The sequence below is a fragment of the Peromyscus leucopus genome, chromosome X, assembly GCF_004664715.2.
Source record: "Peromyscus leucopus breed LL Stock chromosome X, UCI_PerLeu_2.1, whole genome shotgun sequence".
Lineage (NCBI taxonomy): Eukaryota > Metazoa > Chordata > Mammalia > Rodentia > Cricetidae > Peromyscus > Peromyscus leucopus.
The window spans coordinates 118,286,272-118,357,698 of NC_051083.1; the positions used below are offsets into that span (position 1 = coordinate 118,286,272).

The window sequence follows — 71,427 nt, forward strand, 5'->3', positions numbered from 1 at the left end:
CTTGAGAGACAAAGACATATAGATTTCTGTGATATCAAGGCAAGCCTGCTCTACATAGTGAGTCCCAGGCCAGCCAGGGCTATATTTTGAGGCCCTGTCTCAAAAAAGAAAAGAGTTTTTGATGCCATGGGTAGACAGACAGAAAGGACTGTGTTAGAGGCTTTGAAGAGAAGAATCAGAGTTCATATAGCACAAGTGGGAGTCTCTCAGAACATGAGCATGGGGGTGATTTCATAGCTTGAGCCTGCATCCAGACTCTCTGATTCTCAGGCAGGAGGCAGAAAAGGGGGTGAGGAGCATGGAAACTCACTTCCTCAGGTGAGAAATCCAGTCACCTAGGAGTCTGTTAGGTAGAGATCTGTGATCTGCCTATTCATATCTACCGGAGGTGGGGGAGCCCAGTAGGAGCAGTCTGGTCTGGACTCTAACAGTAACAGTGAGGAAAGGAATTATGGGAGGACAGGACACATGGCCCCAATCTAAGTCCTCTACCACATACATTCCTTTTCCTCCCCCTCCTTTGAGACAGGCCTTCTTTATGCCATTTGAGTCACACACACACACACACACACACACACACACACACACACACACACACACAAATGTAGCTGTAAAGGTCGTGTGGGGCTACTGAAAGTTGTGAGGCATCATTGAGATGAGACATGAGACCCGATTCCACAAGACATAGTAGATAAGGTTTGATAGGCCGAGATGGACAACACAGTCTCTCCTGAGATGTGAGGGGTAAGACAGGTGTTTGGGGATGACAGAGGCTGGCCACACCACCGTGTGCACTCCGCTCTCTCTTCCTCTCAGACCTGGCTACTCGCATGGGCTTCTGCACAACCGTTACGGTGAACGTGAACAAGCCAGACATCTGGAGGTGGTTCTAGACCACAGGAGGCTGCGTGTTTGGCGGAGGCCCAGATTCACCCTGATACCTGATTGCCAATGTCACAGGTGTCTCGGGTGAGCGGCGGACATCGAGGGGTTCCACCAAGTTTGTTCCACGGGACAGATGAAGAATTGCACATCCTCCAAATGAGGCCCATGCAGAGAAAGCAAAACTGGCGGACTGGAAGGGGCTTACACCGCGAACACCGGGCAGGTGGGGTGACAAGGCTTACAGATGCTGGAGACATGAAAGCGAAAGTGACGGACAGCTGGAGATGCGGGGGGGTGGGGGGAGCACAGACAACAGGCGGCAACTGCCCCAAAGTGAAAACTCCATTTGGAGCTCATGGGGCCCCAGACACAGAGGTGGAGAAGCACCAACCAGAGAGGGAAACAAGAAGAAAATCGGCGCATTTTATTAGGACAGGAAAAGAGCTCCCATCAGGGGCTAGGGAGGAAGCGCAGAGATGGGAATCTTCCCGGAGGCTTTGTGTCAGCCTTGCTGTGGGCTCCCCAGGCCCTTCCTTTCCAGTCTGCCCCTTCTTCCTCATTGCATTGCCCTCTAGCCATTGGCAGTTGCAACAGCTCACTGTTACAAGGAGCAGCCTCTCCTAAAGGGGCAGTCCCTGTCCTAAATGAGTACGGGTTCCCCTGATCCTCTTCCACCCCGTCTCCCAGAGAGCAGCCTTTGACACCCACTGCACTGGAGATGGGGGCAATGTCCACTCTGGCTGCCTCTGGATGAGAGGGCAAAATGTTTTAGGGTTTCAACCAGAAAGGAGGACTCTTAGGGGTGGGTCTTTAGGACCAATATGGAGGACAATGAGAGAAGTCAGATGGCTGCAGAGACCCAGGGTGCAGGCCAGCCATTTTGACTTTGTAGAAGTGCCCAGTGATATCCTGTAGGCATGAGATGGATATTCTGGTGAACTGTATCTAATTTTGTGACTTTGATGACTGGAAACTTAATTGCCTCACTAAGTTGGGGAACATGGGCAGTTAGAACACAGATTTTTTTTCTTTTCTTTATTTTATTTTATTTATTTATTTATTTTTTTTATTTTTCAAGACAGGGTTTCTCTGTGTAGCTTTGCGCCTTTCCTGGAACTCACTTGGTAGCCCAGGCTGGCCTCGAACTCACAGAGATCCGCCTGGCTCTGCCTCCGAGTGCTGGGATTAAAGGCGTGCGCCACCACCGCCCGGCTCTTTTCTTTATTTTTTAAAAAGTTTTTTTTTTTTAATTTTACATACCAATCCCAGTTCCCTCTCCCTCCCCTCTCCTGCATTCCCCACCTCCTCCCATCCCACCCCACCCCCTATCCACCTCTCAGAGGATAAGGCCTCCCTTGGGGAGTCAACAAAGTCTGGCATACTAACTTGAGGCAGGCCCAAGCCCCTCCCCACTGTGTCAAGGCTGAGCAAGGTGTCCCACCCTAGAGAATGTGTTCCAAAAATCCAGTTCATGCACCCGGGATAAGCCCTGGGCCCCCTGCCAGGGGGTCCCCAAACAAATCTAGCCACACAACTGCCACCCACATTCAGAGGGCCTAGTTCGGTCCCATGCATGTTCCCCAGTTACAGACCAGATTCCATGAGCTCCCACCAGCTTGGGTCCGCTGTCTCTGTGGTTTTCCCCATCATGATCTTGACCTCACTTGCTCCTGTGATCCTTCCTCCCTCTCTTCAACTGAAGTCTAGGAACTCAGCCCAGTGCTTGGTTGTGGATCTCTGCATCTGCTTCTGTCAGTTACTGGATATTGGTTCTATGATGACTATTAGGGTACTCACTAATCTAATTATAGGGGGAGGCTAGCTCAAGCACCCTCTCTACTGTTGTTAGGAGTCTTAGCTGGTGTCATCCTTGTGGATTCCTAGGGATTTCCCTAGCACCAGGTTTCTCCCAACCCCCTAATGGTTCCCTCTACCAAGATCTCTCTTTCATTGCTCTCTCTCTCTCTCTGTCCCTCTCTCCACTTGGCCATCTCAGTCCTTCCTGTCCCCATCCCCCAGCCCTTCCCTTCTACCCCCAACTCCCAGTTTACCCAGGAGATCTTAACTATTTCCCCTTCCTGGGACCCTCCACGTATGTCCCTCTTAGGGTCCTCTTTACCTAGCTTTTTTGGGTTATTGACTGTAGCCTGGTTATCCTTTGCTTTGCATCTAATATTCATTTAAGAGTGAGTACATACTGTGTTTGTCTTTCTGAGTCTAGGTTACCTCACTCAGGATGATTCTTTCTAGTTCTATTCATTTGTCTACAAATTTCCTAATGCCGTTGTTTTTTTTTTTTAACCACTGAGTAATATTCCATTGTGTATATGTACCACATTTTATTTATCCATTCTTCGGTTGAGGGGCATCTAGGTTGTTCCCAGGTTCTGGCTATTACAAATAGCGCTGCTATGAACATGGTAGAACATGGGATTTTATATTATAGTTATGAGAAGCTATTTTCCATAGAGGAGAGATTCTATAGACGTCAAAGATATGCTTATATTTCCTCTCCGTGTTCAGGAGGGTGGGCCCTTAGCCTGTGAAGAAACAGCTCAGATCTTATTTGAATTAAGATATCCAGCAGAAACTTGTTGGGCCAGGTTAGACACTCTCTACCAAGTTAGAAGTGAAGATGTATTCTTGGGAAATGCATTTTGTGTTCCTCCTGTATTCCTCCAACTCTGATTTTCCTTCCTTAAGACCATCCAGCCTTCTCTGCCCCAACAACAAAAAAATTAACTGACTTCATGTTTTATGCCTTTCCTATCTGAAGTGGCCTAGTCTAGTTGCTCTGCAATCTCTAGGCCTATATTGACTCTTTCTAGCAAGTCCTTCTATTATGAGGAGAGACTACAACAGGGGGTGCAATTTATCTTTGTTTCTCTGGGCCAACTCTGGGCTAGCCACCAGAGAAACTGGATATGCCAGAAGACTATGGCTAGAGTATGGCTAGAGTAGGAGTGATGGACCCAGAACCTGGAAATACCCTATTGAAAGGTAAGTGTAGTAGGTACTTCTCCATAGTAAGCAAAAACCTGGGTGTGCCATAGAGGCTTCCAGAGTCATCTGCTCCATAAAGTGATATTTGTTCCAGAATACTTCTGGATCCACTGTGTCTTGCTCAATTCTGCCTGCAAGATGAGACTGGTTTGGGGAGGTGGATGGACCCATCATATCACTCCTAGAAGTTGGGTTTGTCTATTAGGGAATTCTGTAAGTATCCCATGGGTACATGGCAGAAAGTTTTGGGGACAGTGTTCTATGTTACAATGAACTTCACATCACTGATTGGGTTTGTGAACCCTGCACTTAGATATTCCAAGACTGGGAGTGGACCTTACTATCTGTCAGCCATTCCTGGCTAGGAGCCCTTATCATATTGGTGATAACATAGGCAGAAATATGACAATTTTGATTTCTAATGCAAGTTATCTGTCAGAAAAGGATTGCAAGGTACATACTTTTGGGAACTTGAGCCAAGATAAGAAAAGATTCTTGGAAAAGATTCCCCTTTGTACAGGTCCAAGGTGACCCTGTTCTATTTCACAGCAAGAGGTGCTCCTGAAGAACGAGAGGTAGAATGCTGTGTCTTTCGATGCTCCTCACCAGGGACTGGAGTGCATATCCGAACAGCACCTAAACCAGTGAAAGTGCCCTGGATAGCACTCTTGCCCACCCATGCCTGGGAGCCTGGCTCTAGAGTTCAGGAAGACACCAGGCTCCATAGTACTGCGTCCACTAGAAATGTCATTACTAAGAAGAGTGTCTGTATATCAGAAAGGAGCTGGCCCAGAGGAGGCTACATATTCCTAGGGAGGACCCACACAGTGACAGTTCACTGGACAAGGTCCAGTCAGAGGGAGCGACAGTAAATAACCCCCCTGACAGAGATGCTACTAGGAGGAAGAAACAGCAATAGAAGAGGTACAGATTCAGAAGTTAATCGCTCATATGCACACCAGGTGGCTGTCCCTTGAAGAGTAATTTGAGGCGCTCCAGTGGCTCCTAGGGGGTAAGATTTAGCGAGTGGGACGATTGTCTGGGTCTACCTTTGACAAGGGCTGCGTGGCGAGCACTGCTTCTTGAGTCTGATGTGATGGATCTAGAGACTGACACCAGCTACCTTGATGGCTGTAAGGACGAATACAATGACAAGATACGGACCCCTGGTGTCCAGAGAGGGTGTTCTCCTTGAGGATTTTGAATAAGACTAGATCGCCAGAACACAATGTGGGAGGCCTCATCTATCCCCCTTAAGGGGTTCCCTGCCTGAGCTCTGAGAGGATTTTTTGGATCCTGGCTAGATGGGTGATGTAGGATAACCTCAAATCATGAAGTAGGTCTCTCAAAAGGAAAGGTCCAAAAATGCCTCTAAGAAGTCAGTCCCAATGGTCCCAGGGTACTCTTCAGTTGTACCAAAGCTAACAACCATAACTTCATCCGAGAAGTCTGGGCTTTCTGCACTGATTTAGTGTGATGTCTTTTGAGTAGATCATTTCCTTCCTCTATTTTTCGAGAAGACTGGAGATGCCAGTAGAGGTTGAATTGTATCCTCAGGGCCTAAGGGACTCCTCTAGAGATTCGTGATTTGAAGTCTGGCCCATTGTCACTCTGTTTGCTTCTGGGTGTCCCAACCTGGAAACAATTTCATTTGAGAGGGCCTCTGCCGTTTCATGTGCCCTCTCTGTTTGGCAAGGGAAGGCTTCAACCCACCTGGTGAAAGTATTTGGCCATACTAGTAGCAGATAGGTTTTAGATTGCCTTAGGGAGTAAGTAAAATCTATTTGTCTATCTTCCCCTGGATATTTTTCACATCTTTGCATGCCGAGAGATGGCAGGTGACTGCTTCGGGAATTAGTCTTTGGGCAGGCTTCACAGCCTGAACTCGCTGGACTGCAGTTTGGACCACTGTAGATAGTGGGTCATCTACGTTTGCCTCAGGCTCTACACTAGCAAACGGACCACTTGGGAAGGGAAAGCTCTATTAGTAAGAAGAATGTTTATAAGGAAAGGAAAAGCAGCGGTTTTAACCCAGTTAGTTCCGGGTTGCCGCTCCTTGGCCACTGAATCTAGCTCTTTGCTGAGGTATCCTTCCAGCTGGGGTATCAGTCCTATGGTTTGTATTAGGATCCCCAGGGCAATCACCTTGCTTTCAGTTACACCAAAGGAAAATTGAGGTTCAGTGGGTAATCCCCAAATGGAGGTCCCAGTGAGTGCCTCTTTGAGTCACTGGAAAGAGCATCAGACCTCTGATTCTCACACCAGTGTGGCAGGGGTGGAAGAGTGAGGGTGGTGGGGATGGAGGGTGAGGGGGTAGGGTGGGGGAGAGGGGCATTTCTGAGTCTCTTTAGAAGTTGGTAGAAGGGAATCCAGATACTGCAGAAGCTCATCACTCCAAGGAAAGCCCTTGGTTGCTTAATAGTCTAAGAGAGAAGATACGTTAGAATAGGCTGGACATTTTTTTTCCAAACTCAGACTTCATTTTTCTCTCTAATATTTCCAAGTACAGAACTTAAGACTGGCATAGATGGACCTTTTCCTGAGAGACTGTATAGCCTTCTTTTGGATCTCTTATCTTTATGTTCTTTTTACATTGTTTTGTTTTCTCCCTGAGACATGAGTTGGGACTGAGAGATGCTGTTGGGTTTGTTTCCTTTTTATCCTGGCACTTTTCATAATTTTATTCCCCTTTGTTTTATTTTTCAAATGTTTGTAGATTTATTTATTTCATTTTGTGTGTTTCAATGTATATCTGTGAGCCACATGCATGCATGGTACCTGCTGAGGTCAAAAGAGGGCATTGAATTCCCTGGAACTGGAGTTATGGATGGTTGTGAGACATCATGTGGATGTGGAGAATTGAACCCGGGGCCTCTGCAGGAACGAGTGCTCTTAACCACGGAGCCATCTCTCTCGCCCCATTTTGCCATTTGTTTTAAAGTTTGTACAGTACAGAGAATGATCTACCCTAGCCATACTCTTGGTTATGAATGAATGAGAGTAGCAAATAAAGAAAACTGGCAGGTCCATCCTTAAACGTATGTTTACAACCACCCCCAGAAACCAAGGTAATTCCTGTTAAAAACTACTGTACTAGAGTTACTAGCTGAAAGACTTCTAGGGAGAAAGTCCTGTCTCTCTTTTCTAAGGGGCAGCATCTTATCATCTGTTTTATTATAAATGTCTTTATGTCATGAGACAAACAATAACAGCTTCAACTGGAAATAGTTTGCCCCTTAGCTGCCATTATGGGTACCATACCTGTATTCTTGAGGTGTTTTGCTCGCCTCTGTCCTTGTCACAGAGTCAGAGGGCCAGCTGACCTAGGACAAGGGCTCTGGAGAATATTTTAACACAAACATGCTTGGATCTGTAGTGGGATGGTTAAATCTCATCCCCAGAGCAGCTTCCTGGTGAGCTTAAACAATGCATGGCAATCCACTAATATCTATATGCCAAAGGCATTTGCTTCTCTATGAAATTGAACTCAGCTGTCCAGAGGTGGTAGCGCACACTTTTAATCCCAGCACTCAGGTGGCAGACACAGGGAAATCTCTGAGTTCGAGGCCAGCCTGATCTGCTGTTCTACTCTGGACAGGAAACTTGCTGTCAACTCCAGTGACAACCGGTTGGACCCAAAGCACCTGTCTTCTTTATGACCAGCCTAGAGTTGTCTGAATGGACCCTACCTGTTGGATCATGCATCGGAAGAGGCACTGACAAGACACAGAAGGCCTTTTCTTCCTTTTACAGGACTATAAAAGCAGAGCATTTGATCATAAAGGGTCACCCTCCGATTTCCTTCAGCTTCCTAGGACCGTGTACATGGCAGTCTGCACCAGTGATCAAGCACAATCCGATTGGCAGAGGTGTCTGTCTCTACCAGTGTCTAACTCGAGAATCTACCTGCCTATTTTTGTTATGACCGGGTGCTTAAAACCCTGTATCTACAGCAAGTGTGTGTGCAAATGAAGGCAGATAACTGGAGAAATATTAGTGTCTTCCCTCCTGTAAAAATATTGAGTCATATAGGATGTTTATTCTCCCCCCACAAAAAGGAAGTATTCTTAGTACCTTAGGAGGAGGGTCTTGGAGGCTCTGGTTGAGCCCCTTGGGGAGCTCAGCATGTGACCACAGGAGAGGGACTTTATGAGGAGAAATAGAAACAGTCCACAGAAACCAAATTCAAGAGTACAGCCTTCTCATGTTATCATGCTTTATGTGTTGCATAGGCCCCTGCCTTTTTTTTAAGTTAAAAATAATATGAATAGCAGTAAAAAGATAGTGTCCTGAGGGGTTGGGGATTTAGCTCATTGGTAGAAAACTTGGCTTGTAAGTATAAAGACCTAGGTTTGCTCCTCAGCTCTGGGGAAAAAAAGGAAAAGAAGAGAAAAAAAAGATAGTGTCCTATCCCACCCATAGCCAGTAGGCTAAAGGCAACTGAGCCATTCCCTTCCTTAACGAGCCTTACTGCAAATTGGAGTCCTCATAAGGTGGTATCCCAAAAGCAAATGGAACTTGAGCTTATAAATTTATAATTTTCAAAGCCAATCAAAATGTATATAACTATTGAGTTAAATTTATCATGCCCAAATAGAATGAAAGATTAATTAACTGTAGTAGCTACTTTTGCTGCCAGGGTCTCCACTGTGCTACCTGTAGTAAGCAATTATGAAATGGTAATCCCAGAAACAGTAACAACGGCAGCAGCAATGTCAAATTCTCTTCTGGAGCATGTGGACATCCACTGGCATGGACGCAGCTCCAGGAACACGAACCGCCAAGGCCCATTTTTCTTGATCCCAGCATGACTTAAGCTGGCAGCTCTGCAAAAGAACAACTAAGAACCATAAAGAAAAAACAGGCAGCTCATTAGGATCATAACTAATGGTCTTTTAATGGTTACATTCAGGCTCATAAATTTTAAGGTATCTTCAAAGGGGGGCTAAATGAATTTCAGGAGGCCAATAAATGTTGCACAGAGCCACTCCTGAAAAGTAGGTACTACACCAGCTTGAAGAGGATTGTGAAAATGAAAAGCTTAGCTGGCGTGCTACTGTTAACAAATGGAGGTCAGTGTCTTTCAGGGTTATTCTTAATCTCCAAGGTGTCTGGGTGACACGTTCTCAAACATGCTTGAAAAAGCAGTTACCATACATTACCTTCTGGAGAATCCAACCACATGGCTACAGTTCCTTGGCTTACGTTAATGCTTGCTAAAGCTGGCCATATTGGGCTCTCAATCACCATTGGCATCAGAAGGGGAGAGTTTTTCATGAAGGCCCAATAGGTCTCTGTCATGTTGGGCTTCAGCAGCAGCCACAGAGCATGCACAGCACTCAGGAATCCAAAGAGGAACCTCATTGTCTTGAGGAAAGACATAAACAGAACCCCGGGCCCATACCAACACCAGATCAGGTCTCCTCCAAGTGCCAGTAGAGGGAAAGAATAGAATGTGGAGAGGAATGATGAGTCCCTAGTTCCCCCTTTTTTTAACTTTAGTAAAATATGTTTGTTTGGTTTTCTTTTTAATAGTTCAAATTTTTCTTTTATTTTTTATTTTTTAAAATTAATTAATTTATTTTTCTATTATCAGCTTGATACAGTATGTATTCTTATCTTAATAGTGAATTGTTTCATTGAGGCTTGCTCAGTAATTGAGTAAAACCAAAACTTATTATAAGCCACAGTCGTCCTAGGGTCCCCCATGCTATATATATAGCCTCCATGGTTCTGTGGGTTGTAGTCTGATTCTTCTTTATTTTATATCTAGAATCCACTTATGAGTGAATACATACCATGTTTGTCCTTCTGGGTTTGGGTTACCTCACTCAGGATGATTTTTTTCTAGTTCCATCCATTTGCCTGCAAATTTCATGCTTTCATTGTTTTTCTCTGCTGAGTAGTACTCCACTGTGTATATGTACCACATTTTCTTAATCCATTCTTCAGTTGACGGGCATCTAGGTTGTTTCCAGGTTCTGGCTATTACAAATAGTGCTGCTATGAACATAGCTGAGCATGTATCTTTATGGTATGAATCAGCATTCTTTTGGTATATGCCCAAGAGTGGTATGGCTGAGTCTTGAGGTAGTTCAATTCCTAATTTTCTGAGAAACCACCATACTGATTTCCACAGTGGTTGTATTATGGTTTGTTTTTACATTCCGACCATAATTCCCCTTCCCTCCTCTCCCACCACATTTCCCACCTCAATCCACTCCTCCTCTTCTGTTTCTCTTCAGAAAAGGGCAGGCCTCCCATGGATATTAACCAGCCATGGTATATCAAGTTGCAGTGAGACTAGGCACCTCCTCTCCTATTAAGGTTGAACAAGGCAACCTGGTAGGAGGAAAGGGTCCCCAAATCAGGCAACTGAATCAGACACAGCCCCTGCTCCCACTGTTAGGAGTCCTACAAGAAGACCAAGCTACACAACTGTCACCTAAGTGCAGAGGGCCTAGGTCAGTCCCTTGCTGTTCTCTGATTGCTGGTTCAGAGACTGGATTTTTTTTAAAGCATTAAAAATTGTAAAGACTGTGGAACTTGTAAAAACTGGACTGTTCTTTATATTGTAATATCAACATGAAATCTGTGGAACAAGGAATGAAAGCTTGTCATTTAACAGTGATGTGGTTTTGTGTCAAACTGACTGGTAGTAGACCTATGATGGCTAATCTTGGTTGTCAACTTGATACATTTGGGAAGTGTGGTGATATTGTGTCCCCCAATATACTGTGTACCCTAATAAATTTATCTGGGGTCAGAGAACAGAACAGTCACTAGACAGACATAGAGGCCAGAAAATGGTGGCACACACACCTTTAACCTAGCATTCTGGAGGCAAAGATCTGTCTGGATCTCTGTGAGTTCAAATCCCCCTGCATCAAGGCTGAGGGAGGGATCCCGACATAGAGAATGGGCTCCAACAAACCAGCTCCTGCGCCAGAGACAGAGCCTGGTCCTACGGCCAGGGGCCCCACAACCAGACCAAGCCTCAACTGTCACCACAGGCAGAGGCCTAGGTCGGTCCCAGGCAGGCTCCCTAGCTGTCGCTCTGGAGTCCCTGAGCTCCCACGAGCTCAGGGCAGCTGTCGCTGTGGGTTTCCCCTGCCAGGCCTGTGTGGCCAGGGACCTGGCTGTTTCTCTAGTGCATCGCCCAGGCACACCCACTTTGCTATCGCCACTGTGACCATCCTGACACTCTCATTTCTGGAAACTGTTCCTATAGGACCAAGGGACTTGGCACGTGCAGTTTCCTCCAAGATGCCTTCTCCTCCCAGTCCTTTGCCCTCCTCTGTAGTTTCTAAAGTGATGGCCCTGGAACTGCAGCATCAGCACCACTAAACTTCTCAGATCCAGTGTGTCACCACCTTTCAGATGTGATCTGGCTACCTGTTAGAGGAAACGTCCAGGGTACATTCCCCTTTTTCATCTTATAGGCATGCTGGGAATAATCCAAGGCTAGCTGAAAGTGACAGGGATTTATGTTGCTCCAACAAGAGATCCTTTAGCAGTGGCAGTCAGGTGTTTGGTGGCTGCATTCCAAACCTTTCTCATGCTGTGGCTAGGCCGAACCTGAGGCGGGTGTTTTCTACACAGTCTCTCAAAGGGTCCTGTAGCAGGAATCTTAAAAGTTCTTATTAATAAAATCAAACCTGAGGTCAGTTATTGGGGTCAATGCTGGTAGATCAGAGAGACAGAACAAGCCACAGCTATCTCACCTTGCCAGTTCCTCAGCTGGTCCTGTTTCCTCAGACTGGAAGCTTCTGTGTCCTCATCCCAATGGCTCTCAGCTGAACTGCTGCTTCAAAGCTTGAATGCTTAACCAGCCACATGCTTAACCAGCCAAATACTTAACCAGCCAAATGCTGCTAGTTTCTAGTCCTCATGCCTTATATATCTTTCTGCTTTCTACCACCACTCTCTGGGATTAAAGGCTGGCTTTCTGGGATTAAAGGCATGTGTCACCATGCTTGGCTCTTTCCAATGTGGCTTTGAACTCACAGAGATCCAGAGGGATTTCTGTCTCTGGAATGCTAGGATTAAAGGCGTGTGCTATCACTGCCTAACTAGTGGCTTTTCTGTTCTCTGACCCCAGATAAGTTTATTAAGGTATACAATATTTTGGGGAACATAATACCACCACAGGGTCCTCCTGGGAATACACTCCAACTGCACACAAGGTAACTAGTGTAACACGAATCTTAAAAGGTCTTAATAAAAATAAACCCAGGGCCAGGTATTCAAGTGAATGCTGAAAGATCAGAGAAGCAGAACACGCCACAGCTACCTAACCTCGCCAATTCCTCAGCTGATCTTGTTTTCTCAAACCGGAAGCCTCTGTGTCCTCATCTAAATGGGTCTCAGCTGAACTGCTGCTAAAAACCTAAAAGCTTAACCAGCTCTAGTTCCTGGTCCTCACGCCTTATATACCTTTCTGCTTTCTGCCATCACTTCCTGGGATTAAAGGTGTGTGTCATCATGCCTGGCTGTTTCCAGTGTGGCCTTGAACTCACAGAGATCCGGCTGGATCTCTGCCTGCCTCAGGAATGCTAGGTTAAAGGTGTGTGTGCCACCATTTTCTGGCCTCTATGTCTATCTAGTGACTGTTCTGTTCTCTGACCCCAGATAAGTATATTAGGGTACACACTATCACCATAAACTACCTAGATTTTACTAGCTAGTTTCCCATCCCTTCAATGATTCCCTGCATTCCACGCATGCCCTCAGCTGAATTAACAGCTGCTCTAACTCCAAATCCCCTTTACTCTGCAATGTTACTAAACACCTTTGCAGGAATTAGTGGCCAGAGATCACATGTCTGTAGCCATTGGATGGTATCTAGCTGGGACAGGAATATACAGGACATGTGAATAAACAAATATGAAACAAGGTGAAATGAAACAAAACCATATCAAACTCAAGGAGAGAAAACACAGGTTCCACATTAATGGCTCCATTAGGGGAATGATTTTTGATCCATATCATCTTAGTAGTTTTCTCACCATCTCCAGGAGACAAAGCTGGGTAGATCATGTGGTATTTTGGCAAAGGCCAACTCCAGTCTGGTGGTGTTTGTGTCAGTGTCCACAGCCATTCTGTCAGGTGTATGTCTCTCCTGTGCCTCCCAAGTTGTTCCCTACATCAGGTAGCTCACAACCACCTGTAATTCCAGTTCCAAGGTACCTGCTGCTCTCTGTTCTCCTTGGGCACCTGTATACATGTGGTGCACATAAACACACATCGGCACATATACATGAATAAAAACAAATCTTTAAAAATACTCGTATGTGGGGTTGGGGATTTAGCTCAGTGGTAGAGCGCTTGCCTAGCAAGCACAAGGCCCTCGGTTTGGTCCTCAGCTCTGGAAAATTAAAAAATAAAAATAAAAATAAATTTTTAAAGATTAAAAAAATAAAATAAATTAAATAAATTAAAAAATTTAAAAAATAAAATAAAAATAAAAAAATTAAAAAATTAAAAATAAAATAAAAATTATTTTTTAAAAAAATTTAAAAAATAAAAAATAAAATAAATAAAAAATAAAAAGTAAAAAATTTAAAAAAAATACTTGTATTCAAGAACATGTATCAATTCTTGCTTCAATTGCTAATCCTAAACAGTGACTCTGGAAAGCCAGTAAGATAAGCTCCACTCTGGGAAAAACCTTTTCCTGTCCTTTTCAAAATAATTTTAGGATATGGCCATCCAAAACCACATACATTCGAAGTCCCATTCTGGTTTACAACTGAGGATGCACTAAATTTAGATTAATTTAGGGAATAATGAAATTTTGAAGTTAATCCTCCTTTTCAAAAAAATTGTTTTAAGATATTATTTTAGCACACAAACAGAAGGTCCATAAAACTCTTACAAGTATTTTCCTCTTATTTTGCTTATGGTTGTGATTGAGATAAGAAGGTCTTGTATTTTTATATTCCAGTGAATCGTATGCCTTTTAAATGCATTTGTATCGTGACAGCCAAGCTCCCCTGGCCTACATTTCAGATGATTGCTTTGGTTTTAGATGAGGGCAATGCAGAAAATCAAGGCAATTTACCACTCCTTTTGTTAACAAAATTCCTTACACTACATCGTTATTCCTCTCCAGTACATTCCAGAGCCTGAATGTAGCTGCATGACGAATTTTTTAAAAGGTTGATTTCATGATTTATTTAAGTGTATGTATGCCTGTGCGGAAATATGTACACACATGCATAGAGGTGTCAGATCCCCTGGTGCTAGAGCTGTAGGCAGTGGTAGACCACCCAACATGGTGCTAGGTACCAAACCTGAGTCCATCAGAAGAACAACAAATGTTCTTAACCACTGAAACATCTCTCTAGTCCCTAGTCTGAGGGTCTTTATATATGGTCCTATGTTGGTAGGTAGAAACACCAATGACTGGGATTTCCCTGCCTTTGGTGAAAGGGATTATGTGATGGTTTGAATACAAATAGCCCCCTAGGCTCTTATTTTTGAATGCTTAGTCATCAGGGAGTGGAACTGCTTGAAAATAATTGGGAGGTGTGGCCTTGTTGGAAGAAGTATGTCACTGTGGTTAGTCTTTAAGATTTCAAAAGCCCATACCAGGCCCAGTCTTTCTCATTTCTCTGTCTCTGTCTCTGTCTCTGTCTCATTCCCACTCTCTCTGTCTCCTCTGTCTCTCTCTCTACCTGTGGATCAGAATGTAACTCTCAGCTACTTCTTCAGCACCATGCATCCCACCATGCTCCCTCTCCATGATAATAATGAACTAAATCTCTGAACCTGTAAGCAAGCCCCCAATTAAATGCTTTCTTTTGTAAGAGTTGCCTTGGTCACGGTGTCTTTTCACAGTAACAAAACAGTGAATAGCAGAGTTTTGGCTGAAGTCTGACTTACAGTAGGTCCAGTGGGTTCCTGAACTGATCCTGTGGTCATTTCCCTAGTCCCCGAATGTATAGTTGGGATAGATATAATTAGAAGTTGGCAGAATTCTCAAACTGGCTCCCTGAGTTGGAAAGGCTAAATGGAAGCCTTTAGAGTTGCCTCTATCAAAGAAAATCGTGAGTCAAAAACAGTATCACATCCTTGGAGGAAGTGAAGAAATTAGTGCCACCATCAAGGACTTGAAAGATGCAGGGATGGTGGTTCCCACCACATCTCCATTTAACTCCCCTGTCTGACCAGTGCAGAAGACAGATGGATAGTGGAGAATGACAGCTGACTATCACTAACTCAATGAGGTAGTGATCCCAATTGCATCTGCTGTACCAGACATGGTGTACTTGAGCAGATTAACATATCTCCTGGTAGATGGTATGCAGCTATTGATCTAGCAAGTGCCTTATTCTTGGTATCTGTCCATAAGGACCACCAGAGTGGGCAAGGGCAGCAATATACCTTTACAGTTTTACCTCAAGTATATATTTACTCTCCAGCCCTGTGTCATAACTTAGTTTGAAGGGATCTTGATCATTTATCTCCTCCACAAAATATCAAACTGCTGCACTATATTGATGGCATTATGCTGATTGAACCAAGTGAGCAGGAGGTAGCAATCATTTGATAACACGTAAGTGCACCAAAGTATGGGAAATAAACCCATCAACAATTTAAGAGCTTTCTACCTCAGTGAGATTGTCAGGAGTCCAGTGGTGTGGGGCATGCAGAGATCTAGACATGATTGTGTCTGAAGTTGACAACAGGCGGACCTGTGATGGCTATTCGTGGTTGTCAACTTGACCATATCTATAATTAACTAAAGCCAAAATGGCTAGGCACAGCTATAAGGGATATTTTTATTAATTAACTTATTGGAAGTGAGAAGACCTACTTCTAGTCTGGATCTTTGAGGTAGGAAGACCCACCTTTAATCCAGATCTTTTGAGGTGGGAAGATCCACCTCTAACCTGGACCACACCTTCTGGTAGCAGCCTATGTAAAGGATATGAAAAAAGGAAGCTTGCCCTCTTTCTTTGCCAGCTTGCTCTTGTTGTCGCTGGCAAGTCCATTCCCTCACTGGCATTAGAACCCACTTCTTCAGGTTTCCAGCCTATACTGAAGACCAGCTGAGACATCCAGCCTTCTGGACTGAACAAACTAACTACAAGACTGTTGGACCTTCTGTTGGTAGTGTTGGTAGAAAACCACTCTTGGGACTAGCAAGTCCACAAGCCAGAAACCATTCTAATAAAATATATGTTCTGTTTCTTTAGAGAACCCTGATTAATTCAGACAATGTGACCTGGGTCCCTCTATTAGGCATCTGTGTTTAAACTCCCTCAGTTTCTTTTTTTGCATGGACTGAGTAGGGTGTTCAATGTGGGGCCAAGAAATTTTTTTCATTTCCTCCCAAAGGCAGCACTATCAAAAACACAAAACTCTGTCTTGACCATAAGCCCTCTTGTGGCCTGCAAGAATTCAGGCTCACCTATAGACAGTATTCACCTGGGTCAAACATCTAATGCTAACTGAATAGTTGCTATAGATTACAGACCTGGAAAGCACTATAGTGTGGTAATTGTTACTACTCATGGCCAACATTTCAGCAACGAAGCACCCCACTGATAAACTGTGTAATATAGAGCATGCAAGAGACAGATGGCTAGGCACCTAAAAGTGTTTGCTGCTCCTGCAGAGGACCAGAGTTCTATCCTCAGCACACACTTTCTGAAGACTCACAAACTGGAACATCAGCTCCAGGGTATTTGATGCACACTTCTGGCCTCCATGGGCGGGCACGCGCACACACACACACACACACACACACACACACACACTTTTTTAAAGTAAGTACCTTCAGAGCCACAAGCAAGCCTGTCTATATAGTGAAAAATAATTACATGGAAGAAAATTCCTAAATGGATCGAACCATTGAGTATTGCCAGGGGACATGCTAAGGTGCTCCATGTTCTTCAAACTCCTCGCACACTATGTTTAATGTGGAAATATTGAAAAAGACTGGGGAAAGCCCCGAGACCAAGGGAACTGACAGGCCTATCCAGATAACAACTGTGAAGAAAGTCAATGCTCTCTGGAATGGCTCCTCTGCTTACTGTAGTCAGCCCTGAACCCAGAACAGCGGCCAGTGGTTGAATCATAAAACCTTTGGTTTGAAAGTTCTAAGTGCATTGCACATTCTTGTAACTCCCTGGAGAACTGACCAATCAGGTTCTGAGACACGGAGAAGACCAGTCTCACAGGGAACTTGGCCTCTCATTCCTGAGTCCTCAGCCTGTTTCTTCCAGAGGTCCTACAGTGGTCTGAGAGTTAACACACATCCTGACAAACAGGTAACGTGGCGGGGTCTGTCCCATCATCGAGCTCATCTGCTGTGTCCTGACCTGACCGGGTCTGGTACTGGGAGGGAGGACGATAGTTGGTGTCCAAGCTGATAAGAGGAATGCTCCTGTAAAGAAGGGGACTAGGGAGCTGGAGAGGTGGCTCAGTTAGTTTTCATGGGGGGGGGTATAGCCACTCCCTGGTAGGCTGACCATGCCCCAGTGGATGGCCTTACACCCAAGAGAACATGGGAAGCACAAATTGGACCTGATGGTTTAAAAAATGAACACAGCAAGTTGTGTGGGTAGGGAATGGGAAGTGTATCTGGGAGAAGTTGGGAAGAATGAATATGATATAAATACAATATATGAAATTCTCAAAGAAATTAACAAAAATATTTAAAAAGGTAATGTACAATGATATTTATGTATGAAGGTGTCATAATAAATACTTCATTTTTACAATAATTACAAAACATCTAATTAGAAATTATATATAAAACCCTGCTAAAGGTTTGTAGGGTGAGTTATGGGCATCTACCTATGGCAGAGGGGCTAGCAGACTATCGCAGGTTTAATGTGGAAATATTGAACAAACTGGGGAAAGCCCTGAGACCAAGGGAACTGACAGGCCTATCCAGATAGCAACTGTGGAGAAAGTCAATGCTTGGGTAACGTCTGCTCTCTGGAACGGCTCCTCTGCTTACCGTAGTCAGCCCTGAACCTGGAACAGTGGCCAGTGGTTGAATCATAAAACAGATTTTTGGTCTCAGGATTCTAAGTGCATTGTGGCCAGTGGTTGAATCATAAAACGGATTTTTGGTTTCAGGATTCTAAGGGCATTGTGCATTGTTGTAACTCCCTGGAGAAGTGACCAATCAGGTTCTGAGACACGGAGAAGACCAGTCTCACAGGGAACTTGGCCTCTCATTCCTGAGTCCTCAGCCTGTTTCTTCCAGAGGTCCTACAGTGGTCTGAGAGTTAACACACATCCTGACAAGCAGGTAACGTGGCGGGGTCTGTCCCATCATCGAGTCATCTGCTGACTGTGTCCTGACCTGACCGGGTCTGGTACTGGGGAGGGAGGACGATAGTTGGTGTCCAAGCTGATAAGAGGAATGCTCCTGTAAAGAGTGTGCAAGGTATGGGGGCTGTGAACTGTCTGGACTGTGTCAGTAGCCAGGTCTCAGTGCTCAGGACACCTGGCTTTGGTTCAGTTTACAGCTGTGTCCTGAGTCCTTGGTCGACCTTTTCTTTTTCCTCTAGATTCAACCAAATGAGTCAGAGGAATCTTGGGAATTCCATCCCTTTCTTCCTGAGACTTTTGTACTGGTTTCTGTGTAACTTTGTCCCTGACAGAGGCAGAGAACAAGGCAGACTGTAGCAGGAACCTTAAAAGTTCTTATTAATTAAATCAAACCTGAGGCCAGTTATTGGGGTGAAAGCTGGAAGATCAGAGAAGCAGAACAAGCCATAGCCACCTCACCTCAAATGTGGTGGTATTGGGTTCCCCAAAATATTGTGTACCCTAATAAACTTATCTGGGGTCAGAGAACAGAAAAGCCACTAGATACTTAGGCTAGAAAATGGTGGCACTCACACCTTTAATCCTAGCACTCCAGAGGCAGAAATCCATCTGGGATCTCTGTGAGTTCAAGGCCACATTGGAAACAGCCAGGCATGGTGACACACGACTTTAATCCCAGGGAGTGAGCCTTTAATCCCAGGGAGTGATGGTAAAAGGTAGAAAGATATATAAGGCATGAGGACCAGAAACTAGAAGCATTTCGCTGGTTAAGCTTTTAGGCTTCTAGCATCAGTTCAGCTGAGATTCATTCTGGATGATGACTCAGAGGCTTCCAGTCTGAGGAAACAGGATCAGCTGAGGAACTGGCGAGGTGAGGTGGCTGTGGCTTATTCTGCTTCTCTGATCTTCCAGCTTTCACCCCAATAACTGACCTCAGGTTTGATTTTATTAATAAGAACTTTTAAGATTCATGCTACAGCAGACATTAACCTGCCTTTCTATAACTTAGAATAAAGAGAAATGTAGCAGTTTAGAATATGGCATGAAGGTTCCATTTAGGAAAAGAAGCAGGAATTGAAGGTTAGCAAGATGGCTCAACCAGTTGCTTGATGCAAGGACTGATGACCTGAGTTCAATCCCCAGAACCCCCATGGTGGTTGTCCCATAACCTACACACACACACACACACACACACACACACACACACACACACACACACACAGTCTTTAAAAAAGAAACAGGAATTGAAAATGTTTTAATAGAACAGAACAGAGCTTCTGAACATAGATCAATGTATATGACAGGATAAAAGATATGATCATGTGAGATACGATAATGTGAAATATGATACGATGGCCATTGCAAATCAAACTGTGTCTCAAAGCAACCTTATTTGGCTACTACGTGTGAGAGACAAACAGACAAAAACAAGGAGGCAGCAGTAATAAAGAGGCCTCTGAGTTTACTGGATTATGTGGCTTTATCTTTTTCAGGCTTTCTTGGTTGTCCCGAGGCCATTGGATAACACCAGTCATGGATAAAGAAAAGCCTGAAGCCAGACCCAGCCCGCCAGAACCTAACATGGAGCTGATCCCGTCCAGGGAGCTAAAAGGCCGCAAGCCTTCCAATAATATACTGATCTATTTGATTGATAGGCAACTGGGGAGGCCCAGAAATGATGTGGATTTGTTTGAATGGATTTGGACCATAACATAAGTACCCGCCCAGGGTAGAGTGGTCTTTGCCAAAATTAATGTTTACTTATGACTACTGGAAATACATGTTTTAAAAAGGAGCAGAATTGCAAGCCACTCTCACATTCAATCCATTAAATTAGTCTTCATTGCAACTGCTTTTGGTGTGTTGTGTATTTCTTGACTTGACCTTCTTGGGTTGCATTGGGCAGGCTATTGTACCCATCTTGATAGTCCTCTTATGAGACCTCAGATACAATGAGGATGGGAGGTTGCATTGCACATCATGTCTCTTCCACCACTAGTCTGAAAAGGAATTGTGTATGCATAACTCTGCAGCACACAGCCATTCAGCGCCAAGGACTCTCCTCACTAGCCACTTTAGAGAGAGAGCCACTGTAGAACTCAACTGACTGCCCCGGTGAAAGGGCACTGGGGAGAGAAAGCAGAGCTAGGTTGGGATTTTAAAATACATGCCCTCTAGAGTTGATCAGTATAACCAGGGAAGTATCATGGCATTAGCTGTCTCTTGTTAAGCAAACCTATTCAGACTACAATGCATGGGAAAGGGTTCCTTTGAGCAAAGAATACAGAGCCCATAACCATGAGCATCAGTGCAATGACTCCCATTCAAAAAGCTCTATCCACCAATGGGTGTGCTAAACAGATCATACCCACTCTGAGAAATTCAGAATGGGAATTGTGTAAGAAATTGGGAATTAAGAAATGACAAATTCCCCACCTCTCGATGGCCCTGGGAGAGCTGGTCCCATCCCTCACTGGCCACTATACTCATAGATTGGTGCCTAGCCCAGTTGTTATCAGGGAGGCTTCATCCAGCAACTGATGGAAGCAGATGCAGAGACCCACAGCCACATATTAGGCAGAGCTTGGGGAATCCTGCGGAAGAGGGGGAGGGAGGATTGTAGGAGCCACAGGGTCCAAGGACACCACAAGAAAATGGCCCACAGAATCAACTAACCTGGGCTCAGAGGGCTCACGTACGGAGACAGAAAGGACAAGCATGGAGCCTGCATGGGTCTGACCTAGGCCCTCTGCCTATGTTACAGGTGTGTAGTTTGATCTTCATATGGGGATCCAAACAGTGAAAGCAGGGGCCGTCTCTGACTCCTTTGCCGGCTTTGAGACCCTGTTCCTCATACAGGGTCATCTAACCAGCCTTAATACATGAGGAGGTGCTTAGTCTTTCTGCAACTTGATACGCCATGTTTTGTTGATATTCATGGGAGGCCTGTCCTTTTCTGAATAGAAACAGAGGAACAATGGTTGTGGGGGCACAAAGGAGGTAGGGGGCTGAGAGGAGAGGAGGGAGGGGAAACTGGTCATGATGTAAAATAAACAACAATCAAAACAAATGTGAAGAAATGACAAATTTCCTGGCCCTCATCAGTTGCCACAACAGGAGATCTGGCCCAACCCTCATGGAAGAACTGGCCCCAGTGATATGGGTGCTGGAGAACCGGCCCTGGTGGTCTGGGCATGAGAGAGATGGCCATGTCCCTTGTTTGGGTGGGGGGTTCCAGGCAGAGACCGGGCTGACCAACTCAGCCACCACCCGGGTCCATATCCAGGGTTCTGAGTTGGCCCACCCCAACATTTACCCCACCTATGACCTGCTGGAGTGTGTGAAGGGACAGGTCCTACTGAATCACAGCCTCAGGATTTCCATGTCTCCGGGTAACAGCAGGATATCGGAGGGGCATTTTGGTGAGGGTCCAGTATTGATCGTGTAGTAGAAGCCAAAGGCATAGAACCAGACCGACACTTCATTGCAATGAACATTTGCAAGTAAAAGCACTTGGGCAAAAGGGTATGTATACATTTGGTGACACATTGAAGCTCCCATGCCATTGCAACAAATGAGTATGTGACAGAGGGGCAAAGGCAGGCAGGATGAAGGAACAAAGTGGGGTTTTCTTTTCTTTTCTTGGGGGGGGCTACAAAGGTGGAGGGTGGGCATAGAAGGACTGTGAAATGAGTGGGATTGGGGTGCACGATGTGAAATCTCCAAAGAATCAATAAAATTATGTTAAAAAGATAAAAAGGAACAAAAAATGACAAATTATATTTATGTTTATTCCTTCATATGTATATGTAACAGTGGTTAAAGAGAGGAGGGAGCGAATTTGGGAGAATGCAGGGGCAGAGGGCAAACATGGGAAGGGTGGGAGAGAGAAGGAGGTGGTGGAAACGATGTCATTACATTTTTAATTAAAATTAAAAAAGGAAATGACAGGTGGGAGGATCTGGAAAGGTGGCTCAGTGGTTAAGAGTACTTGCTTTCCCAGAGGGCCTGTGTTTGGCTCCCACATCTGTGTCCAGCGGCTCACAACTGCCTGTAACAGGAGATCTGAAAGTCTCCTCTGGCCTCTGCAGGCACTCCCCCCCACACACACACACCAAGAGGTGGACCAAGTGAGGATACAGGCAAGCCGAAGTGATGGAAGGTGGAGAAGATAGGGTTCCATCATGAAAATGAAAACAAATTCCAAACATCATTCCAGTCATTTAAAGGGACTTTAAAAAGCTGAAGGTGTTGGTGTGGACCTTTTAGGCTAGCATTTCAAAGGCTGAAGCAGGGGAATACTGTTTCATGCCAGCCTAGCCTATAGAGTGAAGACTGGCTTTTAAAGAGTCAGAGAAGCGTCCTCATTTTCTGAAAACTCCCCACTGCAGAGAGCATCTCCACCTCTTGCTGTCTCTTTTCCTGTGTCTACATCCCAGTGCAGTTAGTCTTTCCCATTTAGCCTATTCTCTTCTGGATCCTTATCATGCATCACAACTTAACCACGCTGGGTCCTTTTCCAGTCTGTCCTCTGTCTGTCTGTGCTCAAAACACAGGTTCTAATCTGTCCTCAGAGGTGCATGTCACACGAGGGACAGGGGGTAGAACATGTCCGAATATTCCTGTGCCCGTGGCCACTGGCTGGAAATGCTCAGTCACAGCCTTGATATGAGGGAAAGGGGGACAAGTTGAGGCTGAGGAAGTAGCAGGGAAGCAAGGAGACAAACGAGGACCAGAGAGCAGAGAACAAGCCTCCTCCACCCCAGGGCTATCCAGGGCAAAAAGACTGCATTGATTTTTAAATCTCTAAATCACATTCATTCATGTGTGTGGAGGCCAGAGGATAGCATTCCTACACGGGAGAACTTGCATGAGTCTCCCGAGAATGAGTTGAGGTGGAAACGGTGCCAACTGTAAAAGGTCACATACTCCATGATGCCACGTCTAAGGTCTTAACTTAGCACTGCAGGACAAAAACTAAAATGGTCTCCAAATGAGAACATGATAGAAATGGAGATCGAGGGAGAGCGATGGGTGTTTGTCAGTGATGAGTGCGTGTGGCCGAGAGAGGCAGCTTGGAATGTGTTGGGGGGATGGAAGTGAACAACTGTGAGGATGCTTGTGGTCACAAACCCTTCTGTACATGGACAGTACCAAGCTCAGAATACTAGCTGGAATATTGTTCTCAAGTTTTGCAAGAGGTTGTTGCTAACTGGGGAAGCCGGGTAAAGATAAATTTATATGTTTGTTTCAACTGCATGCCAATCAATAACGATTTCTTTACAATTTTAAATTAAACTGATTCAGTCTGGATAATGTTACTTATGTGTATGTTTTCAGGGCTGACCATTTGGCACTGGATAACCAATTGGTGTGCTCTTCCCTGGGAAAGACAACCTCTCCAACTCCTAGCATTGGGCCTCACTGCATAGCCCTGGCTGTCCTGGAACTCACTCTGTAGACCAGGCTGACCTCGAACTCACAGAGATCTGCCTGCCTCTGCCTCCCAAGTGCTGGGATCAAAGGCTTGTGCACTCATGCTCAGCCTCTGTGTTTTTTAAAACATTTTTTTTAGATAGAGTCTCATGTAGCTCATGATGGCTATTTGGGCTTGCTTAAGTAGCCAAAGATGATTACATAAAGTATATATTTTGTTTATATTTAAGTGCTGGTGTGTGCCACTCAACTTGCTCTTTTATTTTGATGCAGGGCCTCACTAAATTGCTTAAACCAGCCTTGCTTAGACTGCTGGCTGGGCAGGGCTTGTACTTGCAATCCACCTGCATCAACCTGCCAAATACCTGGAATTATAAGCCTGAGCCACTAGGCCTGGATGGAAATTATTTCCTGTGGCTATGCACCATGCTGCGGTCATCAGTGAGGTGATTTCAGAGCCCTTCTCTTTCCCAAGTCCAGAGAGGGGACCCTCACTCTTCTCCTTCATGGCTTTGGTATCTGAGACCCACAGCTCATGTGACCTGGGCCTGCAGGCCTTTCAATATTCAGGGCTCCAGTTGAAAACCCAGTAAATTTCATGGGGCTTTCTGGGACAATGGCTTTTCCAAAAGCCCTTCTAGTCTCAGCCTAGAATCTGTATTGGACAGTATCTTTCCCAAGGACAGAAAACCATGCATTTGAAAGGTCATCGCCAGGAAGAACAGTACCCCTCTGTTCTCCTTTGCCTGTGGGAGGATGGAGACTACTAACTTCCGGAACTATTAGTTAGCTGACATGGATCCGTAGCCACATTAACAGCAACTAGCTCTTTGTACTTGTCCATGTTTTTGCATCTACAGGATCCCTGCTCAGCCACTCCCTCCTCCTCCACTCTTCTCTTTATTTGTTTTGTTTATATTTTTGCAGCACTGAGGATGGTGCTCAGGGTCCTCACATGCTGGGAAAATGCTCTACCACTGAGCCATGCTACCGTCCTAGTCGACACAGTGGAAGGGTCTGGATTGGCCAGGGTAGAAACGCTGAGCTGAAAGCAGATTAATGGATAGGTCCACAGAAAACCCCTATAGGTACTGCATGGCCACCAGTCAAGTATAGATACCTAGGCGCATGAAAACCAAGGCTTCCTAGGAAGGATCCTCATCACAAATAACTTTAAACAATACCTCTTAGAGAAACAGAGCACCATAATGGCCATTTTAAAATGGATACCTGCCTTGAGCCAAGATGGCTAACCCTGAATACCCAGGGGGCTATGAGTCATCAGAAAATAGCTGATACTGGATGTCCTAGAGACCCCAAAGTAATAAACAGTGTCATAATCTATTGTATAACTATTTATTTTTCAGATTGCTATTTCTGTATGCATTTTGCATAAACATCTGAGGTTGGAGCTTTTTCCTGGGTCTTCACTTTTGCCTTGGTACTTTACTAGCCTGCCTGTAGGTATCTGTAGGCCTGTGTATCTGCCTCTCTGTGGCCTATGGGAGTGCTTGCACCAGCCTATGTATACCTGGGGGCCTGCTGGTATCTGCTTGCCTGTTCTAGTCTGTGAGCAGCCTGTCTATGCTGGTGTGTACCTGGGGGCCTGCTGGTATCTGCTTGCCTAGTGATTTGTGTGGTTGTGGCCTTTGCCCAGAGAGAATAAAGTACGTATATTAGTTTCTTTTCTATTTCTGTGACAAAATATCATGACCAAGGCAACTTATAAAAGAAAGCATTTAATTGGTCTCATGGTTTCAGAGGGTTAGAGCCCTTGATGACAGAGCAAAGGCCTGGAAGCAGGAATAGCTGAGAGCTCACATCTGGATCCACAAGCAGCAAGCAGAGAGGACACACTGGGAGTCACACTAGTCTTTGGAAACCTCAAAGTCTGTCCTTCAGGAGGCCACACCTTTTAATATTCTCCAAACAGCTACCTACTGGGGGCCAAGTATTCAAATGCATGAGACTTATGGGGACATCTCATTCATAATACCAGAGTATATCTTATTTGCCCTTGAGTCCTTGAGTTTCTTCAATTTCCCAGGCCCCCACGACCTTCTTTCTTTCCTGGCACTGGAGGATGGACCTCACATCTCTCTTTCAGACACACGAACTGGGTATATTTTTTTTTTCTATAAAATTGGACTCAGGACATTTTATGAAAGAGATTTCATAGTAAATGACATGTTGCAAATAGCGACACTGGGGATCAGGATCACATAGCTAGCAGTTCATTGTACCTAGATCATCAGTCTGGCACTGACGTTCAGAGTCTCACTTAGCAGAGGTCGGTATTCAGTCATAGTATGGATTTTGGTAGACTGGGTAGAAAGAGGGGGGGGATTTTTTGGTGTGGTGTGTGTGTGTGTGTGTGTGTGTGTGTGTGTGTCTGTCTGTGTCTGTGTCTGTGTGTCTATGTTGCTGAAGCTGGAGGACAGGGCCTTGCATTCTTGTCAAGCACTCTATCACTGAGCTATTAAGTCTCAAGTCATTTTTTCTTATTGCTGTTACTGGGGATTTTTTGGTTTTGTTTTTAAGACAGGAGCTTTCTCTGCAGACCAACCTGGACCTCAAATTTCTAAGTTTCTCAAACTAGCTTTAAACATAGGCCTTTCCAGCTTTAGCCTCATAGGTACTTTTACTACCACACCCAGTGAGAGTCACAAGTATTTCTCATGCCTGAGCTTCTTCAGAGAAGTGAACAGGTATAGGAGTGGTCTCAGGAAGTTACGAGAAGAGAGGACCCAGAGCACATAGACTCATCCAACTCCTGAGTCCCTTAGAAATATTTATGTTACCATCTCTGTAGCCTCAGAAATTGCACTAAAATATTTTGACTTTCTTGGCACTTGAATGGCAGAAAACTAGAGTTCAACCTCATCTCCCTGTAGGAGCATTAACTCCATATGGAAAATGTTTGTGAGCTCTAGAAGATAGAAACATGTTAAAACTTAACAGCGTGACTTAAAAAGAAACTTAAACAGCGTACCAGTGATGTCATAGAGCACAGACAAGATGGGAAAGCTAGTCTTTAAGTAACCTGTATTCAACACTGGGCTGAGCTTTGAGAGAGTCGTGCTGAAGAAAGGGAGGAGAAATTGTATGAGCCAGGGGGGTCAAGATCATGATGCAGAAACTCACAGGACAGCGACCTGAGCTCATAGGAGCACATAGACTTTGGACCAACAGTTAGAGAGCCTGCATGGGACCGACCTAGGCCCTCTGTATGTGTGTGACAGTTGTATAGCTTGGTCTGTTTGTAAGGCTCCTAGCAGTGAGATCAGGATCTATCCCTGGCGCTTAGCTGGCTTTTGGAAACCTACTCCCCATGCTGGATTACCTTGCCCAATCTTGATGCAAGAGGAGGAGATCGGTTCTGCCTCAACTTGATGTGCCATGTTTTGTTCAAGCCCATGGGTCCTGCTCCTTATGGAGACAGAGGAAGAGTGGAAGGGGAAGGAAGTAGATGGGAAGTGCTGGTGGTGAGGAGAGGAGGGAGGGAAAACCGCAGTTGCTATGTAAAATGAATGAAAAAATGTATTTAAATAAAATTAAAACAAAACAAAATAAAAAAGGTAGCCTGTATTCTTGCACATAGCCAGCAGGAAGGATATGGTTTGCTAATGTAAAGCTTTTAATGGTGAGATGGTGTCCTAATCAACATTAACTGCCAACTTGGCACAGCCTAGAATGTCTGTGAAGGATTATCTTGATTATTAATTGATGCATGAGGTACCAGCCTATCCCTGTATAAAGAAGTTTGTAAGTGAGCCTGCAAGTAGCATTCCTTCATGTTTCCTGCCTTCAGGATCCTGCCTTGAATTCCTGTCCTTACTTCTCTTACTCTCTCTCTCACTTTCACTCAGTTTTTTAAAAACAGATACCAAGCCCACCTGTCTAGGGGATGGTACTGCCCATAGTGGGCTAGACCCTCCTACATTAAACAGTACTCAAGACAATGTCCCACAGAAGCCAATCTGAGCTAGGCAAGTCCTCAACTGAGGTTGCCTCTTCCCAGGTGACTAGTTTGTGTCAAGTTAACAATAAAAGCTAATCAGTACACAGTCCAAGTAGTTTTCTTAGTCGAAAAATGTACTGCAACAGGAGACCATGAGTTATGTACCCTGCATAAAGGACAGTTACTAAGTTCTGCTGCATGCCAGATATGGTCCCACATGTCCTACAGATTAACCATCACCAGAGATTAGAAACTGGACAGTGGTGTTATTCTCTTTGTGCCAATGAGAAAAAAGAAGTGTGAGTCTCAGCCATTGAACCAAGTCAGACAAGGCCACATGGTAAATATCTGAGAGAAATGGTTGTTCTTGGAGTCAAGGCCAGCTGCTGGGTGCATGGCAGACCAAATATGTCTAGGTGCTGTGATGTTCCTTATGTTCCTTCAAGGCAGTGAAGAGTTTTTTTAATTATTGTTTTTATTTTAAGTCATTTATTTATTTATTTATTTATTTATTTATTTATTTATTTATTTATTTTATTTTTCGAACGTTTCTCTGTGTAGCTTTCGCTTTCTGGAGTTCATTGTAGCCAAGCTGCTCGACTCACAGAGATTCGCTGCTCTGCTCCAAGTGCTGGATTAAGGCGTGCGCACCACGCCGCTATGTTTTGCCTTTGTATATGACTGTGCATCATATACATACCTGGTGCCTGTGGAGGCCAGCAGAAGATGTAACCCTTGGAACTGACGTTATAAGTGGTTGTGAGCCACCATGTGGGTGCTGGGAATCAAACCCAGGTCCTCTGGATGACCAACAAGTGCTCTTAATCTCTGAGCCATCTCTCCAGACTCAAATGGCTTTTGTAAAAATGGTTCACAAAATGCTTACAGTGTGAGGAAGTGGGATCACATGGGTGGAAGTTTTAAACTGTAGGCCAAGGGCACTATAAGGGGCAGCTACGTATGTTGGATGCCATTTAGACTTTCTAAAGTTTCTATAACTCAGCATTCATGTGAGTATAGATGGTCATCTCTTCTAGTCTCATCCTGTTGCTGTGATAAAATACTCTGACAAAAAGCAACTTGGGGGAGGAAAGGGATTATTTGGCCTATAGCTTGAGGTTGCAGCATTTCAATAAGCAGCATTTCTTCACGGTTTCTGCTTCAAGCTCCTGTCTTGACCTCCTGCCTCCATGTTCCTTGATGATGGACTCGAAGCTGTAGGATGAAGTGGACCCTTTCCTCCCCACGTTGCTTGGTTATGCTGTGGGGCACACCAGCAGACACCTACCTAGGACAGGAGGCTACTACAGGAGCAGGCACTGGAGGAGGCCATGGGGTCACAAGCAGCCTCCTATGAGAAGAGGGTTTGGCTGTCTTCACAGAGCACAGCTTCAGCACACGTCTCTCGGGGTGAAGGCTACGAAGGGGCACTCAAGACTAGAGAGAATTCTGAGGGTTATTCAGGGGGCTTGTAGGTGTTACTCGCCCACTCTTTTGGGGTGTCCCTGAATTCAGAAACACAAGATTAATGTTATTTCACCAGGAGCTTGTGAGGCTTAGAGCGCCTTCTGAACTGGCTCTCTATAAGCGAGGGACTGTCCCAGCCCGTGGTCCAGGGGAACACTCCAGCTGAGCGGCCCAATAGCAGCTAGGGCTCTTCACTGATGCTCACGGGAGAATGTGGCTAGGAACAGAGCCTCCAACTTCCACTAATGCCACCTCAGTAGCCACATGGGGCCAGTGCCTAACCTATGGAAAGCACAGGCCCAGGGAGTCTGTGGAGGGCGGCACTCTGTGACGCTTTTGGCAGCTGGGTGCAGAGTTGGACGTGTGCGGTTATGTTTCTGAGAAGAGTGCGCACCTTTGGTTAGATTCTGAAAAGCTGAAGGGCGGCGATCACACCACCCTCTTGTCACCAGTGCTCTGTCTCCTTTCTCACGGGTCCCCTCCTCTGCTGCAGGTGGCTTCCCTGTTGAAGGCCCAGCCAACCAGCTGAGCCCTGAGACCTCAGACCCAAGAGAAGCTGTGAGCAGCCAGCCAAGGGGCACAATGGCTGCACGCGGGAAGTCTGCCATGGAGGCCCCCTCGTTGTGCCCCCAGGAGCCTCAGCCTCAAGGGTACAACACACCTGGAAAGCCTCCCAGCAGCGCTTCATGCAGTTCCAGTACGAAGAAGCAGCTGGGCCTCGAGAAGCCTTCTGCCGCCTCTGGGAGCTTTGCTCTCAATGGCTGAGGCCACAGACGCGGTCTGTGGAACAGATCCTGGCGGTGTTGGTGTTGGAGAAATTCCTGAAAGTTCTACCCACAGACACAGAGACCGGCAGGAGCATGCTCAGCCTGGAGACTAGAGAACGCCTTTTCACCCTGGTAGAAAACCTGCCAAAAGACAACGGGGAGCCGGAGAACAAGGTGAGAACCGTGCTGGGGTTCGTTGTTCTCAGCCCCAAAGAAGTGCCCAGGCAGCTGGGTCAAGATGAGACATTCTGTCCCTGCGTCATTCCACAGCCCCTAGCCTTTCCCAGAGTCCTTTTCAACATTCTCTTTTGTGGGAGTCAGCTGGAGTCGGCATAGGGGTCATAGGTTAGGGGTCATAGGTTCCCCCATGTACCTGACCCCGTGCCCTCTCTCTAACACACAAATGACAATGCCTAGTTTATTATCAGTAAATGAAATTCTAGGCAGCATAACTTCTCCATATATATATATATATATATATATATATATATATAATTAAAAAACATCACTACATTGCCCTAGGGCTTGCAGGACAATTCTGTCTGTGGGATGTCTGTCTCAGGAGCTCACAACAGTTTTAACCCTGCCAATACTGGTTAGCTGGATGTACAGGCACATTCCTGTAGTTCTGATACCCTGATGGGTAAGACAGGAAGATCACTTGAGACTTGGAGTTTGAGGTCAACCTGGGCAACAAGGTAAGCGTGCACATGGAAAAAGTTCCTTTACATAAGAGAAGCAGAGCAACAGCAAATATTCACCATGTCACTTTACAGAAGAAGCTTGCCATCTTTGAGCCCACTGGAATCTAGGAGGGATATAAAGGACAAGCAGCATTTGTTATATTCTAATAGTTGATTAAGTATATGCACGGGTGGGGTGGGCTGCATTAACAGAAACCATGATGTCACCAGACATGTGCATCTGTGCTTAGAATCCTTCCCTGCTATTATGATGATCAAAATTCAGATGGATTCTGATGATGGAGCCACTAGCTGCAGGTAGATACTGAATACCTAAAATGGAGCTCATGTCATCAAGAAAACTAATTTGGATCTGATGTAATTTTAAGTATTTGTAACGACACTTTATTTTCAATGTTAAGCAGCATGCTACTGACTACCATACTATACAGCACAGCTGGTGGTGTTGAGAGGTGGGATCCGTTTCTGAACCTTTGGTTATGACAGCTAGAAGATCCAGAGAACCATAGCAGAAAGAAGAGGGTTACACTGTCCATTCCTTATCATTTCTACCCCAAATGAGACACTAGGACATCATGTTCTAAGACTTTCTCTTCACGCAGTGCAGTGATTCTCAACCTTCCTAATACTGAGACCCTTTAATACAGTTCCTCATGCTGTGGTGACCCCCAACCATAAAATGATTTTCGTTGCTACTTTATAACCACAATTTTGCTACTGCTATGAATCATAAAGTACATATCTGATATGCAGGAAATCTGATATGCAACCCCTGTGAAAGGGTCAGTCTACCCCACAGGGGAATCGTACCCCACAGGTTGAGAACTATTGATTTAGACGCTCTAAGGAGGGGAAAGGGACAGCAAACTGTTCTTTTGTGAATGTGAAACACTTTTTTGTAAGTTCTCTTTTTCTTCTTATTTACCTCAAGACAATGGATATAAAGTAGGAGGAACATGTGGCCTGGACCACACAAATATAAGCAACCTCCCACATCCTTCATTCCCTCCCACTCTAAATGTCTTGTTATTGTGAAAAACACAAAACCTGCCCCTTGGTTCACTTATCCATGCATTCATTCAACCATTCATTCTTGCTTATCCCGAGTTAGGAAGAGACACTATCCATAACTCCTCTACATCAAATCTCAGCAAAGGTCTCTGCGTTCTTCCAAGTTCGGGTGAGCATGTGTAATGTGAGCTAGCTGAACGGGCAACCCAACCCTTAGTATTAGACAGTAGTGACAGCAATATAAAGTGCCGTCTTCTCCGGGAGAGCCAAAGAAAGTGGGAGCCTGGACCCAAATATTCAGCTACGTCTTCTACTGCTTTTTTCCCTCTGTCACCAGGTTGGCCCAGGCACAGCTGCCTCGGGCCTGCATGCCTGTAGTGGCCTCCTTTGGGGGTTCCCTGGCTCCGTGCCAGAGTGTCTTTGAATTTTATGGGCTGATGAACCCTTTGGGCAGAGAATAAGATCCATCAGCCTGGGTTCCTCTGGACAATATGACAAAGACAGACCTACTGACATGTGCATTCAAGGTCGCCCTGAAATCCCAGGGAGAGACATGTTCAGCTTTGCAATTGGTGTGTGCAGTCAGTACTGACTGCCACAGTCTTTCTTTCTCTGTAGCACTGTATGATGTTTCAATGACCAGAAAACCAGAGTTTTCTTAAGAAACTTAGGAGGGTAAAGTAAACTGTAATATTCCCTGAGACTGGTATTCTAGGACCTAGTTGTTAAACACCATCATTGCACACTGTGTGAGCAATGCCAAGCTGTACCAGGGATATGTAAGTGTAGTGACCTAGAACTCATACACAGTCAGAAATATGTGTTGAATTGAAGGAACAGACAATGCGAAGAACCTGATTTGCCTCCTTTATTTGGGCATGCCAGGGCAGGTAGTGGGATGTCAGAAACATCCCTAAAGACCAAGAGGCTGAAATTTTATACCAGATGGACCGGAAATTAAGGAGATGCTACTTGTCTCTTCTTTTGACCCCAGGATATCTGTAGAGCCTTGGCAGTCACTCTTCTGCCTCACCATTACACTGAGCGGAAGACTTGTGACCATATTCAGACATCTATCATAGTCTTCCTGAAGTGCCCCAGAGAAATCCTTTCTGTGGAGGTATCAAATCACCTACAGCATTTCTAAGTTTAAGAAGAGACAATTTCGGGGCTATCAGGGTGGCTCAAGCACGTTAAAGGCACTAGCTGCCAAGCCATGACCTGAGCTCAACCCCCAGGACCCACATAGTAGGAGAGAATTGAGCCCCCACAGGTTGTCCTCAGACTTCCACATGTGCTCATACATGCATGTGTGCACAGAAATAAATAAATATAATATAATGTAAAAAGAAAGAGACAATTTCCATCTAAATGTGACGATCTGAAATGCTTTAGCACCCTCTGGCTGTCAGTGCATAGGATTATTTTTTAACATCCAAAAACATTTATTCAGCATAACCACAGAGGCATTGTCTTCATGCTGTCACACACAGACACAAAGACAGATATGGCACAATATTCATGTTTAGCCCAAGCACATTCTTTTGAGGTTCACTTACATGTCTTCATATGCCACAACCCATCATCTAAATAATGGATATGTTTTACGGTGTCACACTACAGCTTCCGTGACAAGATTTTTCTTTTTCTTTTCTCATATTTTATTTTATTTGTTTGTGTGAGGGGGTGCAAGGGCAGAGGGGGAGATAAGAAGGAACTGGGAGACGAATGGGATCAGGATGCATGATGTGGAATCCACAAAGAATAAATAAAAAATATTTAAATGGATTTTTTTAATGTCAATTCCTTTGCTGACTTTCTCAGTATCTTTTGCAGACATCTCCATGACTCCAACACATAAATTAGCGTGTTACTTCCCTTCTGCTGTGATTGCAACAATAGTATCTACGGCAGCAGGGTAAAGCTTAGCTCCAGGAGAAGTTAAGCCAGGACATGTGATATTTGCTCCACTGAGTGCAAATTTGATGGCCCCTTTATCAACCTGCTAATATGGCAAGATAAGAGGATATTTATGAAATAATATTAGTGTTGGATAAAAAAAAGACTCTTCTCTCTGTCTAAACAAGGTCATTCTCCATCTACTATAAGGATTTCTATGTGTTCGTGGCATTCAACAATTTTCACAGTATCTTTCTCAGGCATGATTTGATTAAGCCATGGTTCAATACCAGAAATTGCTCTACCAATTGATTTTTAATACCCTTAATAAGCACGGTTTTCAACTGGATGCAGTTGGACAGATTTCATTTTTCATCAAATTTCTTGGATGTGATCCAAGGTGAAGGAGGCGATGATAGTGAAGGGCCCAGGGTGACAAGAAATTGAATGAGGAAGAGTCTGGCAGGGCCTCTTACACAGGGAAGGCTGCAACTGACAGTCAGGGATGCTGGCATTATCTGGAATGCCCTGGATTACTGAAGTCACATTTCTCCCTGTAGTTCACGCTTGGATACACATGGAAGAGCAATGTCCTGGTTGGTTATGATTTTATTCATTGTCAATAAGCTACCGTCCTTGTAGTCGTTTCTGCAAAAAAATAATTTTTATTCTAAGAAGACAATCACTTTTACAAGACAACATGAACAAGCAAATGTCTTGGGCAACCAAATTAGATTGCTCAAGGAAACTCAGTAGCTGTTGTGTTAAATACATTCAGTGCTAAAAACAGAAGCATTATAAAATGTAGCAAGTGTTTGGTCTTTCACAGATCAAAGAGAAGGAGGCGAAGGTCGAATGGAAAGATACCTACAGAGCAGTCCGATAGTTTGGCATTGCTGTTTGCCACCCACAGTACGCACACCCAGCACAGAAACTGTTGACATTGCCTCCTATGTGAAAATACAGGATCCCTCTTGTAAGCACAAATGCAAATCCTTCCGCTAAGGAACTCAGTGTCCAAGCTAACATCAGTCCCAAAGTCACGGCCCTAAGTGAGAATCGGTTCATTCAATAAATAACTGAAATTGGAATAGCTGTGTGGAGTTCATGGCTTCTGTACTTGTTTGATTTTGAGATTCAGAAACCCAAGGGTTAAATTTAATCACCGTGAACACACAACATTACATACCAACTAAATCAATAAAAGAATCTCAGAAGCAAAAACAAAAACAAAATGCATTGTCCAATATATCTGAAAGAATACGTCTTCCTCCTTGAGTCCCCAAATCTTAAAATACTGGAGGGGGGAGGGAACATTCATTTGGAATCACAGGATGATCATTGTTCAAGGTGAGATGATCCCAGATCCCCATAAGCATGTCTCCTGGGCCATGGGAGGAGCATGTAGCAGAATTTAAGTTTTATTGATAAAATAAATTATATTTAATATAATAATAAAAAAAAATATTCACTCGAGATCCTCAGCTGTCTTGTCTCTCACTGGTGTTCTGTTCCTATCCTTTTCAGCTCTGCTCTTCGCTTGAATGCTTCCAGCTGCTTAACCAGCAATCTTCTTGTTTCTCATCACGCTTATTATTTTGTTTCTAACCATCCTGGATTATGCTGCTTCTGGATAGGTGTCATGCTGCTGCCAATGTCGAACTCACAGAATAGAGATTCTATCTTGGATGCTAGATTAAATGTATCACCATTTTTAGCTTTGTATCTATGCTCTCTCACCATATATTAAGTAACAATATTTGAACACAAACCACAAGCATGATGCTGCCTCCACCATAAAATCTTGTGACCTGTCCCGAGGGTCAGCACCCAGCCTGAACAACCTGACTCCAGGCTCACAGCAGAGTACAGATTATGACAGGCCTTCCCAGGGTTCTGTGATTCATGTTTCACCTGCCTGACAGAGACATTGAGAACTATTACCCATTGCTTCTGTTAGGTCAGTGGTTCTCAACCTTCCTTATGCTGCGACTTTTAATACATTTCCTCATATTGTGGTGACTCAACCACAAAACTATTTGTTGCTACTAAATTATTTAGTTGCTAATTCATACTATAATTCTGCTACTGTTTTGAATCATAATGTAAATATCTGATATGTAGGATAGTCTTAGGAGACCCTTGTGAAAGGGTCATTTGATCCCAGAGGGGTCTCAACCCACAGGTTGAGAACCACTGTTTTAGATGGATAAGAAGCACACTTAGCTGTTGTATGGCTAAGAAGACCTACAACAAGCTCAGAAGGCCAAGATAAATCCCAAATGGTTAGGTGTGGGGACCTACAACAAGTGAGTAACTGTGCTGGCTAACTCTCCGTCAACACTGCCCAAGAGGAGGGAACCCCCAAACGAGAAAATACGTCAGACGGGGCTCTAAGCAAGGTTGTAGGACATTTTCTTAGTTGGTGATTGATGGGGGGTGTGCAGAACATTTTGGGTGGTACCATCCCTGGGTTGGATGTTCCTGGATTATACAAAAAAGCAAGCTAAGCAAACCATGGGGAGCAAGCCAATTAGCAGCACCACTCCATGGCTTCTGCATCAGCTCCTGCCTGAATGAATGAATGAATGAATTCCTGTCCTTCAGTGATGAACAGTGATGTGGAAGTGTAAGCCAAAGAAGCCCTTTCCTCCCCAAGTTGTGTTTTGGTCGTGGTATTTATTACAGCAATAGAAACCCTAACAAGGACAGTAAAGTACAGTTTGTGTTACTGGAGTCTTGTGCAATGGGCAGAAGGGCAGAGTTAAGTCCAAAGGGGCTCCGGATGACTTCAGTTGTTCACTAGGCACAATTGCATAGTATTTCTACCTTCTCTAAGAGAGCTAGGAATGAAGATTGTATATATATGTACATGTATCCCAGGCTAGCTTCGGTGTTGCTATGTAGCGGGACGATCTTGAACTTTTTGATCTTCCTCCACCCCCTGAGTGCTGGGACTACAGTTATTTACAACCATACCTGGTTTGTGTCATGTTGGGTATAACAACCAATTTTTTGTTGTTTTTAAAATTTCTATTTATTTATTTATTTATTTATTTATTTATTTATTTATCCTGCCAACCACAGCTCCCCCTCCCATTTTTTTAAGCATGCAACTCAAGTACTCTACCAACTGAACTGAGTCCTTAGCCCCTGCATGAGGGTTCTTTAACATAGAATGCAAATACTGACCTTCTGTCAAATATACCATCAGGCCATGTGATCAAGTCCCAGCCAATCACTATTAAACGGTGAGAATAAACATCTGTTCATGCAGAGCAATGGAGGACACTCGAAGCTGTGGCTCAGTCTCAGTGGAGGAGTGCTTGCCATGAGTGTGTAAGTCCTTGACTTCATTTCCAAAGGGGGAAAATGATCAGACACAGTATGGTGCATGTGCTAAGAAAGCCTTGGCATATGTGTGTTGATTTAAACTAGTGTGTCTAAGTGTGTGTGTGTGTGTGTGTGTGTGTGTGTGTGTGTGTGTCTAAAAATTTTATTGAGTCTGTTCTTTGACAATTCCATGTGTATAAAATACATTCTGATTTGTGTAATCTCTATTCTCTCTAATTTCCCACACCTCTCCTTTCTACAAGTTTTTTCTTTAGGGAAATTTTATATTTTAGAGTTATTTTTATATTTCAGTTAAAGCATTATTACATTCCTTCTCTTTCCTCCCTCTAGCCCTTCTCTATGTCCTCCCTCCATCTCTCTCATATCCCAAACTCACTCAATAGACAATCTTGCCCTAAATGATACACAGATCTACCCATAAAACAGAAGTCTATGCATTGCATGCCAGACTACAGAAAGAGCAATTGATTATACTGGCTTCTTGTCCTTGGTTTTCCTTTGCAAAATTACAATTGAGGAAATGCTCTGCATGTGTTTCGCTTTGACCAGGAATCACCAGTTTTGAGGGGCAGAGAAAGTTATTAGATGAATGTGTATAATGAGTGGTACAAGGTAAAAGCAAATTCAAAGAAAATTCAGCAAGAAAGCCAATTCTTTCATTGAAAAGAGGATGTGATATACCCCTTCTCTTCCTTTAGAAAATTTGTAGTTGTAATTCTCCCTTTTCCTCCTTGCAAATAATGCAAATCTTTTTCAAACTCTAAGTACGCTTCTTTCGGGTTTTACAATCAGAAATAGACAAAGACAGCGGCACACTCTACACATACCATGTCGCCTTTTATCTCGGAGGCTAAGCAGGGCTGGCCTGGTTAGTCCTTAGATGGGAAGACTGCATAAGGGTCATGCAGCAGAACTATGTGAGCTCTATGGGAACAAGGGAGAGAAGGAACAACTTCAGCGATTGGAACCGGCACCTTAGCCAGATCCTTAGGCAGAGGGAACTCCCCCTTTTCACTGCGCTCTTATTGCTCTCCTCAGTGACATGAGAGCTGAGAGCATGGAGTGCCTCTTGCTTCTGTGGGTTTTTGCACAGGACCAGGATTAGGCAAGGAATAAGGTTGACACGACACAGCCTCCACTAGCATAAGAGACCAGAATTCCCTGGAGAATGGGGGAATCAGGACCATCCCCATCATAAATGCCTCAGCTCTACAAGAGAGCCATTTGTTCTCACACCAGCCACAGCAGCATGCAGTGCCATCTTCTGTCTCCCAACCATGGTGACCCACAGGGACTGTAAAAGAAAAGGAAGACAGGGACACTTACTTGAAGCCTAGTGGTCCCTGAACCTTCTACCCCAAAGTTCCTTGAGCCAATTCTGCCTGAATTTTTCTTGTCCTGTGGAACAGCCTTACAATATTACTTGACCACTCAGGACTGTGGAGAATGGAAAGAACCATTGTGCTACTTATATAGCTTATTGTAGCTCCATCAACCACTGTCACAGCTCAGCAGCTGCACACTAACGGGGAAATGGGGGAACTTAAGTGGGGAGGGGGAAGGAGGGTAATACAGAGAGGGAGGAAGCAGAGGTAAACAACACTAAGAATGTTTGGGAAAGCCATAGAGAATCATCTTATTTTATAAGCTCATTTTAAACTGTGTGTGTGTGTGTGTGTGTGTGTGTGTGTGTGTGTGTGTGTGTGTTTGTATTATAGACATATTGCTTAAATGGAGTTATTCCATACAATGTGCCATACACCACAAGTTCTTTGTCTGTGAATCACGATCCCTCAGGGGTCACATATCAGATATTTACATTACAATTCGTAACAGTAGCAAAATTACAGTTATAAAGTAGCAACAAAATAATTTTATGGTTGGGGGTCAGCACAACATGAAGAACTGTATTAAAGGGTCACAGCATTCAGAAAGTTGAGAACCACTGTATTAGACTAACAAAAAAAAAAAAAACCAGTGCTGGACCCAGGAAGCCTCCTGCTGAGTAGCTGGGGAGTGGCCCAAGAGACTCACACAATAATGTATAGGCCATTGTCTTTGCCCATAGTTGACTCCCAGAACTTGAAGGCAAGACCCTAGTGCTAAAGACACCACACAGTTCAGTCACAGGACTTAACGGAGCCAAGCTGGTACTAATCTAGAAGTGAACTCCCAAAGGGTTCTTTATATAGCTTAAGAGCTTATATGGTTCTTAATACTCCGGGAAGGCGCTATGCAAGCTACTAAAGGGGAAGAGTAATAAATAGTCCTAGCTACCTGAAAACTGTAAATCCTATGAGCCACAGCAGTGACTAGTCCAGCAAGATTACCTAATGGTGAAACAGTGGCCCCGATATATCCTAGGGATAACTGGCAGCTGTCTAATTGTACTAAGGCCCACTCTATAGAAGGGAATTAGTGCTAGTACTGTAAACTTAGTCAGCCACCCACAATTGGGCACCAGATCATAGGCACCAGAAGAGAGCTTACTACTGTCTCTATTCTAAATGCTTATCCTTATACCCACAGATTAAGTGTAGCTCAGACCCCTCATCAAGGAAGCTTCTTTTTATAGCAGACAGGGGCTGCCACAAGATACGTAACTGGGTCAAAATGCAGAGAATAAGTGACTGAGAATTGATGAACAGTTGGTACATCTGCAATGCAACGCCTACACTTAAGGCTCAGGGAACATCATGGAAGAGGGGCAGAAAGACTAAGAGCCAGGGACGATGAATGACTACAATGAAGCAGTGTTTTCTAGGCACATCAGGGCAGTTGCACATATGAACTAACAGTGGCTATGACCACATGCACAAGCTATACAAAATCAAGCCAGACAAGATTCCAGCATGGAGAGGGGGAGGTGGTCAGAGCTTCCCAACCCTATGTGATGAGCTATTGGCAGCTGATGGCCTCTGTAAGTTTTCTTGAGGAATGCAGGTCTGGAGAGGCTACCCATGCTCTACATCCATGCACATGCTGGCAGTACTAAAGGGACTGTGTGTAGGGGCACTGTGTGTGTGTCTTCTTAAAGAGAACACATGACACTGAAAGAGAACAGCTCTGGTGGGGGACGAGGAAGAGTTGGAGGGATCAGATTGGGGGTGAACTTGATCCAAACACATTATAAGTGTGTATGAAATTCTCAATCAATAAAAAAAAAAAAAAAGGCTAGCTGGGCGGTGGTGGCACACGCCTTTGATCCCAGCACCCTGGAGGCAGATGCAGGTGGATCTCTATGAGTTTGAGGCCAGCCTGGTCTACAGAGTGAGTTCCAGGTCAGCCAGGGCTACACAGAGAAACCCTGTCTCAAACAATCAAAATCAAACAAACAAACAAACAAACACAAAGCTAGGAGTGCCTCTCTCCACTAGGAAGGTGGAGAGAGAAGGATCCCTGTGGCTTACTAGTCAACCAGTCTAGCCAAAATAGTGAGCTCCAGGTTCAGTGAGAGACTACCTCAAAAAATAAGGTGAAGAATAATTAAGGACAACACCCATCAACCTTTGGCATCCACACCTATGTACACATATATGCATGTGTACAAATATGTACACATAATATATATGGAAGAATTAATCAGCATACTGGCCAATAAGCAAACAATATATGCATATTCATAAATGAGAAATGTTTTTTTTCTGGGACTAAGTATCAGGTTACTCTCTGGGATTTTTAAAGAGAGGCAAGAGTTTTCCTATAATTCTGTCCCTTGGGCACACAATATATGTCATACAATGTATGTATGAATATAAAGAAATGGGTATTGTTCATTTCTTATTCCTATATGCATGCATTTGAATCATTAATGAACAGCCATCTGGGAGTGCTGAGGATAGTCTATGATGTAATATGTGAGGAATAGCCTATTCAACCCTATCCCTCTCCTGGTGTGTCTGGAATACCTCTTTTTATTGTTTGTGCATACAGAAACTACACAGGTCCAGGAACACTTGGAAAGAGACATCAAAGACAAACTAAAACAAAAGCAAAATATGAAAGATACAATCATGCTTCAACAATAAAACTCTGGACTGTAGTTATATCTAGGTGGTAGAGCATAAACCCACCATATATAAGGCCCAAGGCTTGAATTCCAGTATGTAAAGAAAGTTAAAATAAATAAAACTGAAAATGTGATATGGGTGTCATTCACTTCCAAAGAGAGCAAAGCTGTGTGTTTCCTTCCTTTTAAGTTGAAAAGTGCTCATTATTTTCAAGGAAACTTAGCTTTAAAATTAGGACAGAAGTTGATTTCATAATATGAATTTCAGCATGCAATTCACTTGAGAAATGAAATTTTAAACAATGACCAGTACTTCTGGAAATTTGTGGACATAGAACTGCTTTAGTTTTTGGTAAAGTTATGAAATCATTTGTATAAGGACTAAAACTTCCATTTGGGGCTCATAACTCTCATTAAACAATAAGCACAAAGCCTATTACAACTATTTTTTTCTTTAGTTGGGCACTGAAGATAGCAAATCCTTTTTTTTTTTTTTAAATCACAAACTTCTAAAAGATCCAGGATCACATTTAATTGGATACTGTTGTCGTAAATACACAAGTCTTTCATAAAATAAAAGCCCTCAGCTTACCCCCCCCCCCACTGCTGGCAGATGGTTAAGAGCACCCACTGTTGTGAGGATCAGGACAAGTAAGTTCTACATTCGCAAATTAAAACGCCATCCAAACATTTGCTTCCAATGGCATTTAGGGAACAGAAACAACAGAAGTCGTCAGAGAAGACTGTGTCAAATGAAAACTCGAAATGTTAAATTAGAGACACTCAAATAAATACTAATTTCCTTTTGGCAAATGAACTTTGCACAAAGACTTTCCAAAAGCACTTCATGGAGGCCCAGGCGAAACATAACTGAACGTAATGAAGATGATCAGGTAAAATTAAAAGCCAGACTGGGCTCAGTCTTGGCTGGAGAAAGCCGTTAGGGGACTCGGATGGTGACCATAAAACTTCAAGTGGCCAGGCAAATAACACACTCAGTAAACCCTGGAAGGGATAGTGATAAAAACAAGACCAGATCTAAATTAGACACATTCAAATGACTACAAAATAACATGAGAAATTAGACCTCGGTATACTTCCTCCCCTTCAGGGTCTTAAAGCCGCCAGCCCTTGCCAAGCAGTTCACTGTGTTCCACGTTCATAAAGTACAAGTAACAACAAACTTGTTCAAGAGCACTCTTGGTTGAAGACACAGACATTAAATATACAAGAACTTTAAAATAAAAATTCAGGACTGCAGAGATGACTTGTTGGTTAGCACTGGCCACTCTTCCTGACGATCTGGGTTTGATTCCCAATATCTACACTCACAACACTCACAAATGGCTCTAACTCCAGGATATCAGGAGGTCTGATGCCCTCTTTTGGCCTCTGTGGACAATGCAGGCATGTGGTCCACAGATGTACATGCAGGTAAAACACTCATTCACATAAAATCATAAAAATATAATAAATCTTAAAAAATAAAAACAAAGATGAGACATTAAAAAGAATTCAATGATGTCTGCCAAGGTACTTGTACTTTTTGGAGCATGAGATGGGTGCCTGTTTCCTATCTTCATATTGAAATTAAAAGGAAACTTTTCTCTTAGAGAAAGAACCTCACCAGGTGGTGGCGCACGCCTTTAATCCCAGCCTGGGCTACAGAGTGAATTCCAGGACAGGCTCCAATGCGACACAGACCTTAACACCTAGAGAAGCTTTATTGAATTCCAGGGAGGTGGCATTTCAAATTCTGGCCAGACTATAATTGGGGAACAGGACCCAGTCACTCAGTGACCTGAGCTCAAAAGAATGAAGATTACATGTTTCAAGCTGGGGATAGGGGAGGAGGAATGGAATTTGCTTGAGGCAGAATGGGGGTATTAGCTGATTTCCTTAGACAAGCTGTCTTTTTGAAACTGTGAGGGTCTGTTTTTTGTTTTTTTTTTTGTTTTTTTGTTTTCCCACCCTGGGTGTCTCAAGTCGAGGTCAGCAGCTTTTCTTCTGCAGTTTCCGAACAGCTGGCTTCCAGAAGTTTGAGCTCTGTCTAGGATCTTGGTGGGTTTTTTGTTTGTTTGTTTGTTTGTTTTGTTTTTTGTTTTTTTGGTGGGGACAGGGCATGTTCTTTTGCAGGTTACTATCAAACACATGATCCTCTTGCCTTTGCCATCCAACAACTGGGATGTTACAAGCTTTAAGAGGAAGGCTGGAGATCCAGAGGCTCTTAGAATGCTGCAAGAGGACGTAAGCATCGATACCAGGCAGGGGTCTGGGGAAGACAGTGATAGGAGGCTCAGGAAAAGCACAGAAGTCGGGGAGAAGACAGTAGGCTTAGGGTGAGGGGAGCAGGCTACAGGCAGATCTGTGGTTCACAGGAGGGTAAAAGACATCCGGAGAAGACATACAAGAAGGCAAGAGGTTAGGAATGAGGATAACAGGCTCAGGAGCAGGAAGGATGGCAGCTGGGAAGGAGTAGGAATCTGGGTAGCAGGGTAAGATGCCTCAGAACAAAGGTGGGAGGCTCCCAGGGCTGAAGGTGAGATCACGTGGCTGAAGGAGATGGTTAGAGGCCAGAGAAAGACAGAAGTCACGGGAACAGGGCAGGAAGATAAGGCCGAGGAATGCAGGAGACAGATGAGATAGGCTGGGAAGGAATGCAGGCATCCAGGGGAGAACAGGGGAATCAGGGAATAGAGCAGGAGACTAAAGGCTGAGTCATTGATGAGCAAAAGGTCACAGGGCTGGGAGAAGGCACAAGGACAGTGGGAAGATACGGGGGTTAGGGTAGATGTGAAGAGGCTGAAGCAAGTCAGAAGGCTGGAGATGAAGACCAGAGGATGGGTGAAAGCAGGAGAGTCAGGTGAAATGTAGAACAATAAGTTTGGGGAGATCAGAAGGGAAGAGGGTTTGGGAAGGTGCTAGCACCCTGGCCCACCTGCTGCTTAGCCAAGTTTGGAAACTGAAAAGGCAGGTGAGGCTCTCCCATGTTCCCTGCTGGTGGTTCCATGATTGGGTATTGGGCGGCCATAGCATCTTGGAGGGCCAGCTTATCACCAACACACAGACAGGAAGCCCCTCCCACCCACCTTCCAGGTCTCAAGTCCCTTTTTTTTTTTTTTTTGTAAAAGCCTCCTGAGATGTAACCTGAACCCTGAATGGGACAGGATTGGGCCAGTGAGCCACCAGGAAGGTCCCATGAGGAGTAAAGATTTGTCCATTGATCCTTACCTGTTGGGTGGTCAGATAAAAAGGACAGTTCTTTTCTGAACCAAACCTCAGGTCTGTCTCCTTCTTTGCATGGAGACCCAAGGATAGTCTCTGCAGCTCTGCACAGCCCTCCTCCAAACTGCTCCTGCACTGTTGGGGATTGGGCAGGGTCTGGCCTCTGCCTGCTCCTCCTGCCCTCCCTCTTGGTCTCCTAACCCGGTCTGGGGGCATTCCTCAGGCTCTGCATCTGCAGACAGGAAAGAACAGGAACTATTCCTCCCTGTCTGCCCGGCTCCCTGCAGCCCCTGAGATGACACTCTCCAGACCCAGAAGCCCATCTACCAGCCATGGGCAGCCTGGCAGCTGTGTACCACAGGATCTGGGGAAGGGGAAGGACTCCAGGAGCAGGCAGCTGCTGTCAGAATAAGGTAGAGAAGGAGAGTGCACAGGAGGCCAGCTCTGAAGTCTCCCTCTTTTTTATTTCAGGTCTTGCTCTTCTAGGTGATGGCTCACTACTTCTGAGATCATTTCAAGATGGATCCCTACATGGAGATGCCTGCTGCTGTTCCTGTAGCAGCCCGGGGAGCAGCTGAGTGAAGAGGCCCTTCTGGTAGAGGCCTAGAGGGGTGGCATGGCTCGGGTCTTCTGGCCCTTCCATAGAAAAGATGCCAGTGTACCTTGGGCACTGATATCTCCTAGCAACACTGTGAGGGAGATGTCTTCTCCCACCTCATGAACTCAGTGGGGCTCAATGAAAGGCGTGGGATTTGCCCTTGTTACACACAGGATAGTGGGGAGCTCAGCCTGCCCTAGACCTCCATTCCCCCACCTCCTCTGCAGTCTTCTTTGGGGTTGGGAGGGAGTAGAGAGCTGCCAGGGGACCTAGGGGGAAAGAGAGACCATGGGGTAGGGAAGCTGGGCATCTACCTTTCCTTGGAGTGGTCTGGAAGACAGGCCAGTAGTTGAGTTCATGAACAGAGAGGAAGGTTCAAGAACTTCCTGAAATGTCTAGTCCTCCCTACCTCTCTGGTGCTTGACCAAGGGCTCCTGAGCAGGTGTGTTCTAGTGGACTGCAAATGTGGTTCATGGGAGGTTGAGGAACTACGGGCTGAAACCCATGGTCTGTATGGCCCTGTTTCTCTGTTCCCAGGCTTGCAGCCCCATTCCTAGCATCACATGGGAAAAATCTCCTCCAGATAGGGTGAGGATAGTCTGTCCAGGAGGCCCTGCATAGGCTAGAGTCTCCAAATGCCCAAGGACAGCCCAAGGGATAATTTTACTACTTATCCAACACTCCCCCAGCTTTTCTATGCTGGTGTCTCAAGGTCCGTGCATTCCATTCCTGATGCAGAAACCTTCAGCATGCCAGCCAGCCCCAGGGACAGAGTGACTCATCTGCCTACTTGGAGTCAGAGACCCAAATGAAGATCTGTCTCAGCTGAAGGACACAAGCTGAAAGGTGGCTGCCACATGCTCTCTGCTGTTTGCCATAGCCCAGGACCCGATGGCTTCCTTCTGCCAAGTCTCCCTGAGTAGTCTGTATATGTATGTTTGAATGCATGTGTGCACGCCTGTGTGTAAACGTGTGATGGAGATGGAGCTGTTGGGTAGGGACAAGAGCTCCTGGGAATCTCCTGTTTTCTGTGTACAGGAGGGATCATGGACTACTTGGAGAAATGGGTATGGAATCTGAGGCCCTGCCTTCTTAGACCTCCCAGTCCAGGGAAGCCCCTCCCTGCTCATGCTCAGGCACGGACTGTGGTGTGAGGTCAGAGGCACTGGCATTGGACTGGATTCTGGGCCCAGTGGCGTCAGTCAGGAGACGGGGATAGAAGGAGGACTCAGCTTTGTGTTCGAGTCCCATTGTGGCCCTGAGTAGTCTGAGCTTCTGCGTGTCCCGTCCCCCCCCCCCCGGCTACTTTTGTTCCTCCATGGTGCCCTAGCTGTGTGATGGGGTGGTGATGCACTTTATTTCCTTGCAGTCTGCATTGCAGGCAGTGGAGCATCAATCACTTCGGAGACTTGGCCTGGATGAGCACGCATTTCCTTGTGTGATGAACTCTGCATTGCCAGTGTTGTCTGGTCAGAGATGGAGTTCCGATGCTGTCACTTGTTGTTGTCTCCCAAAGTGAGAAGAAAATCCTTGGGTTCAGTACACCAAATACCGTCTGCACGCCTCCTGTTTTTCTTGGGTGCCATACCGTACCCGGGTGGGGAAGTGGGCGGGGTATGGGACAGCAAGCCCAGAGGGTCATCCAGAGCTGAGCAGGGAAAGGGCAGCTTCAGAGCCTCCTTCTGGACTGTCCTTGACAGGACCACCACCCTCCGCTCCCCAAGCACCAAGGGGGAACAGTCGAGCTGGCCCCGAAGGTGGCCGTTATTCCTGTCCAGTATTCAGAGAAAGAAGCTGAAGCAAAGGTTCTCTTTCATTCCAGGTCTGGCCTCAGTGAGTTTAATTCCAGTTGAACATCGAGAGGGAGGCGAAATGAAACAGCGCTCTGCAGGCCGCTCTGTGACGCCCAGAGACCCCTCTGCAGTAGCAGGCGGTAAAGCCCTCACTGCCGTTTGGGCAGCAGCTTGGGAGGGACTTGTGAGAAGATGAACCACCCATCCTATGTTGAAGCTGTATGCTGTCTGAACTGACATGTGACCACTCCATGGTATGGGTAAGGTGAAGGTTTTTATTGAAGAAATGAGAGGGAACAGCCAGAGGCATCTGGAAGAGTCTGAGGCAGGAGAGAAAGAGGCAGACTGGCCATGGCCAGCAGACCGTACCTGGTCAGGGCAAGAGAGGATGAAAACTGGGGGATGGGGAATAGAGAAGGCATGGCAAGAGAAGCAGGAGCATACCATATAGACATAAAGAGAACACACAGCAAGAGCAGCAAGCAGCATTAAAGGAAGATTGGTGGCGGGCCAGAGAAGCCATTGAACTGGAAGGAGTGTAAGCGAGGGGAGGCTGTGAGCAGGGCTTGGATGCTAGCATGGATTTGGAATGTGTAACGGGTACTTGTGACACCCGCGTGCACTTTGTGATACCAGCATACACTATTTAATATGCTGGTAGAAACTACAGGTAGCCACGTGTCCCTTCTGCCAGAGATAAGAGAAGGACTCCTTTCAGTGGAGGGGACCAGTTTCACAAGTTCCTGAGGAGTGCTGGATTTTATCTAACACCCAGAAATCCTCCTGTAGTCCAGGTTGAGCTCATTTCCAGACATTTGAACTACCGTGTGGAATTTAGAGAATTCCCTTGGACCTGAAAGATGCCTGCTTTTCTATCATGGCTTTATCTCAATTCTCTCAGAGCTCCATTCTGAGGGGTCACCAGAGAAGCCAGGAACCCTAGAGCTGAGGTGAGGTGGGCCTTAGCAAGAAGACAGGAGGCTTAGTTGGGATGAGGCTGGGAGAGGTCAGATAGCAAGGTGGTAAGACACTCCTCTGTGAGGGCTGGGAAAGAAGCAGTCAGGAGGCCAGGAAAGGCAACATGAAGCTCAAATGCATTGCGGGGGACTAGAGAAAGTCAGGAAGGTTTTCTGAGAAGATATAAAAAAAAAGCCAAGGAGCAAAAGAAGAGCCTCAGAAGTGCTGTGGAGCAGGATGGGGGTTGCTGGGGTGCTGTAGAGCATGAGAGGTGATTGTGGGGTGCTGTAGAGCAGGACAGGAAACTCTGGGGTGCTGTAGAGAAGGACAGGAGACTCTGGTGTGTTTAGAGCAGGACAGGGTGTCTGGGGTGCTGTAGAGAAGAACAGGAGGTTCTGGGATGCTTTATAGCATGACAGAGGTTCCTGGGGTGCAGTAGAGCAGGACAGGGCGGTCTGGGGTGCTTTAGAGCAGGACAGGAGATTATGGGGTGCTCTAGAGCCAGACAGGGGGATCTGGGGTGCTGTAAAGCTGGACAGGCCAATCTGGGGTGCTGTAGAGCAGGACATGGGTTTCTGGGGTGCTGTAGAACAGTACAGGGGTTCTGGGGTGCTTTAGAGAAGGACATGGTGCTCTGGGGTGCTGTAGAGCAGGACAGGAGATTATGGAGTGCTCTAGAGCCAGACAGGTGGCTCTGGTGTATTTAGAGCAGGATATGGGTCTCTGGGGTGTTGTGGAGCAGGACAGGGGGCTCTGGGGTGCTGTAGAGCAGGACAGGAAAATATGGGGTGCATGGAGAGTAGGACAGGGGGCACAGGGTTGCTGTAGAGCAAAACAAGAGACTCTTGGGTACTCTAGAGGAGGACAAAAGACTCTGGGGTGCTGTGGAGGACAGGGGGCCCAGGGGTGCTGTAGAGCAGGACAAGAGAATCTGGCATGCTGTAGAGCAAGACAGGGTGCTCAGGAGTGCTGCAGAGCAGGATAAAAGAATATGGGGTGCTGTAGAGCAGGAAAGGAGACTCCAAGGTTCTGTAGAACAGGACAGGGGACTTTGCGGTTCCATAGATTAGGACAGGAGACTCTGGGGTGCTGTTGGGCAGGATAGGGAACTCTAGAGTGCTAAAGAACAGGGCAGGAGACTCTGGGGTGCTGTGATGCAGGACTGGAGACTCCAGGGTGCTGTAAACTAGGACAGGAGACTCTGGGGTGCTGTGAAGCAGGAATGGGGACTTCAGGGTGTTCTAAACAGGACATGAGACTCTGGGCTGTTGTAGAGCTGGACAGGGGGCTCATGGATGATGTGGAGACAGGACAGGGGGTTCTGGGGTGCTGTAGAGCAGGACAGGAGATGCACAGTTGATGGAGAGAAGGACAGGAGACTAGGGGTGCTGTAGAGGGAAACTGGAGACTCTGGGATTCTGTAGAAGACAGGATAGGACACTCTGGGGTGCTGTAGAGCAGGACAGGAGACTCTGGGGTGTTGTAGAGGATGACATGAAACTCTGGAGTGCTGGAGAGGAGGACAGAATACTCTGGGGTGCTGGAGAGATGGATAGGGGGCTCTGGGGTGCTCTAGAGCTGGCCAGGAGACTCTGTGGTTCTGTCAAGCAGGCCAGGAGTCTTTTCGTAGCTGTGTAGCAGGACATGAGATTCTGGGGTGCTGTGGAGCAGTACAGAAGACTCTGGGGTGCTCTAGAACAGAACAGAATACTGAAGACTGCTGTGATGCAGGACTGGAGATTCTGGGGTGTTGTAGAGCAGAGTAGTGGGCTCATGGGTGATGTAGACCAGGCCGGGAGACTTTGGGGTACTTTAGAGTGGGACAGGAGACTCTGGGGTGTTGTAGAGCAGCACAGGGACTCACAGGTCATGGAGAGCAGGATAGGAGACTAGGGGTGCTATGGAGGGAGAGTGGAGGCTATGGGATGCTGTAAAGCAGGGCAGAAGACTCCAGGTTGCTCTGTAGCTGGACAGGAGACTCTGGGGTGCTGTAGAACAGAAGAGATGGCTCTGGGGTGCTGTAGAGCAGGACAGGGGCTCTCGGGTGCTGTCGAGACTGATAGCAGGCTCTGGGGTGCTCTAGAGCAGGACAGGAGATGCTGGGGTGCTCTAGAGCAGGACAGGAGATGCTGGGGTGCTCTAGAGCAGGACAGGAGATGCTGGGGTGCTCTAGAGCAGGACAGGAGATGCTGGGGTGCTCTAGAGACAGGACAGGAGATGCTGGGGTGCTCTAGAGCAGGACAGGAGATGCTGGGGTGCTCTAGAGCAGGACAGGAGATGCTGGGGTGCTCTAGAGCAGGACAGGAGATGCTGGGGTGCTCTAGAGCAGGACAGGAGATGCTGGGGTGCTCTAGAGCAGGACAGGAGATGCTGGGGTGCTCTAGAGCAGGACAGGAGATGCTGGGGTGCTCTAGAGCAGGACAGGAGATGCTGGGGTGCTCTAGAGCAGGACAGGAGATGCTGGGGTGCTCTAGAGCAGGACAGGAGATGCTGGGGTGCTCTAGAGCAGGACAGGAGATGCTGGGGTGCTCTAGAGCAGGAAAGGGGTTCATGGGTGCAGTAGAGCAGGATGGTGAGCTCTGGGGAACTGTAGAGCATTATAGGGGGCTCTGGGGTGCTGTTGAGCAGGACAGGAGACCCATGGGTGGTGTAGCACTGGACAGAAACCTCTGGGGTGCTGTAGAGGAGGACAGGAGAGTCTTGGGTGCTGTGAAGCAAGACAGGGGGCTCTGGGGTGCTCTAGAGCAGGGCAGGAGACTTTGGGATGATGTAGAGGAGGACAGGTTTCTCTGGGGTGCTGTAGAGCAGGACAGAAGTGTCTGGGGTGCTGTAGAGCAGGACAGAAGTGTCTGGGGTGCTGTAGAGCAGGACAGAAGTGTCTGGGGTGCTGTAGAGCAGGACAGAAGTGTCTGAGGTGCTGTAGAGCAGGACAGAAGTGTCTGAGGTGCTGTAGAGCAGGACAGAAGTGTCTGAGGTGCTGTAGAGCAGGACAGAAGTGTCTGGGGTGCTGTAGAGCAGGACAGAAGTGTCTGGGGTGCTGTAGAGCAGGACAGAAGTGTCTGGGGTGCTGTAGAGCAGGACAGAAGTGTCTGGGGTGCTGTAGAGCAGGACAGAAGTGTCTGGGGTGCTGTAGAGCAGGACAGAAGTGTCTGGGGTGCTGTAGAGCAGGACAGGGGCTCTCGGGTGCTGTCGAGACTGATAGCAGGCTCTGGGGTGCTCTAGAGCAGGACAGGAGATGCTGGGGTGCTCTAGAGCAGGACAGGAGATGCTGGGGTGCTCTAGAGCAGGACAGGAGATGCTGGGGTGCTCTAGAGCAGGACAGGAGATGCTGGGTGCTCTAGAGCAGGACAGGAGATGCTGGGGTGCTCTAGAGCAGGACAGGAGATGCTGGGGTGCTCTAGAGCAGGACAGGAGATGCTGGGGTGCTCTAGAGCAGGACAGGAGATGCTGGGGTGCTCTAGAGCAGGAAAGGGGTTCATGGGTGCAGTAGAGCAGGATGGTGAGCTCTGGGGAACTGTAGAGCATTATAGGGGGCTCTGGGGTGCTGTTGAGCAGGACAGGAGACCCATGGGTGGTGTAGCACTGGACAGAAACCTCTGGGGTGCTGTAGAGGAGGACAGGAGAGTCTTGGGTGCTGTGAAGCAAGACAGGGGGCTCTGGGGTGCTCTAGAGCAGGGCAGGAGACTTTGGGATGATGTAGAGGAGGACAGGTTTCTCTGGGGTGCTGTAGAGCAGGACAGAAGTGTCTGAGGTGCTGTAGAGCAGGAAAGAAGTGTCTGGGTGCTGTAGAGCAGGACAGAAGTGTCTGAGGTGCTGTAGAGCAGGACAGAAGTGTCTGAGGTGCTGTAGAGCAGGACAGAAGTGTCTGGGGTGCTGTAGAGCAGGACAGAAGTGTCTGGGGTGCTCTAGAACAGGACAGGAGATGCTGGGGTGCTGTAGAGCAGGACAGAAGTGTCTGGGGTGCTGTAGAGCAGGACAGAAGTGTCTGGGGTGCTGTAGAGCAGGACAGAAGTGTCTGGGGTGCTGTAGAGCAGGACAGAAGTGTCTGGGGTGCTGTAGAGCAGGACAGGGGCTCTCGGGTGCTGTCGAGACTGATAGCAGGCTCTGGGGTGCTCTAGAGCAGGACAGGAGATGCTGGGGTGCTCTAGAGCAGGACAGGAGATGCTGGGGTGCTCTAGAGCAGGACAGGAGATGCTGGGGTGCTCTAGAGCAGGACAGGAGATGCTGGGGTGCTCTAGAGCAGGACAGGAGATGCTGGGGTGCTCTAGAGCAGGACAGGAGATGCTGGGTGCTCTAGAGCAGGACAGGAGATGCTGGGGTGCTCTAGAGCAGGACAGGAGTGCTGGGGTGCTCTAGAGCAGGAAGGGGTCATGGGTGCAGTAGAGCAGGATGGTGAGTCTGGGGAACTGTAGAGCATTATAGGGGCTCTGGGGTGCTGTTGAGCAGGACAGGAGACCTGGGTGGTGTAGCATGGACAGAACCTCTGGGGTGCTGTAGAGGAGGACAGGAGAGTCTGGGTGCTGTGAAGCAAGACAGGGGGCTCTGGGGTGCTCTAGAGCAGGGCAGGAGACTTTGGGATGATGTAGAGGAGGACAGGTTTCTGGGGTGCTGTAGAGCAGGACAGAAGTGTCTGGGGTGCTGTAGAGCAGGACAGAAGTGTCTGGGGTGCTGTAGAGCTGGACAGAAGATGCTGGGGTGCTGTAGAGCAGGACAGAAGTGTCTGAGGTGCTGTAGAGCAGGACAGAAGTGTCTGGGGTGCTGTAGAGCAGGACAGAAGTGTCTGGGGTGCTGTAGAGCAGGACAGAAGTGTCTGGGGTGCTGTAGAGCAGGACAGAAGTGTCTGGGGTGCTGTAGAGCAGGACAGAAGTGTCTGGGGTGCTGTAGAGCAGGACAGAAGTGTCTTGTCTGGGGTGCTGTAGAGCAGGACAGGGGACTCCAGGGTGCTGTAGAGGAGGACAGGGCTCTGTGGTGCTGTAGAGGAGGACAGGGCTCTGTGGTGCTGTAGAGGAGGACAGGGCTCTGTGGTGCTGTAGAGCAGTATAATAGGATCTAGAGTGCTATGAAGCAAGATAGGGAGACCTGGGGTGCTATAGCAGGACAGGAGACTCTGAGTACTGTTAAAGTAGGATAGGAGCTCTGGGGTGCTGTCGAGCAGGAAATTGGGCTCTGCGGTGCTCTATAGCAGGGCAGTAGATTCTGGGGTGGTGTTGAGCAGAACAGGGGTCTCTGGGGTGCTGCACAACAGTACAGGAGACTCTGGTGTGCTGTTAAGCAGGACAGGGGGCTCTGGGATGCTGTAGAGCTGGACAGGGGTCTCTGGGGTGCTGTAGAACATGACAGAAGACTGGTGTGCTGTACAGCAGGACAGTGTGCTCATGGGTGATGTAGAGCAGTACAGGAGAATTAGGGTGCTGTAGAGGGAGCTTGGATACTCTGGGGTGCTGTAAAAAAGGAAAGCAGACTGTGGGGTGCTCTAGAGGAAGACAGAAGTATCTTGGGTGCTGTAGAGCAGGAAGAATTCTGTGGGGTGCTGTAGAGCAGGATAGGGGCTTCTGAACAGCAGTAGAGCAGGACAGAAGACTCTGAAGCAGGACAGCAGACTCTGGGGTTCTGTAGAGCAATGTAGGAGACTCTGGGGTGCTGTTCAGCATCATAAAAGGCTCAGGGGTGCTGTAGAGCAGGATGGGGGCTCAGGGGTACTGTATATCAGGATATGGGCCTCAGGAGTGTTGTAGAGAAGGACAGGAGCCTCTGGGGTGCTGTAGAGGAGGACAGGAGACTCTTTGGTGCTGTGAAACATGACAGGGGGCTCTGGGGTGCTTAGAGCACGATAGGAGACTCTGGGGTGCTGTCAAGCAAGATTGGGTGCTCTGGGTGCTGTAGAGCAGTACAGGAGACTCCGGAGTGCTGTAAACCTTGGAGAATGTCCAGGAATCTCGAGAAAGACAGAAAGTTCAACAGATGCCCAAGAGTCTCTTGAGAACTGTAGGACACCAGGGAGGCCTGAAGGCTGGGGAGGAGGGCAGAAGTGTGGAATAGAATATGGGAAACTCAGGGGATGTACGATTCTGGGAAGGGTAACAACAGGCTGGGGAGATGGTAGGATGGGGGATGATAGGTGGATTGGGGTTCCAGAAGGAGGCTTGAGGAAAGGTTGGGTTGTGGGGAGGGTCATAGAGTGGGTCTGAAGTCCAGAGAGGCAGGCAGGAGGCTGAAGGGAAAGCAGCAGGCAGAGCTAGGGGATAGTATGCTAGGGAGGGCAGAAGGCCTGGACTGAGGGCCGTGCTCCCGAGGGAAGGTGGTGTCTGCAGAGCAACATGGAACACTGAGAAAGGGGAGCTGGGAAGGAAGCCGGCAGGCTCATGGGACCGGGCAGGGCAGAAGGCTTTGGGCTGCAGGACAGGCTGAAGGCGAGAGTGGGAGGCGGGAGAGGGCAGAAGGGTGGGAGGTGGCAGGAAGCTGAGAAGGAACACAGCAGAGTAAGGGGGTGGCAGGAGGCCAGTGAGGACAGCCTGGTGATGAGGAAGCCAGGTGTCATGGAGGCCATGAGGCTGGGTTGGGGTAAGAGGAAGGCTGGATGAAGGAGGGAAAAGGCTGAAACCGAGGAGCAGACTGACAGGACAGTTGGAAGCTGGGAAGGGACTGGGGAGACTTGGGAGGAGGGAGGAGGCAAGGGCTCAGGCTGGTGAGGAGAACAGAAGGCCATGGGGAAGGACAGGTGGGGAAGGAGGGCAGAACAAGGAAGGATGTGAGAGGCAGAAGACTGGGTAGGGAAGGGGGAGACTTGGGAGGAGGGAGGAGGCAAGGGCTCAGGCTGGTGAGGAGAGTCAGAGGGTGGTGGAGGGCCAGAGGGTGGGTGGGGAGGGCAGGAGAAAGCTCTGGGAGAGCTGAAGGACACCAGGGAAGAGAGAGGACTCAAGGGGATCTGGGAGCTGGGCAGGAGGCTGGTGTGTAGGGCAGGGGCTTCAGGGTGGAAGGTAGAAAGTGGGGGGACAGGACTCTGGGGGGGGAAGGAGTTGGAGACCAAGAATGCTGGAGAAGAGAAGTGAGGACTCGATGGCTCTAGAAGACTGGGGAGGGTCACAGACAAAGCCAAATGGGGGGAAGTAGAGGGCCACGCCTGGAGAGAATCATAGGAGGGGAGTGGGAAGCAGGATGAGGAAGGCCAGGGAGCAGGCCAGAAGACTGGGACAAACACTGGAGGGTGAAGAGGAGGGCAGAGGAATGGAAAGGACGTGGGTACTAGGAAGAGTCCAAGAGCCTGGGCCGAAGGACACAACCCTGGCACAAAATGAAGAGGAGCCTGGGCAGTTCGGAAGGTATAGGAGGATTCATGTACACACAGCAGACTGGAGAGGAGGGGAGATGATGAGATGGATGGTCCCCTCCCTGGGGAAGAAGACACGAGACTAGAATGAAGGTGAAGAAGAGAGAGAAGGCTAGCAGGGCTTAGAAGGGCAGAGAGGACAGGACCCAGGAGGAGAACAGGAGCTATGGAGACAGGAGGAGGCCAAGGAAGGAACAGAGTGAGGAAGAGGAAGGGCACATGCTTGGCAGGACAGATGGACAGGGATGCAGCAGAGAGGAGAATCAAAAGGATTGGAGCAAATGACAACAGGAGAGTTCAAATCCTGTACAAGGAGGTTGGGAGTCAGAGGAAGGCAAGCTGTATGCCGCAGAGAGACTCATGTGCCAGAGAGGGTAGGCAATAGGCTGGGTTGTGTAAGAAGGGTGAAGATGAGGGGTGGAGAAGAAGGATGAAGACAGGGATACCTGTGTGCACCAAGAATCAACCAAAATCTGGCATCAGCAGGAAGCATGGGGTGAGTCCAGCTTAGTCTCTGCCAGAGCAGGACTGGCTCATATCTATGGCAAGATGGCTGGAAGGGGCAGAAAGCTAGGCAGGAGGACAGGACGATGTGCAGGCGATCAGGAGGCAATGTGTGCGGGAAGGAGAGTGAGGATGTAGGTGGGAGAATGAAGTTTGTGATAGGAGGCCTGGGTTTGACTGGAGGCTGAGGGCATCAGGGTGAACAGTGAAAAAGAAAACGCCTCAGGCAGGGTTGAAGGCTCACAGAAAGGTGGGGCAGCTGTACAAGAGTGGGCTGGAAAACCGGCCCACAATTTCAGATAGGCCAGCAGAGTCAGGGCGGAACAATCTGTCTCTGCACTCAGGACAAAGGTCTCCTCTTCCACAGTCTGGAGGTTCGATGCCACACTCCCACATGGGGTGCACAATGTCTGCAACTCCATTCTTCTTCCTTATCCTGGGACCAGGGATGCAGTTGCTGCTCAGAACACACACACAGGCATTCACAGAAAATTTGTAATGAATCTTGAGAGAGGGGTTTTACTAACAGGGAAGAGTTTAGCCTACTCCTGTGATAGGTGGAGAACCGAGTACTGGGGGAGGTTCTGGTGAGGGTGGGATTCTAAATAGGGTTTAGAGGGGTATCTGGGGGGTAGGAGTTGGAGTAGAGAGAAAGGAGTAAGGGGCAGGCTACAGAGCTATGACAGGGGAAAGGCTTAGACTAGGGAGGAGGGAAGGAGCCCATAGAGCAGACTTTCAGGGTCAGAGCATGAAGTGGAGTCTATGCAGTTGGGCAAAGAAGTCTTGTGTTGAGGTCAAGTTGTCTATTAGTAGGTCAAAAAGAAGCAGAGGGAGCTGGGATTGGTGGTGCATTATTTAATCCCAGCATATTTGGTGCAGAGACAGGTGGATCTCTGAGTTACAGGCAGCCTGGTCTACTGATCAAGTTTCATGGCAGCCAGGGCTGTTACACAAAGAAGCCCTCTCTAGATAAACAAAAGAAGAAAAAAGAGAGGATAAGGGAGGAAGAAAAGGAGAGGAGGCAGAATGGAGGAGGGAGAAAGGAGGACTAGGAAAGAGAAAGAACAAGAGAAGAGGAGGAAGGAGACAAGGGAGGAGGTAAGGAGGAGGAGGAAAGAGAAGGGAGTCAGGAGAGGGAGAAAAGATGGAAGAGGAGGGAAGGAAGGGGATGGAGGAGAGAAGGAAAAGGAACAAAGAGGAGGTAAGAAGGCAGAAGAGGGAGAGGAAGAGAGAAGAGGATGGAGGAGAAAAGTTCAGGAAAATGTGAGAGTGAAAAGGAGAGTGGGAGGAGTAAGGAGAGAAGAGCAGGAAATAGCGAGGGAAGAGGAGGGAAGAAGGAAAGAGAAGAGGGGACTGAGAAAGAGTAAGAAGGCAGAAGGAAGGGTGAAATGTGGGAGAGGATGATAAAGAAGAGGAAAGAGGAGGAAATGAGGGAAGGAGCGGTGAAAAGGAAGGCTAGAGAGAAGAAAAGATGAGGGAAAGGGAATAAAATGGCAGAGAAAAGAGGAAAAAGAATGGGAGAGGATGAGAGAAGGAAAAGGATGGAGGAGGAAAGAAAGGAAGAGGAGAGAAGAGGAATAAGGAGAGAAGAGAATAGAAGAAAGTAAAAAAGAGGATATAAGAGAGAAGAGGAAAGAGGAGGGAAGACGGATGAGCAGGACAGAGGAAAGAAGATGGAGGTGAGAGGAGGGAAGGGGGAAGACAGACAAGAAGGAAAGAGAGGGGAATAAGAAGGAAGAGGAAGGAAGAAGGAAAAGAGACCTGAGAGAAGAGGAGGGGAGGAAGTAGGGAGGAGCAAAGTGGAGGAAGAAAGGAAGAATGAGGAGGGAAGAGGAGGAAACAGGAATAGACAGAAGAGGTAAAAGAGAGGAGATAGAGGGAAGAAGAAGGATGAGAGATGATGAGGGAAGAGGAGGAAAGATGGAGTAGGAACAAAGAGGAGGAAGGATAGAGGGAAGAAGATGGGAGGAGAGAAGACTAGGGAGGACGGAACAGGGTGAAAGATGATAGAGGAAGAAGGAGGGAATTGGATGGAGAAATGAACAGAAGGAAAGAAAGAATGAGGAAGGAAGATGAGGAAAAATTAAGACAGAGGAGGGAAGATGGAAGCAAGAAGAAGAGGAAGGAGAGGAAGTTAATAGGATGAAGGATAGAGGAGAGTGAAAGGAAGAGAAAAGAGAAGGAGTAGAAAAGGGAGTTAAAGGAGAGAAGTGGAAGGAAGAGGATGGAGAACAGAAGCAGGAAGAGGAGAGAGTAGGGCAGAAGTAGGGAAGAGGAGGGTGGAGGCCTGAGGGGGAAAAGGGATGAGAAAGAACAAGGAAGGAAGTGGAAGGAGGAGAGAAGAGGAGGGTAGAGAGGGGAGAAGAGGGAAGAAGAAAAGAGGAGGGGAGGACTAGGAAGGAAGAGGAAGATAGAGGGAAGGGAAGTAAAGAAGATGGAGGAGAGAATAGATGGTGAAGATGAGGGAAAACGCAGTGAGAGGGAAGAAGAGGGAGAAAAGAGGAGTGAAAAGGAAGAGGAAAAAGAAGGGAAAGTGGGAAGGAGGGAATAAAATGGAAGAGGACTGAAGAGAATGGTAAAGGGAAGGGAAGAAGGAAAGGAGGTAAGAGAATGGAAGCAGGGAGAGGGGGTACTGTGAAGGGAAAGGAGGAGGGAAGAAGCAAGAGCAGGGAGGAATAGAAGGAAGAGGAAGAAGGAGAGAAGAGGAAGAGGAAGGCAGAGGATAACAGATCTCTCTTTGTCCTGTCCACGCTCCTCCACCTTACACTCCCCTCCCCTCCTCTTGCTTTCTTCTCTATGTTTTTCTCTCTTTATCCTTTCCATGTCCCTCCACCTTCAATTTCGTTCTTTCCTGTTGCTTTCTTTTCTATGAATTCTCTCTTTATCCTTTTTATGGCCTTCCACTTTCCATTTCCCTCTTCTCTTGCTTTTTTCTCTATGGTCTTCTCTCTTTGTCCATTCCAAGGTCCTCCACAGTCCTCTTCCCCCTTCTCACTTGCCTTCTCTATGATCTCCCTTTGTTTTGAGACCTCCCTCCACCCTCCACTCACCTCTTCTCTTTTGCCTTATATGATTTTTTTCTCTTTGTCCTTTCCATGTCCCACTTTCCTTTTACCTGTACTTCCTTGCTTTCTTCTCTAGGATCTTCTCTCTTTATCCCTCCACGTCCCTCCAACTTCCACTCCCTCTTCTCTCTTGCTTTCTTCTCTGTGATCTTCTGTCTTCGTCCTTTCCATGTCCCTCCACTTTCCACTGCCCTTGTCTCTCTTGATTTCTTGTCTATGATCTTCTCTCTCCATCCTTTCTACCCCTCCACTTTCCACTCCCCTCTTCTCTCTTGCTTTTTTCTCCATGATCTTCTCTCTTTGTCCTTGTCATCTCCTTTCACATTCCACCCCCTCTTCTCACTTGATTTCTGATCTGTGATCTTCTCTCTTTGTCCTATCCACATCCCTCCACATTCCATTCCCCTCTTCTTTCTTGCTTTGTTCTCTATGATTTTCTCTCTTTTTCCTTTCCACGTCCCTCCACCTTCCACTCCCCTCTTCTCTCTTGCTCTCTTCTCTATGACCTTCTCTCTTGATCCTTTCCACCTCGATCCACTTTCTACTCCCCTCTTCTCTCTTCCTCTCTTGTCTATGATCTTCTCTTTTTATCCTTGTCATCTCCTTTCACTTTCCACTTCCCTCTTCTCTTGCTTTTTTCTCTATGATGATCTCTTTTCATTCTTTCCATATCGCTCCACCTTCCCCTCTCCTCTTCTTACTTTTCTTCTCTATGCTCTTCTCTCTTTGTCTTTGTCACCTCCTTCTATCTTCCACTCCCCTCTTCTCTCTTGCCTTCTCTAGGATCTTCTCTCTTTGTCCTTTCCACGTTCCTTCACCTTCCACTCCCTTCTTCTATCTTGCTTTCTTCTCTATGATCTTTTCACTTTATCTTTCCATGTCCCTCCACCTTCCACTTGCCTCTTCTCTCTTGCTCTCTTTTCTAGCATCATTGCTTTTTGTCCTTTCCACATCCCTCCACCTTCCACTCGCTCTTCTCTCTTCCTTCTTCTTTATTATCTATTCTCTTTATCCTTTCCTTGTCCTTTGAATTTCCACTTGCCTCTTCTCTCTTGCTTTCTTCTCTATGATCTTCTCTCTTTTCCTTTCCATGTCCCTCCACTTTCCACTCCCCTCTTCTCTCTGGTTTTCTTCTCTATGGTCTTCTCTATCCTTTCCTCATCCCTCCACCTTACGCTCTCTCTATTGCTCTCTTCTCTATGATCTTCACTCTTTATCCTCTCTATGTCCTCTGACTTTCCACTCCACTCTTCTCTCTTGCTTTCTTCTCTATAATCCTCCCTCTTTGTGGGAACTTGGAACAGATAAAGAGAGCAGATCATAGATAATAAATCAGGAGAGAAGAGGATATTGGAAAGTGGAGGGACATGAACAGGATAAAAAGAGAAGATCATAGAGAACAAAGCAAGTGAGAAGAGGGGAGTGGAAATTGGAGGGACATGGAAAGGACAAAGAGAGATCATAGAGAAGGCAATAGAGAAGAGTGGAGTGGAAGGTGGAGAGATGTCACAATGACAAAGAGAGAAGATCATAGAGAAGAAACCAAGAGAGCAGAGGGGAGTGGACAGTGGAAGACGTGTAAAGGACAAAGAGAGAAGTTAATACAGAAGAAAGCAAAAAAAGAAGGGAGAGGTAGGTGGAGGGACATGGAAAGATTAAAGGGAGATCATAGAGAAGAAAGCAAGAGAAGAGAGGGGAGTGGAAGGTGGAGGAACTTGGAAAGGATAAAAAGAGAAGATCATAGAGAAAAGACCAACAGAAGAGAGAAATGGAAAGTGGAGGGACATGAAAAGGTTAAAGAGAGAAGATCATAGAGAAGAAAGCAAGAGAGAAGAGGGGAGTGGAAAGTGGAGGGACATGGAAAGGTTAAAGAGAGAAGAGGGAAGCAGAATTTGGAGGGACGTGGAAAGGATAAAGGATAAAGAGAAAAGATCAAAGAAAAGTAAGCAATAGAGGAGAGGGGAGTGGGAGGTGGAAGGATGTGAAAAGGATAAAGAGATAATATCATAGAGAATAAAGCAAGAGAGAACAGGCAAGTGGAAAGTGGAGGGACATGGAAAAGACAAAGAGAATATCATAGAGAAGAAATAAGAGAGAAGAGAGGATTGGACAGTAGAGGGACATGGAAAGTACAAAGAGAGAAGACCATAGAGAACAAAGAAAGAGGAGAGGGGAGCAGAAAGTGGAGGGACATGGAAAGGATAAAGAGAGAAGAAAGGAAGAGAGAAGAGGGGAGTGGAAAGTCAAGGGACCTGTAAAGAAAAAGAGAGAAGTTCATAGAGAAGAAAGCAAGAAAATGAAGGGAGTGGAAGGTGGAGTGACATGGAAAGGACAGAGAGAGATCATGTAGAAGAAAACAAGAGCGTAGAGAGAGTGGAAGTTGGAGGGACATGGAAAGGACAAAGAGGGAAGATCATAGAGAAGAAAGCAAGGGAGAAGAGGGGAGTGGAAGGTTGAAGGACATGGAAAGGATAAAGAGAGAAGGATCATAGAGAAAAATGCAAGAGAGAAGAAGGAAGTCGAAAGTGGAGGGACGTGTAAAGGACAAAGAGAGAAGATCATATGTAAGAAAGCATGAGAGAAGAGGGCAGTGGAGGATGGAGGGACGTGGAAAGGATAAAGAGAGAAAATCATAGAGAAGAAAGCAAGAGAGGAGGAAAGTAGAAAGTGGAGGGACATGGAAAGGACAGATAGAAGATCATAGAGAAGAGAGCAAGAGAGAAGAGGGCAGTGGAAAGTGGAGGGAGGTCGAAAGGGAAAAGAGGAGGGAAGAGAAAAAAGAAGGAAGGGTGGGAGCAGGGAAGAGGGGGTTAGAGGAACATGAAGGGGAGAGGAGGGAAGTAAAGGGATGAGGAAAAGGGAGGACTGAGGGAAAGGGAGGAAAGAAGAAGGAAAAGGGGAGAGGGAACATGAAGGAGAAGAGAAGAGGTGCGGAGAGGGAGCAGGAGTGAGTTGGGAAGTGATAGAAAGAAAGAAAGGGAGAAAGGAATGGAGAAGATGAGGGAAGAGGACAGGTGTAGGGAGAGGAGGGAACAGGAAAGAGAATGTAAGAAGGATGAGGGGGAAGAGGAGTAAAATTGAAAGATGTGGGAAGAGGAGCAGATGTCAGGAGGGAAGAGGGAAAAGGAGGGAAGAAGAAAGAGGAATGGGGAGGGAGAAGAGAGTAGAGGATGGAAGTAGGAAGTGGAGAATAGTGTGAAGGGAAAGGAGGAGGTGAGAGAATGGAAGAGGGAAGATGAGGGATGAGGAAAGAGAAGGGAAGTGGAAAATGAAGTAGAGGGATGGGGAGAGAACAGGAAAGAACAGTGAAGATTGAAGGGAAAGTAGAAGGAAAGTGTAGGGAAGAGGGAAGAAGAGGGACAGGAAGGGAGGAGAGAATAGCTGCCTTGACACCTGCTCAGGCTTCTACTGTTCTACACAGCAGCAGTCAGCATCACATCTTTATCATCATGGTCAGCAGGTTTGATGAGACAATTGGGAATTTTTAAAGTGAGGAATTAGATAAAAGAGAGAGTTGTTTTCCAGTGTTAAAAAATGGAAAACACTATTATGATGGAGAGATAAGTCTCTGTATGATTACATGATGCACAGTATGAAAATGGAACAATTATATGAGAGGATAGTTAATTGAGATGGGATTTGCATAATGTGAATTATAAATGTTTGATCATTATTGTTTTATCATTTAAAAAGTTGGTTAATATGAGTGCCAAGATAAAAGCTTTAGAAAAACTTATTAAAATGGATCATAGAGATATTCAGACCCTGACAGAGGAATTTAAGGAGAACCAAACTCAACATTGCATTATGAGCTTAGAAAGGAACAGCCTAAGGTTTTCAAACAGCCAACCTTAATTTATACAGTAACCTTACAGGAACTGCTAAGTGATAGAAATCCGCAAGGCTGTGTAAGAGCTGAATGGACCCCTGTGCAAATGCTAGATTTAAGGAGATTCAAGGAAGTGATAGTCTCATATGGCATGCACTCACCTTTTGTGAAGTGATGTTAAACTCATGGTCAACTTGTAATACAACTATTCCTCAAGAATGAAGAGAATTGGTTATAGCAAGCTTGGAGCCTAGTCCTCAATTACAGTGGAGGACCTGGTGGAAAGATGAGGCTAAGACCATTGAACAATGAAGTAGGGCTAACGGTATGGAAATCTCCCAAGACCAACTTCTTAGAGAGGTAGATTATGCTAATGTACAAAGACAATCTCTATATGATGACCACACCATGGCTTTATGGCACATGGCAGCCTTGAATGCTTGGGACAGAATTGAAGAAGTAGGAAAACTGAATCATTTACTAAAGTTATACAGGGCCCAAAAGAAACATTCACTGATTTCTTACAAAGATTGACTTCAGCAGTAAATAGACTGGTACCAAATTCAGAAGCTAGACAAATAATAATTGAATCTCTGACTTTTGAAAATGCTGATGCACAATACAAAAGGGTAATAAGATCATTAAAAGCAAGATCAACACCCTTAGAGAAATGGATCTGAGATACAATATTGAATCTCATAACCATGATGTTGCTTGGATAGAAAAGGTGATTTCCAGAGGTTTGAAGAAAATTGAAATGTTAGGTGTGTCAATTACAGTAAACAAGGTCACCTAAAAAAGGATTGTAAACAGGCATTCTTAGAAACAATATTTTTGTGAGAATAATCCCGACACAATTCTCCTCCCTTCTGGAGTATGCAGAAGGTGTGCCAAAGGCAGACATTGGACTAATGAATGTCGATCAATAAGGGACAGTCAAGGTAACCATTTCTCATTGGGAAATGCCTTGAGAGGCATCTCACAGGCCCCCATATCTAATTTGGCTCAGTCATTTCCTGTCATCATGGAGGAAACTCCTTCTTAGGGCAATTAACGAACCTAATGCCTATTGTAAAAAGTCATACTGCTCTGGATGATAGAACAGCTTTAGAAAATGAAACAAAAATTTCAGGAGAAGTCATAAATCAAAATTGATAGATTTGATTAGATTTGAACAAGAGAGACCACTTGATTAGAAGAGGTGATAGTTAATCAACCAGTGTGATCATTCAATCTAAACTAACTTATAAGACTAACAAATGCTTTTCATTTGATCAGATATAACTTGCCAAAAGGGAACCTCTCCAAAATTAGGGTTGGGGAAGGGTTTTGTTCTTGTATTTTCAGGAGAATGAAGGCATCCAGCTAAGGATTCTGAAGACCACTGGACAAATGATACATCTGAAGGAAAAGGACAAATCATACAGAAAAAAAATGTCTCAAGAAAAAGAGTAAATTGGCCTACTGGTAGATCACATTTTCAACAGGATAAAATTTCATAAATCTTCCTAAATGTTTATTTCTGCTGTTCTCTAAAGTCATATAAAGCAAATGGTCTTTTTGTAGTACCAGTTCAATTGAATATTAAAGCTGGTTTTGGAGTTGGAGTGTGGCTCTCTCTTTCTCTAAACCAATGCATATTTGTTAAAGTAAAATCCAAAATCTATATCTTATGTCAGAAGAGCCACCTAAAACAGTACAGAAGAAAAACCAAATTTAGAGAGTATTCTGTTGCTACCAATCTGATCCTTTGGTTTTAATTTGACTCTTTAACACTTTTCTTAAGGTACAAATATTATCTCACAATATATTGTGTATGTATAACTATTACATGATATTAATGGCCTCATAGAGTACTAACTAATTCTAGAAAAATGCTTCATCTAGCTTTCTGTACATGATTTCAGGCTTGAGTCTCTAACAGGTAACTATGAATTAAGTTTTTGCTCTGGATGTACATAACAAATATTGATCCTTTAGCCTCTTTGAGATCTGCTGCATATGACATTTAAAATGTTTAACTTTTCTGCAAGGAGCCATGACCATACCTAACAATGACATTTGAAGTATCCAAAAGGATGATGGGGCCCCACAACAATGATTCCACATGGATCATGATAACATCACTAAACTGACAAAAACCACCTAAAGATCTGCTTTGGACTACAGACTGCTTAGGACAATGTCAAGGTGGCTAGCTGAGATGATCCAGCCTCAGACTACTCTGGCCAGGACTTGAGACAAGCTCTGCACTTTCCTATTACATAGAGAATGGATAATAAATGATACAACTACCTCTCCCAGGACTTGACAATTAACCTAAAGTTTTCTTTTCAGGATCCCTTAAATATACCATCACCGCTAGACAGCAGGAAGTAAATTTAAGAACATGACACATACATTCCCAAGAGATGGGTTGGGTGGTTTTTGGTTGTTCAATGGGTTATGGATATTTGTCATTGTTTAGGGTAGTTTGTTATAAGTTGTTATTGGTAATCATCAGGGAAAATGCTGAACAAAGGTGTTTAGATTCATGGTTCTTGTTTTGAAAAGAAAAAAAGGGGGACATAGAAATGATAGAATAGAGGGGTACATTATTGAATCTACTCTGAAAAGAAAAAAGAGATATGGAAATAGGATAAATGCATAGATTATTGAATCTAATTTTAAAAAGCAACCATTTGTTTTAAATATTTTACATTGATATGGATCTTTGTATATTGATACACAGTTGAGATAATTTTTTAGAACATACTGTACAAACATTTCTAATCTTGTTTAAGGTATTGTACCTGTATAACTCATTTAACAACGTAATGCAAATTGCTAGTCCTCGAAAGTTATTATTGCAAACTATTTAGGATAATAAAGAAATGCAGGTTAGTAGTTAGTCACCTATAACAGTTAAACTTGTAGTCATGTTAGATATGTTTTCAAGGTCAAACATATATATTTAGGTGTACAGGAGGTCTTTAAACACTTCAAAGATCTACAGACTATGGCATTTAAGATGTTTTAATGACAGATTTATTGTTGTTGCTGCTGTTGTTGTTGTTTTGTTTTGTTTTATGATGAGGCATGTCTGGCTGCACCAATCTACTTTGGAGAAGATGATGGGCATCAACAAAACTCTACATGGAGCTTACTTTCTTTGTGGTGAATTATGCCACTGGGCAAGAAACTGCCCTTGCCTCAACTGCTGACATTATGCTATCCAAATTAGATAAGCAGGGCAGAAAAGAAAGTGACTGCCAAACTTTGCCAAGACAAAGCAGGACAGTCCTTCAAATATCCTGCCTCACAGAAATGTCTGTCAGATATTCTAGACCTGCAGGCTAAAGATGGATGCCCCAACATTACAGAGGAAACTTGAGTGATTGTCCAGGCAGTCAACTGTTTCTGTCATTTCTCATGTTTTTTGGAAGTCACTTGCTTGCACTTCCTGGTTACTCAGGTAATATTATTTCCTTCTCAGGTCTCTGATGGAGTTGAAGACTTATAGCTAGTTTTCCTTGTTACCAGATTCAGAAAAGAAATTCACTAATGAGATATAAAGTGTATAAACTTGAGAGATATTAAAAATAATTTTCGTAATGCAAGTTAGAATAGAAAGTAAATTGGGTAAAACCTTTTGGATTCACCAAGATAGGATAGATATGGAGTATTTTCTCTGAATTTGTCAAGAGTTAATGGACTAGATATTGTTGATGTCTTTATTGACTGTATATATTGTATATAGTGATTACACTTACTTTATATATACTTTTTCTTTTATTAGTTATAACCTTTTTTATTTTAGACAAAAAAGGGGAAATGTAGTGACATTTTGTTTGTGCTCTAACAAACAAAGCTTACCTGGATATCAGAGTGCGGAGCTAGCCACTAGAGGCCAGGAAGTGGTGGTACACACCTTTAATACCAGCACTTGGGAGGAGGAAACAGGAAATGATATGGCTGAGCAGAGAGAAGAAGTAATAAGGTGGGGTGGAGACAGGAGCTCAGCCCTTTTAGTCTGAGGATTCTTAGAGGTAAGTCTTTCTAGTGGCTGGCTGCTCTGCTTCTCTGATCTTTCAGCTTTCACCCTGATATCTGACTCTCAGTTTTTATTATTAAGACCCATTAGAATTCATGCTACAGCAGAGATATTGGAAGAGTGTGGACAATAATGAAAGAAGACTGAAGAAGGAAGAGGTAAGCAGGTAAATGAGAGAAGAAGATAGAAGAGAGAGGAGGAGGGAGGAAGGAAGAGGAGGGAAGAAGAAAGAGAGAGTAAGAGAGAAGTGGATAGAGCAAGGAAGAGGACTTAATGCAAGAAATGAATGGAGACTGTTTAAAGGGCAATGAATTTATTATGGGCAAAAACTCATGTACAGAAAAGAATTGACACAGATTCTAGAACACTGTTCTGGCTGCTTGGATCAGTCCCACATCCAAGTCCCATGAGGGAGTGAAGAGAGAGATGCATATGTGCATCTCAGGTCTTAAGGGTCCATGAGGCCACGCCCCAGGAGCATGTACTTCAAGGTCATAGGCCAGTGGAGCAGTTACCTGCTGCATCTCTGGGAGTGATGCTTCAAGGTCATAGACAGAATAGCTACCCAATACAAGAACTGATTAGGGAATAGGAGAGAGGGGAAAGTAGAGATGGAAAGAGGGGAAAGGAAGGAAGAGGGAAGAGAAAGGAAGGGGGAAGAGGAGGAGTGATGGATGAAAGGGAAGTGGAGTTATGAGAATAGATAGGGAAGGGAGGTTAAGAGGAAAGAGGAGAGAACAGGAGAGTAAAGGGAAGAGAAAGTAAAGGGGAAGGGGAGGAAGAGGAGAAAAGAGGAAGGAATAGAAGGAAAGAGGGAAGGTGAGATAAGAGGGAAGAAGATGTAAGTGGAAAATGAGGGAAGAGAAGGCAATGGGGAAGAGAAAGGAAGAAGGAAGATAAGTGAGGAAATAATAGAGTAAAAGGAAGAGGAGGGGAAGTTATGAGAGAAGAGGGAAGAGGAGGGAGGGGTAAGAGGAGTGAAATGGTAAGGGGAGGTGGGAGGGACGAGGACAGAAGAGGGAAGAAGGAGAGATAAGATCAGGGATGATTGAAGAGGAGACATGAGGGAAGAACAGTGAAGAAGGAAGTGGGGGAAGTGGGAAGAGGAGGGAGAATGGAAGAAGAGGGAGGAGAAGGCAATTGGGAAATTGAATAGAAAAGTGGTGTGAGGAGGGAACAGGATTGACGTAGGATAAAGAAGACTGAGAGACCGAGAGGGAAGGTGAATGAGTAGGAAAGAAGGAAGCTGAAGGAAGAGTGAAGGGGAGGGATGAGGGGAGAGGAAGGAAAGAGAATGAGAGGGAAGACAGAAGGGAATGAGGAAGAGGGAGGGAAGGTGGAAAGGATGTTAGAGCTGTGAGAAGGGAAGAGGAGAGAGGGAGGAAGGTGAGAAGAAGGAAGAGGAGGTAAATGGAAGAGGGAAGAGAGGGAGAGAGGAAAGAATGCAGGAACTGGAGGCAGTGGAAGAAGTAGGAAACAGTAGGGTCTAGGGAAGTGCAAAGAGGAGGGAAAAGGAGGAATAGGAGGGAGGAGGGGGGATGAAGGTAGGGGAAGGAGGAAGAAGGAAGAGGGGGAAGAGGGAAGAAAGCATAAGTGGGAGGAGAAAGAGGAGGGAGCAAGAAAGTGAGAGAATAAAGAAGAGAAGGAAAGAGGAGAGAGGAGGGGAGAGGGAAGAAAAAGTATGAGGAATGGGAGGAAGGGGGAAAATCACAGAAGAGGGAAGAGGAAGGAGTAATGGGTTTTCTGTATCCCAATAATAGGTTTCTCCTCTGATGCAGTAAGCCAGATCAAGCTGAATTAAAAAGTAGAAGACCAGGTTTATTCTGGGCAAAGCAGCTCCCAGGTGAGTCCTCCATCTCCCAGAGACCAAGGTAGGGGAAGGGATAGGAGAAAACTACATGGCCAAACAAAAATGGGGCATTTTTGTACCCTGTAGTCAAGGGGCTATGGCATGTCTGCCACAAGCTGGGTTTTTGCCCAAGTATGATATGTTTTGGGTGGGGACTTGGGCAGATGTTGGCTTTTGGGGATGAGCTAGCACAACCACCATGAATGTGGAACTGGACTTTTTGATAATTTTTCTTTGTTGAAGAGTCTCTGAGGATGGAATTTGGAGAAGCAAGAAAGGAGCAGAAACAAGTTGGAAGTTCCAACAGAACAGGAAGTACAGAAAGGAAGATGAGGAAAGCAAATGTGATGGAGGAAAAGGAGTACAAGAGAAGAGAGAGGATGGAAGAGTAGGCAGGGGAAAAGGGCAAGAAAAAAGAGCAGAGAGGCAGGAACAGGAGGGAGCATAAAGAAAGGAAAAGGGATGAAAAGTAAAAACTGAAGTGGTAGGAGGGGAGAGGAGGGAGAAGGGAAGACAGCAAGTAGGGAATTGGAGAGAGTAGGGAAGAGGAAGGAAGAGGAAGGAGGGGGAATAGGAGAGTGGAGGTAATCTGGAAGAGGAGGAAAGAGGAAAAGGAAGTAGAGAAAGGAGGAATGAGGATGGAGGAAGACAGAAGAGGAAAAAAAGAGAAGACCGAAGAGAAAGGAAGACAAAGCAGAAAGGAGATAGAGGGAAAGAAGACATGAAGTGGGGTAGGGAAAAAGAAAGAGGAGAAAACTAGAAAGTAAGAAGAGAGGCGAGAAAGGAAGCGAGGAGAGAGGAGAGAAGGAAATAGGTTAGAGGAGGTACAAGGAGGGAAGCAGGAAGAGGGAGAGATGGAAGAGAAGGAAGGAAGGAAGTAGGGAAGAAGATGAAGTAGGAGAGAGGAGAGGGGAGAGAGTGTAGAAAAGGATGGCGATAAGAAGAAGGAGAATGTATGAGGTGAAAGGAGAGAAGATGAAGGAATAGGGAAAAGATGGAAGAGGAGAGAGAATAAAGAGGAGAGAGAGGGAAGATGAAGGGCATGGGGAGAGGAGGGAAGATGATGGGGTAAGGTGAAGAGAAGAAATAGGAGGAGAGAAGAGAAAGGAGGTGAGAGAAAGCAAGGAGACAGCAGTGTTAGGAGAAGAGAGGGTAAAGAGAGAAGATGGAACAAAGAAGAGAAAAAACAGGAGGAGAAAGAAAAAAGAGGAAAGAGATGAAAAGAGAGATGATGAGGGAGGAGAAGGAAGAGAGATGAAGGAAGAGGTAAGACGAAGGAGGTGGAAATGTGAGGGAGGATGGAAGAGTAAATGGGAGAAAGGAGGAAAGAGGGAAGAGGAGGGATAGTGAGGAGGAGAGACTACAGAACATGTAAGATGCCTACAAGGGAAGATTATGGAAGAGGGGAGAGGAGGGATAAAAAACAAAGGGGTAGAAGAAGAAGAGGAAGGAGGAGGAAGAAGAAGAAAGAAGAAGAAGAAGAAGAAGAAGAAGAAGAAGAAAAGAAGAAGAAGAAGAAGAGGGAAGAGGACAAAGGAGGGAGGAGAGATGAGAGAAGATGGAAATGGATTGAGGAGGAGGGGATAGGGAAGAGTAGGAAAAGAAGAGGACCAGAGGAGAGGGAAGAGAAAGGAGGGAAGAGGATAGAAGAGAGAGGAGGAGGGAGGGAGGAAGAGAGAATCAGGGTAAAGAGGCAAAAGTGGGAAGAGGGGATAAGAGGAAGGACAAGCAGAAAAGAGAAGAGATGGTTAGAGAGACAAGGAGGGGAAAGGAGGAAGGAAGAGGGAAGTGGAATGTTGAGGGAGGAGGGAAGAGAAAGGAAGAGGCAAGAGGAGGAAAGAGGAAGGATGGTTGAAGTGGAGGAAAGACAATGATAAGTGAAAAGCATCTACAAGGGAAAAGGACAGAATTAGGAAAGGGAGGGATGGGGGAACAGGAAGAGGGAAGGGGTAGGGATAGTGAAGAGGAGAGAAAACTACAGAATAGGCAAGAGAGGCTACAAGGGATGATTCTGGAAGAGTAGAGAGACGGGATAAAAAAGAGGGGTAGGAGAAGAAAAGAGGGAAGAGGACAAATGAGGGAGGAGAGAGAAGGGAAAAGATGGAAAAGGATTGAGGAGGAGGGGATAGGGAACAGTAAGAAAAGAAGACCAGGAGAGGGGGAGAGAAAGGAGGGAAGAGGATAGAAGAATGAAGAACTGGAAAGAGGAGAGGGTGGAAGATGGAAGGAAAAGTAAGAAGGAAGAGGAAGAGGGAAGAGGAGTTAAGAGAGAAGATAAGTGGAGGAAGAGTGAGGAGAAAAGAGGAAAGAGGAGGAAGGAGGAGGGAAACGGTGTAAAGTGATGAGGAAGGATGAGGGAATCAGAGAAAAGACAGAAGGGAGGGGAAGAAAAGTGAACTGGCATGCAAGGGAGGGAAGAGGAGAAGCATCAAGAAAAGGGAAGAGAAAAGAATCGGAGGAGAGAAGAGGGGGAGGAAGAAAGAGGAGGGTGAAATGAAGATGATGGAGTAGAGAAGGAGAGGGAAGAGGAAGAGGAAGAATGAGGATGAAGGGCATCAAAGGTGGCAAGAGTAGAGAGAAGTGAATGCTAGAGTTAAGAGGAAAATGGAAGGATGGAAGGGTATGGAAGAAGTAGGAGGGAAGAGGGAATGTGAGTGGAGGAAGAAAGGTAGAAAGAAGAGGCAGAAAGGGGGAATGAGAGAGTGGAGGTGAGAGAAGGGAAGAGAGAAGGGAAGGGCAGGGGGAGCAAAGAGAAGGAAGTTGGAAAGGGGAGGTAAGAGAGATGAGAAAAGAGCAAAGAAGAGGGATAAAGGGGGAGTAGGGAAGAGGCAGAAAGAGGAAGGGGAAGGTATGTGGAGGGAAGAGGATGGAGGAAAGGAAAGATGATGGGAGAAGAGGAAAGAGGAGGAGGTAGGAAAGGGAGTCTCTTAGGGTTTCTATTGCTGTGAAGAGAATCCTTGACCATTGCAACTCTTATAAAGAAAGCATTTAATGGAGGCTGGCTTTTACAGGTTCAGAGGTTTAGCCCATTATCGTGTCAGGAAACATGGCAACATGCAAGCAGACTTGGTTGCTGAAGAAGTTGCTGTGAGTTCTACATCCGGATTGGCATGCTGCATGAAGAGTGAGTCCAGGCCTGGCTTGAACATTTGAAACATCAAACTCCACCTCCAGTGACACAAGTCTTCCAATGAGGTCACACCTACTCTAACAAGGCCTCGCTTCCTACTAGTACCACTTCCTATTAACCTGTGGGGGCCATATTCATTCAAACCACCACAGGGAGATAGGAGGAAAGAGAATGGAAAAAAGTAAGGGGAGGGATAAGAGAGGAGGGAACAGGAGAGAGAGAGGAGGAGAGAGGAGAAAGAGCACAGAGAAGGAAAGAGGAGCAATGAGGGAAGAGAAGAGAGAAGATATGAGAAGAAAAGAAGGAAGAGGAAAAGAGGTAATAGT

General features: G+C 45.9%; 1 protein-coding gene and 1 pseudogene across 1 annotated transcript; one reads left to right on the forward strand and one right to left on the reverse strand.

Moving 5' to 3' along the window:
- Positions 1-17,022: 17,022 nt before the first annotated feature.
- Positions 17,023-20,026, forward strand: LOC114705283 (embryonic testis differentiation protein-like). Its single transcript, XM_028887095.2, has 3 exons — positions 17,023-17,168; positions 17,986-18,160; positions 19,677-20,026. The coding sequence occupies exon 3, from the start codon at positions 19,717-19,719 to the stop codon at positions 19,897-19,899; it is 183 nt and encodes a 60-aa protein (XP_028742928.1). The 5' UTR covers positions 17,023-17,168; positions 17,986-18,160; positions 19,677-19,716; the 3' UTR covers positions 19,900-20,026.
- Positions 20,027-33,080: 13,054 nt separating this feature from the next.
- On the reverse strand, positions 33,081-33,943 carry LOC114705272 (annotated as a pseudogene).
- Positions 33,944-71,427: the final 37,484 nt, after the last annotated feature.

What these genes read in the sequence shown, in the direction of transcription:
- LOC114705283 (XM_028887095.2), top strand. Translation starts at nt 19,717, where the DNA reads ATGGATAAAGAAAAGCCTGAAGCCAGACCCAGCCCGCCAGAACCTAAC.